This window comes from Cupressus sempervirens, chromosome 10 (assembly GCF_028749045.1).
Source record: "Cupressus sempervirens isolate cs-2001-9-10 chromosome 10, ASM2874904v1, whole genome shotgun sequence".
In the NCBI taxonomy this organism is placed as follows: Eukaryota; Viridiplantae; Streptophyta; class Pinopsida; order Cupressales; family Cupressaceae; genus Cupressus; species Cupressus sempervirens.
In genome coordinates, this window is record NC_143127.1 from 881,367,567 (window position 1) to 881,439,655 (window position 72,089).

The following is a 72,089-nucleotide window of genomic DNA, read 5'->3' on the forward strand; positions in this document are numbered from 1 at the left end:
TAATCTCAACTGAGTAGCATACTTTAGCAGTCTTGGCTGAGAAATAGAAAAAGGACTCTATTGACAAGGGAAAAGCTATAGTTCCTTCTTCAACTATCCAGAACAAGAGAAAAGGAAAAGGAAAAGGGATGATAGGTTATGGAATTGATCTTGATGAGGAGATTATTATCCCAAATTGGGACCAATCAAATCTATCTACTTAGGAAATGGATATTTGAGGAGAGCTATGGAAGAAAAGAGAAGAGAAACAAATGCGAAGAGATTAGAGAGATAGGAGCAAAGTCTTGGAAGACATCAAAGAAATATTTGGAGATTTTCTATCTCTAGAGGTAAATGATACAATCCCTATCATTGATCAATTAATTGATATTATGCATAAATTCAATTAGGACACTGATGGGTAGGAAATTTTTCTTATGAAAGCTGAAAGGAAGTTTGACAATAAAGTGCTAGAAAATATAGCACAAAAGATAGCAATTGATCAAGTAGAACTATCTACTTTGATTTATAGATTTGAAAATGTTGTAAATAATGTTGTATCTTTATTTGTAAAGTTGATTGATTCCAATAAAATTACCAAGGAAATAATAGAGAAATTGGCCAAGATTGATATAGACTTGAAGGGTAGTGCAAATCAACTAGAACTTAATCCAAGCTCTAGCTCTAATTGTTTTGTAGAAACCATATTTTGGATAGATATTCACACTAAAATATTAAAGGAAGAAGCTAGAATAAGGTCAAAATTAGTTGATATACAATGTATGATACTTCCCCACATGGACATTATGTAGAAAAGAATGGATCATGCAAAGACACTAGTCAAGGATGTAAATCTGTCAGTTGCAGATCATATGTATGAGTTATTAGCAGAGCTTTAGATTGATCTTCACATTTTGGAGGTGATACAAGATAGCTTGGCTAGGAATTTGTCTATGATTTTGAATGTTCACCATGATTTTCTTTCTTATTTTGGCATAACCCTATAAATTTTTGACATTTGTAATAAAAACAAGGGGGAAAGTGTACTAAAGAAAAAGTATAATGTACATATTTATACATATAAAGGGAAGTATGTATAGGAAGGACCAAATATGTGCAGCAAAATTGATATGTATAAAGAAAAGAAAAAAAAAAATTGGAAAATCAAAAACATAATTTTTAGTTCAAAATGAGTTATAGAGCTTCAATGCAAACTGAGCTTTAAAACAGAGCATACTCAAAGGGGAAGTTTTATTGAAGAAATTGTGCTTTCAGATCTTATGTATTGTTAGGATAAAACCACGGAAAGAAATAAAATATACATGCAAATATAACCAATAATAGAAAATAATTAGATCACATAGAAATGAACACAAGGCACCAAGATTTAATGTGGTTCACCCAATCCCTGGGTTACGTCCACCAAACTGCAAGTCCAATATTATTACAATCTAGTGATTACAACCTGATTACAATCCATAATCCCTTACAGCTCAACACTGCCACAAGAAGCAATTTTGCATCACAACATAATGAAAATACCTAACCCTAAACCCTTTTATACAAGTATTTTATGTCATTTTAGGGTTATAACATGTCAGCCATATGTTGGCTACAACGTTGGCCACGGCCCAAATTTTTTGTTTGGGGCAATGCATTAAACCCCAAAGAATTTATGAAGTATGTACAATACTTTCTTGATCTAAAAATCTCCCACTTGGGGACTGATCAAGCTCTACACTAAACAACATGTATGATAAATTTTTTTGTCACTAATGCCAAAGGGGGAGATTGTTTATCTCATTAAAAGATATATTGTCAATTAGTGACAAACCATTTAGTCATAATGGAAAGTTAGTTTTTAACCAAGTTTCTAAAATCAAAAAATGTTAACCTTGCAAGAAATGTCAACCAAGTTATAGTTCCAACTAAGTTGATAGTTCACATCAAGCAGTAGTATCAACTGAGCTCTAGTGAGAACTAAGTCAAAAGAGTTTTTAGAATAGTAAGAAAGTTGGTAGAGTAGTGTGGACTAAGTCACAAGTGTCTACTGAGCAATCAATATGAACCAAGCATCTAGTATCAACTGAGTGCCAGAGCTAGCTAAGATGATAGTGGTGACCGAGTATCTTTAGCATCACTTGAGTAAGTCATTGGACCCAAGTTCTTGTACTAAGATGACTTGGAGATTTTTTTCAAAATGATTATGTTGTAGCCACCCTATGTAAGAATTATTTGGATAGATATAAGTATAAGATGTTTTGATTATCCAATGACATGAAGAAAAAATTGAACAACATTGGATAAGAAAATATGGAAGAGAAGATTGTCTAGAAGGCTACAAGAAATACAAGGAAGAGACTCGTCTATCATAGCCTAGTGATAATTTTTTACTTAAAAGGATCTTCATCAACAATCAAAATTGCATTCCAAAGATCATCCTCTGATTCATCCTAATAGGTTCATCAATCTCAAATACCCTAATTGGGTGGACCTAACAATCCTTGTAGAAGCACCTAACTAAGTCCATACTTAATTGTATTGTATAAATCCTTTCACAAAGTAGACCTAAAAGTCCTTATTGCTATTAACTAAGTAAGATTGTTAGAAGTGATCATTTGTAAGCCTTAACATGCAAACTTTATTACTACAGTAGTGAAGCATTGTGAGTGTCATCTCCACCCTAGTTTTACCTTCTACTTGGAGGGTTTCTGGTTTACCAAATATTGTGTTATGGTGTTGATATCTTATAGTTTCATGTTTGTTGCATGCAAGTAGATTAGTCAACTAAATAAAATGGATTATGTGAAAGATGTTTAAAGTGGTTCCTAATTCATGCTACCCCCCTCCCCCCCCCCACTCTTAGTCACCTAATTGACATTACACTTCCAACAACCAAGTCACATTGAATAGTGTGTATTGTAAATTTTAACATGGTTGGATCCTAACAAAGCTCACTTCGAAAGAGTGAAAAAGAGGGACATGTTACTAGTGGTTTTTCCAAAATTGAGTTTCTAAAAAAAATCCTAGAGTCAAATTTTGATGAATGTCTTATGAATATTTTTCATGTGATGATGTTTTCATTATGCAATGCAAGTTAACTTTATGAAAAAAAAATTGGCCTAGTTTTTCACATCTAAAATTTTTGTTGCATTTCACAATGAAAGCCAAGTTCATTCATGATTTTAGAGGTAGTGTGTGTTAAAACTAGTTTTCCCTAGATAAATACCTTAAGTTTCATGAAACCCTTACTTTTAATGCCCTAGTTTCCAAAAAGTAGGAGAGCATTTCTTTATTTTGAAAATACACAAGAAGCTTTTTGCTTTAAAAAATCTTTTTCCATTTTCTCTGTGTTTCTTTTTGAAATACTTTCCCAAAAATTATTTTTACTATTAACCTTTGTTTCAAACTATGGTTTTAACCTAAATTTTACTCACGCATTTTCTTTTGAAGATTTTTAAACATTGGTATGGTCTATATTGCCAAACCATTAATCACAATAAGATCAATGGTATACACTTTACTGCACTATGAAAGTGAAAAAATGTTATGGAATGTGGGGAGCTGCCTACATGACATGTAGCATGGGTGATGTTAGTTCCTTCATGAGCTACAAAAGGTAGACTTCTCATAATAATTTAGGGTTTTCAGATTGTTGTTAGGACATAGTGGAAAGTTTGAGCTATTTTCATTGGATGAATTGCATGACTGGACTATTTTTAAAAAGAATTTTTTTCACTATTGAACATTTGAAGGTTGATGGTGTGTGCTTTCCTACAATATGAAGATGAGAGAATTTTAGCAAAAGTGGGGAAGCACCTTGTTGACACATTTACTTGTTGAAATCATCTATGTTATGGGTTGCCAAGTTGGAAAAATATCAGAATAGTCAGAAAAGTGTCAGAATACTTGGCAAGATAGCTTGATTTTATTGGAAAATGTTGATGATTGGCTTCAAAAAAAGTGAATCTTGTGGAACTATCAATTGTTTGAAGATCAAAAATAAGCACTTTCCTACTTTATGAAGATGCTTGAGTTTTAAATAAAATGGGGAAGTGCCTTAACAACATGTGGCCAAGTGGGATTAGCCATTCCAAAAGTTACTAATTAATGCTAAGATGGAATACATGCCAAATGTTTCATGATGATATGTTGAGTAGTCTATGTGTCTAATGAGTTGGAGTGTTATTGTGTAATGGGCTCAAAAATATTAAAGGCAAGTGTAGTAATATCAAATTATTTTGTGATCATCAATCTTATGAAGATCAATGATCAGTGCTTTCCCGTAATTTGAAATTGCTCAACTTCAGTGAATGTGGGGAAGCACCTTGATGACATGTGGCCAATTTCACAAAAGGGTAATGCAATCATTTGGTTTTAAAGCTAAGTCATCTAATTTTTAAAGATTAATGGTTGAATTTTAAATTCCATGGCGCGGCATGAAATATGACTCTTGCGACATTCATCCTAATTAATGTTGTTTCATGTAAGGTTAATTTTACAATACATATTTTGATTTTTCATTATTGAATGCTAAAGTTGGAGAATTCTCACAAAATGAAGATCTTCAGAACTAAAGGCACACTTTTCTGAGGGTTTCGAGTTGTTGCTAACAATTTTCAAAGAGATAAACTAGAAAATTGGGTAAGTATCTAGAATTTTGAAAATTTGAGAAAGTACATTCATAGTAAAATAATTGTTCAAAATTCCTCCATGAAGGGATTTTTTACAGAAAGTAGATTACCTAAAAAGAGTTGTGTATGATGATTTTTTAGAGAAAATTCTACAATCCATAATCAAACTCTCTAGGGGAAAAGAATTCATACCAAAGAACCCTAGGTTATCGATAAGTGAGGGTTTTTATGAAAAAGAAAATTAGTTGAGAGATGTTTAAGTATCTATTGAGGGTTTAGAGCTTTTTTGTAAATGGTTTGTAGAAAGAAGACTTGATACTCCTCTAAATAATGTATGGGAATTTGACATTGGAAAGTTAATTATCCTAGGAGTTTTCTTTGATGATGATTTTCTTATAGTAAAGTCAAAGAAATATGATCCAATAACTAGGATAGTGGAGAATCACGCTGGAGACAATATTCTTAGGATTTCATCAAAATTGATCACAGAAGTTTTCAAGTCAAACCCTAACCATGTTGTTCATGAGAAGATAGATATGGAAGACCTCTAGGCTAGGTATGATACACAAAAGTTATATCTAAGGAGAGGACCACTACAAGAACATTTTGTCAAGATAAGACAATTACCCTTGGGTACTCCAAATACTCTAGAGCCATTGTTGAGAAAATATTTCAACCCTAAAGCACAAGTGATGTATTTCTCTCTATGCAAGAATTCAACATGGATGAACAAGACCACATCCTAGGTTCTACTATTTTGATCATTTCTCAAACCCTTCAATATGGTATGATTTCTATTTTAAATTTTACTACTCTCTTGGTAGAAGAGACTCATATTGGATTAATGGGCATTGCAAAGGCTAAAGTTGATAAGCCTTTCTACTGGTGCTCCATGTTAATGTACATATGTATGTATAAGGTAGTTACCTTTTTCTCTAAAGAAATGAAATTGGAATTGAAAAGATATGGAGAAAAGCTCCCTATCCAATTATGGAGTGTAGATATGACATGGGAGGTGACTGATGCAAGCTTTGTCAGATTTGATAAGTACTTTCCCTCCTAGCTTAGAATGTTACTAGTTGCAGATAGCCCCAGGGTACCTCAATCACTGTTAGAGCTGATCAGATCAAAGGATCATGCAAAATGACTAAAGATAAGCCACGATTCGTGAGATATCATCCCATATGTAGTGTCTAATATATTTAAAGTTTATGTTTTTCTTGAAAGACCACATTTGTTACCCTATCAAGTGCCTTTAAAGGTGGGAATCCGTAAGCTTTTGTGGTAGATAGGATCAGTGGAAGAGAGATTTGTTGAGAAAAACTAAATGTACTTTCTTTCCCCAAATTATTGTTGTGCATAATTTTTTTTTTGTCAAAAAGGGATGGAGACACATAGAAATATTTCTAGACAAATATTAGATGGCTCAATCCCATTCTCATTTTATAGACCTAGAGGGATTTTATGAATTATTTAAAGAAAGAACAAAAGCCAAAGCCCATAAGAACATTGTATACTTTCTTGAGGATATAGTTAAGAAGGTATATTGCAAGGTTCTTGATTTTATAAATGCTTTTGACATAGACTATGATCCCCTTACTAATAGAAAATACTGGAGTGCAAAAATAGATATGTTGATGGATAATTTTGTTGGATTCATGCAAAATTTGAATGAGAAAAAGGAAATCTTGATCCAAGCACATCTTGATAAGGCCATTGAGGTGGAAAAATGATTGGCAAGTAAGATGATTTTGAACCTAGGGAAATATACATTACAGAGAAAAGTTGGGTATATAGTGGCAAAGAGTATCCAACCTATACCTCAATACAAAAGACAACTTTCTAAAAGCCCACCTACTATACCTGCTCCTATGAAATAGAAATTGGAATAGGGATTATCTTCTAAGGTTGAAGAATACTCTCCTACCCAAACCCCACTTCAAATAGATGATGAAGTATCTTTGAGGGAAAAACTGAGACAAATGGGAGGGGATAGACATATTGTAATTACAACAATAGATATAGAAGAAGGAGTGCCTAAGGAGCCTCCTATGCCAACATTATCTCTCACTATGGGAGACTACAAAAATAAGGAAATAGATCTTTTAGGTTTATAGGCATACAAGAAATTTATTGATGATGAGAGTTTTGTGAAGTCAAGAGTGTTTTCTCAATTTCTGTGGAGAAAAACCATAAGAAATTTTGAGGAGAAGTGCAAAAGACTTAAAACAAAGCAACCTGGCAGGAAGGACTCTGATATTAAGGAGGAGATTAAGCCTATTTTTATTGAATAATTTTTCCAAATAACTCCTAAAGGGGGTAGGCAGTTGCTAAAGGATTCTAGAGTTTTGTTATTACCAGAATGGGATATTGCAAATGCCATGATTTTTTATTCAATAAAGAAATCAAAGGACACCTAGTTTAAAACTAAGGAGGAAGTCCTACAAGCCCATAAGTGGTTAAAATATAGTGATGATCATCAGGCCTTAGTAATGTGGTCTATCCAAAAAAATGGCAAAGGTAGAATACAAGAAATTTCATACTTTGAACGCATAAGTAGCCTTAGTAGTTATAGGGAAAATGAAGTGGATAGTGAGAAGGTATCCCAGATAACCAAAGAAATGGTGGATTTTGGAGTTGTTGTTGCAACAAAGGAAAAGAAAAAATTCTTGGAACTTAATGCTAGATTTGAAAAGGTACTAGATGCCTATGAGGAATGAGGAAATAAATTACATCAATTGGAGGCTCAGATTACTCAAATAGACAAGCAATTGGGAAAAAAAAGTGGGAGAATCCAGCCAGCCCAAGATTACTTATCCTCATTCTCCAATTGAACTTTTCAAGTCAACTCCCTTTGTAGAAATACTAGGTACACCATAGAGACATCAATTCTATATAGCCAAAAAATTTGAAGAAGAAAAGGACAAACTATGGGCACTACATGTGGGATTGGATATCCAGTATGAGGAAAAAATAAGAAAAATAATTATGTATCTGGTAGACAAGATTGGTTGGCCTACATTTTATGAACAATTGTCAAGGTTAATGAATAAATAAAATGAGCTGAAAAGTAATGAGGCCGCTTTGAAGCCAATTGTGAATAAATGGAATAATAGGGATGTCACTCTTTTATGTTTCTCAATCATTAGTCTATCTTGTAAGCAAATAGAAAAAACCTTTGACATGACTAATGACCTCTCTGATTTTGATGATCAAAGAATTGCATTGCAAAAGAGAATCATAAACCATTTCTCAAATTATCTTGATAGAAACCTTGAGATTTTCCCTCACGCACTCAAGAAAATAGATAACTTGAAAGACAAGGAAGAATGAGCCAAAGAATTGGATGATTTGATATGCCTTAGATTCAATAAGGTCATAAATGAAAAGGGACATGCATGTTTGGCCAAAACAACTAAGGAATTTGTTAAAGTTCAAATATTCTTTGATTCTTTTGAAGGGGAGTTTATTAAAATAAATAAACTAGGAGAATATGTTCTAAAGAAGTAGTAGGAAATATTGAGTTTTAATTGGCCAGACGACGCACTTTTCAATAAGTGGGTGGTAGATCTTATACAATCAAATCAGTTGGTATCCAAAGAAATTAACAAAGATGAGGAGGACCAAGATGAACTAAAAATAATTGATGCATCAATTAAAGAAGAAGAAGAAAAGGAAAAACAATAAACTTTAGTAACAAGTATAAAAGTTCAAATTGATGGCTTGGAAACAAAAGAATTAGGTATAACTATTGGTTTTCTAGTAAATGATGACCTATATGGAGAACTATGAGTTAGAATAAATTTTTAAATATCAAAACCTAGTCCATCACAAGTAAATCCAATGATTGCATATTCTGAGGAATGACAATTGCATCAAGGCCAATAATCAAGTGAAGCTCCTCAACAACAACAAGTCACAATAGAAGTGGTCCCACAAAAGGAATATTTATGATGTAAACATTCTATTGCATTTTTATTTTTTCTTTTATGACAGTAACTTTTTTTGTAATATCTTTCTATCTTAAGGACAACTATTATTCTTCTCTAAGCCTGAAGCTTGTTGCATCTCATGCTATATAAATGAGATCCTAAGGCTAGAGAAAGGGTTTGAACTCTTATGTAACTTTTAGATTTTTCTAGGCTTATATTTGGTCCAATATTCTTGATGTTAATTTTGTGATGTATTTTTCTCTACAAATCTGAGAATGCATTAAAGGGTCACATTGTCTTGTCCTAAGTTGTTCTAATTTTTACATCAATCTTGTGTGATTTTCAAAGAAAAGCAATATAAAGGAAAGTTACTACCATATCTATTTTCTCTTAATCTTGTCTCCATTGTTATTAACTAGTTATCTTGAGGTTGTGTGAGAAAAGATTATTCAATTGAATGCAACTAGGGTAGGTTGTATATCAGTTTGCTATTGTTTTTAATTTAATGAATTAAGTAAATTCTTTAGTAAGGTGATATGATTTCTAGTCAATAAAAAGGATATGCATAAGAATGAGGTTTATAGTAAATTGCTGATAATATTGATTGTAATGCAATTGATTAGATCAAAAAAAATGTGTTGGGTAGACTTTGATTCCCAATGGATGAGGCACTGATCATTTTGGTCAGTTTGCATGAGAAGGTATCATAGAATTGTATGAATCATAGATTCAAAATTCAAAATCAAATTTACTTTTTATGTATGAAGAATATAGTACCTGGTTAGTACTTGGTTGCATTTAATTTATGTGTTATGGTTATCTACTATTACTCAAAATTATGTGTAAATTTGAGAAGAATTGTGACCAAATATCTGCAATAAGGGATAAGTGTTGTAAAATAATATCATAAAAGAATGAAGTGTGAAGATAATAACTAGTATTGAGCCCTTTTATCCCTCAAGTGCACCCACCTTGGTTTTGCAAAACCTAAAGAGTATAAAATCCTTGTGGTTTTGTTGAAGTTGGGTCCAAACATGAGAACTTCTTAGTTGAACATAGGAAATAGCTAACCCTTAAACTGACATCTGAAATGATATATTTTACATCAGTTCTAAGCATTTATGTAATGCAAAGGATTTATTAGCATATATTAAGATGCAATTAAGTGATTAGAAGACAGAGACAATCTTTTACTATGATATTTTATGTTTTGTTATTGAGTATTGGAAGAATTGCAATAACTATAGAGTAATGAAGAATTGTAGTGACTGTTGTGTTAACTATGTTGGTTGAGCATATCGAAAATCCTATAGAAACCTAGATTATAGTTATATATGCACTAAGCATTAATTGCAAGGTTTTCAAGGCTATTTAGTCAAATTTTCAAGCCATTTACATTTATCAGAAGATTGAAGTGTAATAAGGAGAATTGTGAAAGGGATTCCAATGACTGCAAATGAGATCCAACTGCTACACGAAAATTTTCATCAAATCAAAAGGTATTTCACTTGTGCCAAGTTACATTGTTTTGTTTTTTGAAAACTGTAGCAAGTGAAAATGGCAGCAAGTTAATCCACAAGAGTAAGGAAGGATGGTAAAGTGGTTACCAATGTTCAATTGATTAGTAATGATGTTCGACAACCTCCATTTCTTGCAATTTTTGAGATTGCATACAAGGATGATCTGTCAAGAGATTTACCAACAATCCTAGCCAAGGTCAAGATGTAAGATGTCGTTACACATGCAAGATTGGAGAGGTTGGCGACCTAGAGATTAGAGAAACTTACCAACAGTTGTGTGAGAATGAAATCCTGAAGGAAGAGAACAAAATCATAGAATGAAAAGGGTTAACGTGTGCCTTATATTTTCCCCAAGTATTCAAAACAAAGTGGATCAAGATTGTGTTTAGAAGAATTTGTGATAATCAACTATGGTTAGAGAATGTACCTATCAAAATATCAAAGAGAACTATTCATAGGGTACCAAGGTATCCTACCTTAGATAGACTGAAGGCTTTGAGGAGTGACACCAAGGAAGCTATTGACAAAGCTACAGGAGCTACATGGAACAAGATGGGAATGTCAATTGATACTATCATAGACCCTAGTATTGCATTTGCAATGCATGTGATAGCACACAGATTTGACCAATCAAGCTGACTTAACAATGTGTCATGCATTTCCATTGTCCTAGGTTACAAGCTTGTAAAGAAAAATTATACCTATGACCTCATGGAGTTATAGCTTTAGCAATTATCAGAAAACCTAGAAGCTATGAGGAAAGCAAAGAGTGAAATGTAAGTTTCCTTTCCTCATTGTTTACATATTTTTCTATCTACAAAACACATTTCCTACATTTGGAAATGTAGTATGGAAGACCAGTTGGTTTATTACTCAATAGATAGGTGGATTCATTTATCAACTAGAAAAGAATTTTGATTTAGTTATGACTAGCTAGTTTGAAGATTTTAAGAAATCAATGAAGTAAAGATCAAGAATTCATGTATCCCTAGTGGAGAAATATTATAATGATGTTTGTTTCCTAGTAGATGCCAACTTCACCTATGTTCAGGAAGCTATTCCAAGGGTAAGATGGTTGAGATTTCTAACTTATGAGGTGAATGTTGATGAAGCATCAACAACCATCACTGCACTATTGGTAGAAGATATAGACAAGGATGCTACTTAATTTGACAACTATGAAGAAGCTAAGTCAACAATTACCATAAACTTGCAAACTCCCACCATTATCAGAAAGAAAAAAAATGGTGAAGAAGCTCAAAGAGAAGTTTGGTGAAGGAGAAGAAGAAGAAGAAGGTTAATGACCTTTACATATTACACAAGGACAAGGTGAGGATCAAAGCATGAAGCATGAAGAGGAAGCCAAGGAAGAACGTAAGGATACTAGAATGAAGAGGAAGGCACAAAAAAAGAAAGTGCAGAAGCCAAAGAAGAAAACAAAGAAGAAAGAATAGAAGCTAGCTACACCTTTCACAAGGTCAGGCAGAAGGGTTTCCACTGCACAAGAAAAAGAAGAACAATTAGCTAAAGGAAAAAAGAGGAACGATACAAAAAAGCTGAGCCAACCTACTAAGAAACCTAAGAGGAAATACAAGCCCCAAGATGAATCACATGATAAGAAGACTGAATAAGATGACATTAATAAATTCAAAGTGGTAGGCCACAATGCCTCATCTGATATTGAAAATCTATGTGAGAAAGTAAAGAATAATGCAGATTTATTAGGATTTTAGCATGTTGATTTTGATAAGTTAGATAAAAGAGACAAGAATAACATTGAAGAAGCTATTTATGATATGATGGCTACTTTTAAGACTACTACATTGGAAATTTCTAACTAAATACCTAAAAGCTTATATGAAAGAGTTGAGCAAAAATGGAAGTTCAGTATGATGACTGAAAAACAAATTAGAGAGGCTACTTTAGCTCAAGTTATGCCTGAACTTGATAAGAATATTATTAAAAGGGCTATAGAGAATTAAAAAGGATATTTACCCCTAAAAATAAAGATTATCATATTCTTACAAATCAAGTTGAAGAGGTGGTAACCGAGAGTAAACTACTTTGCAAATCAATCTATGGGTTGACCACAAAAATAGTGGAAGAGAAGTAAGGAATAGTGGAAGAGAATGATGAAACAGAAAAGGATGACACACAAGAGACTACAAATGTTAATGAACTGAGCACCAATCCTCCACAAGGAGAGAAAGAGAGTTGATAGGATTTTGTGACTATTGAGGACATCCCTAATAACTCTACATAGAATTTAAATCCACTTAGTGATGATGATATAAAGAAATTACAACAAGAATATATCAATACATATATTCCATGTACAAATCTTGTATTGGTAAGAATTCATGAATCTCAAAAGGCTAAGATTGAAAATAGTAAAGAGCAATGGCAAGACACATCTACTAGACCCTAACTTGTTGTAGAGGCAAATGAAAGAGAATCACATGATCAATCACAAGACAAGGTTTTGGAGAAGAAAAATGAACTTACAAATGCACCATCTTCAATGCCTATATTTTTCATTGAGATGAAAGAGAAAGAGGTGGATACACCAAATACATCATTGCCAAACCTACATGAGGTATACCAACAATTGTAAGAATTGGTAAGGAAGGAAATGAAGAGAATAAGGATGAGGAAGATAGTCCTACACCCAACTCACCAACACATAATGAAGATCAAAAGGAGGATGATCAAGCATAATAGGATAATAAGACTACTAAGAAATAGGAACAAGTAGCAATATAGATACTAGTTACTTTACCCTAAATTACATCTCCTCCCAGTAAGAAAACTCTTCAAAATCCAAGTACTCAAGAAACTCCATTGCATATATCAGTGTCGAGTACTAGCACACCCAAGAGTGCTGACACTACATCACTAAAGGATGTTAGTTTAGATAAAGTGATTTTTTTACCCTAGATCAATCCATCAACAATCATACTGGAAGAAATGGAGATACTCTAGGAGTCCTTAAAAAGAAAATCAAGGCAAGAGAAGCTCAAGAGAGAGCATAAGAAAAAACTAGTTTTGCATGAGATCAAAGATATTTTTATTGCTGCTTGTGACATTTTAGACTCATTTTCTAATAAGCCTATCATAGGACAACTTGTAAATATTTTTTATAGGATAAAAGATGAAGATATGGAGACCAATGTAAAGTTATTGCAATGGTCTAAAAAGTTTCACACTGAGGTCATGGATAAGATATCCAGTGCCATTGAACTGAATAGGTTGATTTTCCAACTAATATGGATAGTGTGAAGAAATTTTTGGATAATATTTACTCTATGTATAGTAAATTATGCAATGTTAATTTCTTTACTCAAGAAACTCAATAAACAATTGACAAGTTGCAAGGAGATCTTATGTCTACTAGATCTTCATTGGAGACACCTCCTAGCACTAGTTACATTTTATGATATCATTGTAGACATAGAGTAGGCTTGATGAGCTGCAAGCAAAGGATGCAAACATAAGATCAACATTGATCAATATCCAGTCCATGTTGACCCCACACATGAAAGTTTTGTAGAGAGGACTAACCTTTGCAAAGACATTGCCAAAGAAAGATTCCCATCTTTCAACACAAGAAGGTCTAGTTGATATGGCAACAAATCTAGAAATTTAGTTTCAATCATTAGATGTAGCCAACGACAATTGGGATTCTGCCATAGGAATCATAATGCAAGTACACAAGCTATTTTTTGACAAATATACTTTCAATGTACCACCTCCACAAACATAAGTGGCAAAAAAGGGGGATTTTGAGAATTTTACAAATTTTAAGAATTTTGTCAATGCAGATATCTATACAAAAGGAGTTACAGAACAAGAATGAATTATTTACTCAAGGGGAGTAGAATGACAAGGTAACAACAACATCTTTTTGCAAACTATGAGATTTTGAAATTTTGTATAGAGACTGAGTAGAATATTATACATTGTTTGACTTATGCATGAAATAATATTACATATGCCATGAAAAAGTGTTTTTGCCACTCATGTCGAAGGGGGAGATTGTTAGTCTCCTTGTGGTTACGATAAAGTAAGGACAAAACACTTAGTCATTATCTAGCATAGTTGGTTGGTCATCGGTGTGACTAAGCCACTACTTAGGTCAAGTGAATAGAGCATGCTAAGCATAAGTATCCTACAAATGCATGGCAAGTGATATGATAGTTAGTGCCAAGCACTAGTAGGTGTCGAGGAGTCAATGTGTGCTAAGTCACTTAGGTTCCAAGAAAATAAAAGGTGTCAAGCAAATAGTGTGTGCCAAGTGATTTAGGTGTCAAGCCATTATGAAGCCAAGTGATAGTAGACAAAGCATAGTTAAGGTTGAGCATCAAAAGTCTATTGATATCAAGTAACCAATCAATGAAATAGATTTTGTAATAGCATAAACTCCTATGTAAACCATTTTGGACTAACATGAACATTCATTTTTGATATTTAGAGATAAGGATCAATTCATATTTCAAATCCCTATGCAACACATGAAGCTAATCAAAAAAATGGAAGCATTAGGTGGCAATAAAAGTCAACAAGAGCCATTGATTGTGACCTAAACCATTTTCCAAATGCCTATTTAAAGAGATAAACCCTAAGGGGGAGTTATCATGAAGTGAAGAGAACTATCCTATGCAAAGGATAGAAGGCATTCATGATGGAGAGGATGTTTAAGTGAAGTATCAACATTGCAAAACCAATTACTAAGAACAAGTTAGTTGTGAAGTCAAGCAGTGAAAGGTTAGAAGAAGATATATTAGATCAGAAGGATAAAGATACAAACTATAAAGAGGAGATCCAACATCTAATAGAGAGGTTCTAACCAAAGGATTAGGTACTGAATCATTTTGATAGGTGAAACAAGGTAAATCTCTTAATAGAGTAGTCCTAACAAAATTTTGTAAATCTCCTAATAGAATGCTTACCTAATTGTGAGTTTAAATTCTTTAGTCAACGTGAGACCTAGTAGTCTTTGTAAGCCTTTATAGGGTAGAACTCTCATAGGGTAGATCATAGTTTATGATCAAAAATTTGTCACCATAATTGGCCACACTTTATTGCTATAGTAGTGAAGTTTTGTGGTTGTCATCTCCAGCCCAGTTTTACCTTCTCATTGGAGAGTTTATGGGTAACCAAAAACTTTTGTTTTATGTGTTGATTTACATTATGCTATGGATGTGATGCATGCTTACATATTTCAGTTTACATGTTAAGTTATGAAATGGATGAATGGTGAAATGTTTTAGTGTAAAAGTTTAGAGTTGATTCTCCCCCCGCCTACACCCTCCCCCATGCCCGCACCCTCCCCTCTTAGAACTTACTTTTATATTACCAACAATGTTTAGTATCTAACTGTTCAAGTGGTACATATAGACCTTGAGTAATTGATTCACCCCCTCCTAGTTATTCTAAAAATTTCTAACACTATCTAAGGGTCCTTAACATTTAAACATCTTCCTTGTAGAAGAAGAAAACTTCCTTTTATTACAAATGCCATTCCAAGGCTTCGAAGGATGCTTGATAAATGACACATTCAAAGAGGGAAATGATGGACTTACCTTGCCACCAAGATAGACATTATTCTCAAACGACACAATGTTTTTCTTCAATTGAGAGTAAAGGGGGTCAATAGGAAAACATACACCTTTTCTTGACATCTAAGATCTCTTGAAATAAGATTACTAGATCCACACGCCAATTCCAAAAGCTCACAACAATTGAAACTAAACTACACACACACACACACACACACACACACACCTACAACATGAGAGGAGTTAACACTATCTCCCTTGTACTTTAAGATCCCATTCATTGCTACTTACAAACCCCATTTAAAAATAAAACTATTTAATTAAACTCTTACTTTTCATTTGTAGTTGAGTTGTGTACTATGAAAAAAGGATTATATATTGACTAGAATTATAGATTTGTATTGTGTATTACAAGAATTTTTCAGCCACTCAATAAAGGAATAAAATTCTTGCCTTCCAATTCAAAAATTTATTATTACTTTTATATTACAACTAACTTTTCTCATGCTCCTACATTCAAGATAAGTGCAACTAGATTAACAGAATTGCCAGTGTCTACATTCTTACATCTTACTAATCTTTTGAGTTTGTGCGGATTGATTATTCCAAAATTGAAAACAAAGCCATCTAGAGAGAGAGAGAGAGAGAGAGAGAGAGAGAGAGAGAGAGAGAAGATTGATTATACTAAAATTGAAAGCTAAGCAACTTTGATAACATGAACCCTTTTCTTTATTTAAAAGTTATTACATGAGAAACTACCTATCCTCTTTTACTGCTAACATGAACCCTATGACCTCTTTACTTTAATAACAATGTCGAACCTCCCTTTACCGCTTTTGGGTACATTGAAGAGTCGAGAGCCGAAAAGCAAGATAAGGTTCATATGCTTTGCTGTAGGAAAATGATGGGCACCAATTAATAAGGGCTCATTTGGCTACAGGAATATAAAAATGGGAATAGGAATACTTATTTTGGAATATTTATTCTCAAATAGAAAATGGGGTTACATATTCCTATTCTTGTTTGGTTCACCCAAAATTTGATCTAGAATTCACGGACTCAAAATTTTATATTTTCTAAAATAGAAAAAATTGGAATAGGAATACATATTCATATTCCACCTATTTAGGTGGAATAGGAAATGCTCATTTTTGAGCCAAAGTTGGAATATGTATTCCAATTTTATTCCTATTCCAATTCTAATTTGGTGCATCCAAATAGAGAATTCAAATTTTTTTTTTTTTGATGAATAGTCCTTTTCAATTAATAAAATTTACTAAGATTACAATTCACAAAAAAGGGTTGGGGGATACAGGATCACCCCGCGAATGAGTTCAATCGGCCAAAGTCGGAGCAAATAACATGGCCGCAACCAACAACTATAAACTATTCATCAAAAAAAAAATTTAGAACAACCTCATGTTGCCAAGGCAGTACTAGCAGAGGGAGGAGGATCATCTTTATCAGGAAATCCCCATGCATCAGTGGGATTGTGAGGCAGACTAGGAATAGTCCAGTCGTTAGCAGCATCCACAAGATCTAGGGTAGTTGCAATCTCCACATTATTCTTGTCTGGCCGCGGAGGAGAAATTGCCAAGGTCAGTTGGGGAAACTTGCCAGAGTGCGCCCATCCAGGGGGAGGAGCCGGAGACCACCCAAAAGCTCGCCCAGGGCGGAGGAGCCAGGGACCAGTCAGAACCACCACGTGGTGGGGAAGCGGAGTTGCGCCTCCAACCGCCATGACCACTGCTGGGAGAGAGATGGCGGGGACCCTGGGAGCGCGGTGTGTGTGAATGGCGGCCAGAGGACTAGCATCTAGAACGGCGACCGCGGGATGAGGAAGAATCAGCTGAGGCATCCGAAGGCACTCTGGCAATGGTACAAGGAGCATTGCCCCAGTGGTTTAACAATTCTTATAAGTAGGAAACCTCTAGTGCAACTTTATTAGCTTGCACCTGTATCTGCTTAATGACATTGTTACAAATGCATGCCTTAGTGTACATTGCAATGTTAACATCCAAAAAAATGTGAGTGAATAAAACTGCATTCCTATCTTTCCATAGAGAAAAAAAAAATTCCATCCTGAAGGTATGCCAAATCTAGGAAAAATTTTGAGGAAATCTGGGGGAATCACCCAGAAGGATCATGTGCCATGAAAAAGGTTCGGGCCTGAAAGGCTTGAAAAAATCATGGATCCAGTGCCAATAATTCTGAGCACGTTTGCAAAACCAAAAAATATGCAAAAAGGACTCAGGTTGGCCAAAGAAAGGGCATCTAGGGTCAGGAACCCCAATGTGCTTGAGTCGAGACCCCAGGGGAAGACCTTGGAAAACAAGGCACCAAGCAAAGTGAGCAATCTTAGGTTCTGTAATGGCACTCCAAATGGTGTCGAACCGTTTTCTCCATTGAGAAAGAAAAGAATGCAAATTCCACCGTTGATTAAGCGTGTCCACCATCAGAAGGTGGAGTGAAAGCCATCTATATCCCATAGTGGGCTTATAATTGGTAAATGGAGTGGCAGGAAACCACTTCCAATCATACCACCAAGGTCAAACAAACTGAATCCCCACTTTATGAAGTAAGTGCATAGGGATGGAAGACAACAGAAGCTCATAAGTTTGACGATTGACATGAACAAGGCGGTATTGAACTTGCATATCCTCCCAAGACCTGAAGGTCATGGTGACTCTTGAAAAAATATCCTTAGTAGTGCAAATACCACGTTTATAGAAACATAGAGCACTGGCACCTTGAGTCTTGGCAAGAGGAATACCCTGGAAGGCAAACAGGGGAGACCACCAAATGTTCTGCTGATTTAAGGACAGCCCATTGTGGAACTCATTACTAGCCCAACGAAGCCAAGGTTTAATAGCTTCCTAGGCTTTCCAGATGCTCTTTATAACGAAGGAGCCCTGTATGACCACTAGTTCTCGCATAGTGAGAAGGGTTTGAAACCCAATTCCCTTCTAGGTCGGTCTATTAGCAGGGTAGCTTGAAGAGATGCAATGTCTAACAAGAATTTTCCAGGCTTCATCTCCAGAAATAGCTCTGATAATCCATTTAGCATAGAGGGCAAGGCCCTTCTTCTAAGTGGAAAGCAGGCCGAGACCCCCATATTCCCTCGGGAGACAAAAAAAATCCCAAGCAACTCTGTGAAAACCATGATGGTCAGAACCAGAGGCCCAAAGAAAATCTCTGAGCAAACGTTCTAATTTGAGGTATGAAGCTTTGGAGGGAGCCCAACAAGAAGAATAAAACACATGGGTGGCAGCCAAAATCTTAGAACAAATTTGGAATTTACTAGCAAGAGAAAGCGGCTTAGTGATCCAATAATCAAGCTTTTTGGTAATCTTTGTAAGCACAGCATTCCAAAGTTCGACAAGGGAAGCCTAGAAAACAAAGGGAATGCCAAAAAAGCGAAAAATTTCTCCATGAGTAACCCATTTCCATTGGAATTGGCTGAACCAAAGTGGAGTGGCAAAAAAGACTGTCGGTAACAGAGCGTTTTATGCCATTGAATGGCAGAGCCAAAGGCTTGACAAAAAGTGTCAAGACAATCTAACGCATTTTTGATGTTTTCTTCATCTTCAAGAAGAGTGAGAAAAGAATCATCAACAAAATGACCATTGGCTAACTAGGAGGAAGAATCAGGCAAGGAAATGCCATGGACCAGCCCAGAGGACATAGAGTGAGCAAGTAAATAACCAAAGCCTTCAGCAGTAAGGACATAAAGCGCAGGAGCTAACGGACAACCTTGTCTGATGGAACGAAAAAGTCCAAAAGCTTCAAATTGTGAATTATTGATGGTGATGCAAGCATTAGCGTCACCAAAGAGCATCTCCATGGACTGAAGGAAATTGGGACCAAAACCCAGAGCCTGAAGCATAGCCAAAATGAAGGGCCATTCAATGCAATCATAGGCTTTAGCAAAATCTATCTTTAAAAAGATAGCCTGCTGCTTGGACTTATGGGTCCATTCCATACCTTCCCAGACATCAATGATGTTGTCAAGAATATACCTAGATTTGATGAAGCCAGTTTGTTCAAGCCGCACAATTAGAGGAAGCATATGGCAGATTTTGAGAAAGAGCGCCTTAGCAATGATCTTATAAGACACATTGAGGAGGGTGATGGGCCTCCAGTTGCAGATGTCCTTAGGATCACCAGCTTTAGGTATGAATTTAATATTACCTTTATTTATGATCACTCCTAAGCTTTTAGAATGGTATGCTTCAAGATAGACTTTGTGCAGATCAGGACCAATTTGCTCCCAAAGATGTTTGTAAAGTTCACAGGGAAATCCATCACACCCAGGGGATTTGTCATCTGCCATGGAGTAAGCTGCCTCTTTAAGGTCTCAGAGGGAAAGAAGTTGCTCACAGAAAGTGCATTGCTCAACTGTGAGGCGGTTTGGAGTAACAGAAATACACTTTCTGAGAGCCTCCTCCTGAGCAACCAAATGGCCCTGGGAAGCAAAAACGTTCTCATAGTGAAGAACAAAAGCTTGCAGGATGTCTGGCAGATTGGAAAGAACATCAATTCCCTGCTTTATCTTTTTCATCCCAATATTGGTATGACGGGCTCGGAGAGCCTAGAAGAACTCCTTCGAGGCTTTGTCGCCAACCTCCAACCAGTGGAGACGGGCTTTGATTTGAGCTCCTCGAGCAGCATAGTTATCAGCAATTTGCTTTTCATGGCGAAGCTTGGCAAGCTGAAGTTGCAGATCCACATCAAAAGGGTTGAAGGTGAACGCTTTAGAGGCTTTTTTGAGGGCAAGGGTGTTGGCTTCATAAGATCATTTTCTGAAAATTGCCAGCTGACGCCCGTAGATGCGCAAAAAATGAGCCATTTTGGTAATGGCATCATTCCACCATTGAATCCAACCTCGATGGGAATGTGGATGTAGTTCCAAATTCTAGACACGTTGTATGTGGGAGATAGTGGAGGCATGCAATAGCACAAACGTGTTGAGGAAGAATTGAGACTTAACCACTTTGGGGACAACTGTTTGCCAAGATATGCCAAAATAAATGGGATAGTGGTCTGACAACGTCACATCTGTCAGGGGAATGATAGGTAGATCATGATCTTCAGAAAAATAAAAAAAAGATTGCGCTGAGATCATAGCACGATCAAGACGTTTGAATATGCGGTCAGGACCAGCTCAAAAATTGGACCAAGTGTGCCAAGCCCCATTATCATGACGACGGCTAGTATTGGGATCAAAGAGGCCCAATTTATGACGCATGTGAAACCAGGCTTGTCTTTCCCCAACTGTCCAACGGAAAGGAAGAATGCCATCTTTGTCAGAGGCCACTTCAACCATATTGAAGTCCCCACATAGGACCCAAGTAGCTGGCGGCAGGTTGTCAACAAGCCAAACCCACATTTGCGCCCTTTCCACAGCATCATTGGAGGCATAAACATTAATGACTCCAAAAGAATGATTATTGATGGAAAGAAAAAGCCAAATAATATGGTGTGTGGGGTCAGAACCATGTGAAATAATAGCAGAATGAAGGCGAGGTGATAGGTGAGTAACTACACCACCTCGGTCAGCTTCATGCTGAGAAGAAAACATGACGCTATCTTGCCAAATGACGTGGCATGCAGCAGAAAGCATGAAATCGAAAATCTTAACTTCTTGTAGGCAAAGAAAATCTAAATTCCCAAGTCTATAAAGGGTATCCCGGACATAGAATTTTCTGGGGAGGTCTGTAAGACCTCGAACATTCCAAGAGAGGAATTTTATGAAAACTCTTCCATATCATCCTCATCCTCGAGAGAGGAGTAACTATTCTGCAAAAAGGTAGAAACCGGGTGAAAGTCAGATGGGAAATCCTTTGGACTTACAGTCTATCGTTTGACCCCTGATATCTCCGCATGTCTAGGAGGACTGCGAGAACGCCTTGTTGCTAGTGGTACTATGGAAGAGATTGTAAGAGGAGAACGAGCCCCAGCCAAGGATGAGGTCCTGGCGGCTGCCTTAATCCCCTACGAGCCAGCAGGGTTTGAAACTTGCGAAACCAAAACTGGTGCAATAGAAGCCACTGGCGTCTCCATGCTAGTAGGCGCTGATACTTTGATGGAAGCAGGAGGAATTGTAGTTACGGCCGCATAGGATGGCTTGGGGGCCAAAGGATTCAAGGCAGGCTTGCCTTTGTGCCCAACAGTAACCCATTCTTCTTTTTTTCCTTCGACCTACTTGACAGGCGTTGCTTTAGGCTGGGGTTTGACCCCAGGCATGGCCAAAGGGCAGTCCTTGATCTTGTGTTCCACAGACTAGCACCTATAATAGGTGTTAGGTAGGTTCAAGTAAAGCATCTTCTGTGTGAAGATTTGAGCGCCAATCTGAATTTCCACCGAATCCTTGAGATCTTTAGAAAGATTAACTTCAATGCAAACACGCCACTGAGGGCGAGCATTAAAAAAAAATTCTGACTCCTTGGTAACAACTTTGCCAAGGGCTTGGGCAATAGACTCAATAAAAGGCCAGCAGAACAAGGGTAGACCTAGGAATTCAACCCAAACAGGAACCCTAAGCTTTTTATCGTTCGAGACAAAGAAGTCTCGGGACCATTTTTGAAAAAAAAGCAGAGAGGAACGCACAGACCAAGGGTCGTTGGTAAAAACCGCGTCAGCTTGCGACAGGTTAGCGAAGCAAAATAAAAAAAAACCTTTGGTAAGGATTTGCACAGCGTCAAGGCAAACGCCATGAGGGGTCCAGCTTTTGTTAACCCATTCTCTGAGCATAGCTTCAGGGGGGGTCCTACCAACAAAATACCCTATCAAGGTATGTTGTTCTAACCAGTCACATGCGGCATCAAATTCTTGCAAAGGAAGGACAATATCAAACTTACCTTGTGGAAAACCTTCGGAACAAACTTGCGTGGGCGTTTGTTCGGTGGCGGCACCATGGCACTCCGAAGCAACAGCATGAACACCAAAAACAACTGGGTCACCGCTGGTCGGAGCCATTATATCCTAACCTAAAGCTCCCGCAGTAAATGCGGTATGACAAGTGCCGACAGAAGGGGAGTGCAAGCGAAAGGCTGTACGCAAAAAAAAAAAACTGCAAGTTCGCATGAAGCTAGAAAACCCTAGCAGAGCAAAATGGATCAGATTGACTATCAGAATTCAAAATTTTAAGAATATGAATATGCCTATTCCACTTGTATTCCAATCACCACTTTATCAGCTTAGCCCTCTAGAAACGAAACCCGAATATATTTCTATTTCGAATCAGTCAAACATTTACACTCCCACGCGTCGAAAACTCCAGGAAGAAGCAACATCCATTAAAAAAGCAAAAGTGAATTTGTACCATGGTCGAGGGCATTTGAAGATCTGAATATATTTGCTTATAAGTAGTTGGGATTTTATTTGTAACACTCACACGGCCAAGTTTGGAACTTTGGGTTGGGTTTTTCTTCCTTACAATTCCTTGGTGCAAATTCCTTCCTTTGTAATTTTCTGGAAGCTCAGGCAATGGAAACTGTGGAAGCTCAAGCAATGAAAAGTGTGGAAGAGCCAAAGAGAGAAGTACAAGAACAGGCTCCCATTGTTGACGAAGGTACGTATTCTTAAGAAAATGTTTATGGTTTTTTTGAAAATTTAGTTTTATACCATATTTTTGAAGTACTGAAATCAGTTTAGTATTGTGAAGTAGTTTAACAATGATAATGGTGGCGATATTAAAGCAGGACGTGCTCCACATGCGAATGGAGGAAATAGTGAGATGAGAAGTATATTAGTTAGGCAGATAAAAGACGAGAAGTGGAAGTATACCACCTGCGGATTAACACTCTTTGGCCTCACTTTCCCATTTTCCGAGCTCTATTACACTCATTTGCGTACCCTCGCCAATTTGTTGACTTTCATGATCTGTTTGTTCATTTTTTCTACAATTTCTGGAGTGCTCTCTTATTTTGTCTGTTGAAATATCATCGAGGAAGAGCGATTAAAAGCAGAAGGAAACTCAGAAAACAATCAAAATTTCCGGTTGCTCAGTTCAGTTATGTCTTTTCTTTTTGTTAGTATTTTTGGAAGCAATCGCCTATGTTCTGGTCGCCGTCGATGCCATCGGCAAATATATTAGTGCTCGAAGGCCATAAATTGTTTGGCTTTTTTTAATGTAGATAGATGTATTTGTCATGGAATCATTTTCTTCTGTTCTGTTTGAGTTCTGTGAGGTGTTGTCATTTGTTATGGTACGGTATATATAAGTAATAGATTACTATTTAAGAGTATCTCTCCTGAGCATCCTTGTATACTTCGTGTCATGAGCATGAAATATGAAATCAGTCAGGAGAAAGTTCGAGACTAGCAGACAAGTGTTGCTTCTCATTTCGCTATACATATTTAGATTTAATAAAATGATTAAATTAATTATGTATGTGCATATGTACCCATATAAAGATACATATGTAAATGTATGTGTGTGTATATGTGTGTGTATGAACATGTATATGTATTAAATTATAATATCTTGAAAATAATATTATCATGTTACAAAAGAGTCAACATATACATGAGAGAGGCTCCCATGAGTTGACTTATCTCTCTCCACTCTCCCCACTCCTCTCCTCACACACACACACAAACTATACATATGAAGGAATAGGGTCTTGATTTCCTTGTACCGAGAAATAAACTCTAAGCTAAGAGGACTCGCATGAATCTTTGGACTGGTCGAAATAGGTTTGTTTATTATTATTATGGGTCCTCTCTTGCCCTTTGGGAATCCATACTATCCCAACCTCTGCAAAACATTTCCTCCCGCACCCAACAATGGGGTTAAAGTTGACAACCAAAGTTCCCCATACTGAAGAAGATCTAACAATGAGCAATTACACAAGGAATCAAGATAGTGCATTTTTATGGTGAAAGTAAGAAATTCTAGTTTGTTTTAGATATTGAAGTTGTTGCAATATATATTATTCATTATCAATAGTATTTGAACATATCCTTAGATTGTTTGATAACTATAGTATTGGGAGTCTTGGATGTTGATGTATAATATTTTAATAAATTATCTTTATTAGAATACAAAAACCCACCCACCCACATGTACACACACACACACACACACACACACACACACACACACACACACACACACATAGACATGTGCATACATATAAGGATACATACATGTATATATATTTGTATATATATGTATACTTAAATATATATGTCTATATATACACATATATAAATAGGCATGTCTATATATATACATGTTTGTATCCTTGTATTTATGTATATGTCTAGATACACATCTATGTACATGTGGGTGGGTTTGTGTATTGTAGTAAAGATAACATATTAAAATATTATACATCAACATCCAAGACTCCTTGAACTATAGTTATCAAACAAACTAAGGATGTGAAAAAAGTATAGATAATGAATGATATATTGCAACTACTTCAACATCCACTATCCAATATCTAGAACAAGCTAGAATTTATTGTTTTCACTATAAAAATGCACTATCTTGATTCTTTGTGTAATTGCTAATTGTTCATCAAAGAACATCTAGGCTAGCAATCCTTTGTCTAGCATCTCAAATAGAATACTTCCTATGAGGGTCAATCAAACTTCAACCCATCCTAGATTTTTTTTAAAAATCATGATAAAAAGTCTTGCATGTCATCCCCATCCCTAAGAGGGGAGAATCTATTTTGCAAGAAATCTAAACTAGGTCTAAATCTAGGAAGAAAGTCTCCCCTAGAGATAACTCTCTATTTTTCTAAAATACTGTATGTTTTCTCAGCACACCCAAAAGGTCTACAAGAGAGGTACAAAAACTAAGGAATGACAACAATAGATCTCTTGCATGTGGAGTGAATACCCTAAGGGACTAAGACATACTCACAAACTTATCCATCCATTGCTACCTTGGGTTTGAAATAGAGTGGGGTAGTGGAGAAGTCTTATGTGTAGAGGTAGCTTGGGTGGGAACCTTCATCACTGACTAAGAACAAAAAATAAAAAGTTCCTTATGAGTTAAACTTGAAGTATTATTTCCTTTCTAAACCATTGTTATCAATTCATCCTCCTTCGCAGCTTCCACTAGCTGAGAGCTTACCTCCTAGTAGGGGATTTTAGTTGAGGCATAGTCAAGAGACAATCCTTAATCTTGTGCTTTATTGGTTGCAGCTATAGAAGGTGTTGGGGAGATTCAAATACAATACCTTTAGAGTCAAGGTATTGCCACCTACTTGAATCTCAATAATTTCTTTGATGTCTCATGAAAAGTTGACCTCAACATAGACACTCCTTTGGTAATGAGAATTGAAAAGGCAATTTCAAGACAAACCACCTTTTTGTTGGAGCTACAATTGTTGAGAGCCTGATTGGAACAAGTATTATATTGCCATTGATGTCAAACCTATTCGTAAGAACAACTATCAAACATGTTGGAGAGATTCACTAACTGTGTAGAGTGCCATATCATTTGATTGATGAAGAGGATTTGAAAATAAGAGATCATGAGATGACCTAGTGTAAGGTTGAGTTCATATGTGTAAGTGAGATGAAATTACAATGGGCACTTGATAAGTTAGTACTTGACAAGATAATTTATTGTTTAATCAATATGAAGTGTAGATGATAGTTGGATAAATTTTAGAGCTAATATAATTCATAATGATAAGCTTTACGAAGTATCAGTATTGCACGGTCAATGAAGGAGTTGAAGAAAAATATTAAGCATTGCCAAGTGACAGAGGTTGTCAAGTGACAATATTTACCAAGTTGTATAGTGGTGACTGAGTGAGACAATTTAGTGATAACCAAGTGATCTAGGGAAGACTGAGCAACAGAACATAGTGATGAGTGAGTAATGAAAAAACAACAGTTTATGAAAGAGTCAAGATTTGTGGTGACATAGTTGAAATCTTAGAATAAGAAAAATGTGTTGATGGTAAGGATTTGTGAGTTGTATTATTTAATGCAAGGAAAGGATTAGTTAAGAGATCAAAGGCTAATATTTGAGGAGATATTTCAAGAAGTGTTGAGAAGAGAAAAAGAACAAGAAGGTGGGAAGATGCATTGAATGTTTTGGATCTAATCGTGAACCTTGTTGAGGTGTGATTTTACACGATGCTTAATGACAAGAATCCTTTCAAAGTCCTCCCTTGAAAAGCTAATCTAGGATCAAATCCAATGTTCTAGGTGATCTTGTGACCTACTAGAATCCGATCAGTAGAAGATAAATGTGAGTTTTCATGAGGAGCCCTTTGCTAGTTTGACCAATTTTGGATAAGATACTAAATTTGCTTGCTATCTCAAAAAAATAGAAACCAGAGAAAAAAAAATATATATTTTTTATTTTTCTATTTATAATTAATGTAATTTTAACTATGCAACTATATGAATTCTTAAATTAACCAATTTTTTTAAAAGAAAATAACAAAGATAGGGTAACAAGAAGTTTAAGAAAATGGCTTGAAAAATAAATCCCTAACAGAAATAAGCCATAGAAACAACACATCTGTGAGTTAAGCCTTTGAAAAAATTGGTAGGTAACCAATGATAATAGGAGAAGCACTTCCATAATTCCACTGATGCAATTGTCAATGGGAATTTAGTAAAAACTGAAAGATGTTTCACTTCTTATTAAATCACAAGGTCATTGAAAGTGTGCTCATGTGAAAATATGTAGGAACAATAGAGTGATCTCTTCTCCAACTCAGTACATCAGTGGAATTCCTCAACACATGGCAAACACCATAATTAAAATATCACACAATCAAATCAACACAACAAAAATATTGGCTCCATTATTATCATGAACAAGAATCCTAAAAATAACACACTTCGACAAGAATAACTACACTCAGAATGAGAGCACCAATAGAATATATTATTACATCAAAATAATAGCTTGGAATACATATTTAATTCTTCAATTTATAGGCAATCATCTCCTCAATTTTTGTTGAGAGTGAGAGATTTCTTTATGAAAATATATTCTTAAAACTAATAAAACAAATCTAAATATATACAAACTGACTCTCTATGAGGTGTTAATTAGGACTCCACCCTTGTTTATATCATTTAATGGGTACATGAGCCTTTACATGTCTTAAAACAAAGAAAGAATGATAAAATAAGAAGAAGGAAGCCGTCAAATGATGTGGGAGTCTTTGGAGATGCCAAAATAGAAGCTCAACCTTCTCTGGATGTTTGTAGGAGTTAAACTACCTTTAGAATGTTTTTACGGTGCATGGAAAACTCTAAATTTGGAACTAATAGTTAACTATCAGTGCACCTCTAACTTCTTCAAAAATTCTGGTGCACCTTTGGAGAAGCACACCTTAAACACCTTTGGAGAATCACATCTTAATGGTAGATTCAAAAAATGCAAGATTTTTTGAAGTGTCAAAACTAAAATTCTAGCTTCTAGGTTTTCTTCCTCTTCATACTAGAGCTATGTTTGAATACTTGCTCTTGAATTGCTCTATGATCTCCATCATTTGGTTTGCATTTAGAAAATACAAACCATCATATTTACTTTTTACTATTTGTCAATAATTTCCCATGTCTGTATGAGTCTCTGCAAAGTCTTCAAGCTTTACATCCAATTCTAGCAATGCCTCCTCTACCTTAAATGCTTGTCTAATGTCTTCATCAATAAAAGCTTCTTGAAAGATCTTCCAAAACTATTCAACAATGGTTTGCATAGACAAGATTTTATCAATTGACTTATCTTCAAAAATTTTAAGGCAAGCATTGTTGTAATACTTATCAACTTCGAAAATCTTCTCTTGGATTTGATCCTTGATCTTATGAATATCCACATGTAATGTCTCCATTACTTTATTACTAGCAACAATGTTTTTGATCCAAACACCTATCTTATCTAATCCATCCCCCATGTATACATCCATGAGAATATGATACCTCTGCCCCTTTATTGACTATAATGCTTAAAGGTCTTTACCTCGAGTATGTACCTTGTCACTTAATCAAAAATCCTGGCTTAGTATAGCAACCATCCTGTCTACATTATTCTGTATATGATGCAATAATTTAAGGTTTCCTTGTATTATCTACATGCCTTTTTCCTCAAAACTTTCCCTCCATTGTTAACACACATTCAAAAATGGATCTAATTGTACAACTGCATTCTCCTTCCTATAAAGTGTCACTCCTAGAATTTCTTTAGAATGATCAAGGTCCAAAGGACTAACCACTTCATGCAAATAGCCTCTTAGAAGCTCATTCAATTTTCAAAGTCTCAACAATTAAGACTCATCTTTTTCGGCCAAGTGGTTAAACACTTCTCTAATTCCTATGGTGATCATCAATTTAGTCATGTCCATAGTTGGCTTTCCAAGAAAGAACTCCTTAATCCAATAATATTTTGTGGTCAAATCTTCAGTATCTACATGTAGAGGAGGGATGACAATGTGAGAAAACAAGTCCTAATTTTAGTTCCTCATAATAAATGCCAATGTATGCACATTACCCTTAGGTAACTCAGGTTTCTTGAGGTCTTCAACTAATTCTCTCATTCCCTCATCCTCACTACAATATAGTTGCATTTGATGCCTAATCATCACCTCTTTATTCAACCATCTTGGATTAGTTTCCATCAGAGACTTATACTTAGATGAAGAGGGAGTTTTTTCTACTAGACCCTTTCCCTTATTACCCCTCTCCAGAGTCCTTTCTTTCTGTGAGGGATCTACATCAAGCATCTCTATGTATGTTGAGTCTACAATACTTACCTCTATCTCTTGAGAATTTTGTTGAGGTTCTTCATATGTTTTCCATTCTTTTGATACTTCATCAGTGGGTCTTTTTTGTGGCTCCTCTTCCTGCAAAGCTTGTACTTTCTCTTCATTAACAGGAGGAGAGGAGTGGCTAAACCTTTATGCACTAAAGATAAATCTTGAACTAGTGATGGTGGGCCATCTAGAGGTCATTATGGAGAAGGTGGAAATTGACACCAACCTTCTCCCAAAGGTTGATTCATTGGTGTATCCCTCATCTTGCCACCTATGAGTTTAGTACTTACAGGCATAAAGTCAAAATATGGCATTTTAAAGACATTAGTCCATTGGTCCTCTTGTTCATCAATCCACTATTGTAACTCATCCTCTGAAGTTGTAACCTGAATAGGTTGTATAGGAATAGATGGTGGTGTTACAATGGAACTCCTTCATTCTACTTTAGTAGACCTAGCTAGACGATTCCTATGACTCAAGGGAATGTTATCCTCTTCATCTTCTTCATCTGCTTCAAATTCTTTAGGAATGGTTTCCAGGACTAAAGGAATAGTAATAACCTTACCTTCCACTTTCTATCTTATAGTCCCTTTAATTGGAGTCTTAGCCTTTTTCCTCTTAGGAGCTAATGGAGAGGCTTCTTATTCTTGAACCGATGGGGACACCTCTTGTGCTTCCTCTTCAAGTCCCTATCCCTATTTCAATCATGGAACTTGTAGATTATCTTGAGCTTGAGTAGCTTCTTGGGCTTGATTTTCCTCTTGGGCTTAAGTCCCTTCAACTTTGGGCTCAGCTTTCTGGGAAGAATCTCTTTTTATTTTATTGGTTCCTTCTTGTGCTTTGAAGTATCCAACTTCCTTATCATGTTGATATATTGTTTCTGGCCTAATTGGAAATTGGGATGTCAACGTTGGTACTATAAATTTTGCCCCTTTTCCCTTTACTAGGTGGGTTGTGGCCTATAAGACTATTGTTTTAGGAATTGGGTCTAACTTGAATGGCTTCTCAACCTATTCCTTTTTCAACTAGATGATATTCCTTGCCCTATGATTGATATTTGCTTTTTTTCTCTATTAATTTTTTCATTCATGATCAGTCAATCATATATCTTATCTCGATTATACAAGGGATCTAAGACCTCTTCAGTGCCTTGTTGAAAAATCTTCAATGGGACCTTTATTTTCAAGGCACTTCCTACCAAATAAAGAGTCATCCTACAATAATCCCTTATCCTAATATCATAGTCATCTACTACATTCATCCAATTATCCTCTATGGCATCCTCATGTTTAAATTATTTTCCTACCAAATATTGAACTCTACCAATATTGTCAAAGCATGGACAAGGGGATTTATAATCCTCCAAGGGATATTGATCCCATTATGACTCAAAAGTCATAACATCTTGGTTCTACTTGACACCAAATAGACCTATGGTGATGGACCATACCCAAGTCTTCTTATGTTTTTTTCTTACTTCGTCATATGTAGATGAGAGTTGTTGTGCAATCTCTAGCAAAATGAGTCTATCACATGGATACCTAGGGAGATTCTTAGGATTTATAGTTGTACTCATTACACTTAAGTAAGTGAATGTCTTGGATTGGATGTAGTAGGTGCCTATTTCTGCAATTCTTGTTGCTGCCTCTACTGACATCCTTTTTGCATAATCACATTTAATGAATCAGATGACTACAAAAGTGAAAGCATCATTCACTATCCTATATTCTTTACTCTAATTTGATAACTTTTTCTTTACCATCAGGGGGTATAGCACATAAGGCCAGGCATCAACATCTTGCATGCTTCCTCTCTTAAACAACCCTAGGTAGTCTATAGTCCTTCCTACTAATAGATATACCAAATATGAAGTCATATAGAATATGGGGTCAGTTTTAACTACCACCAGCTATTCATCCATATTCTTACTATGTATTGTGGCCTAGTCAATTGGCATTTTAGCTATACTGATGGTCTCAAGGAAATGTACCATCCAAATGTTCAAGTTCCCTACTACCTATAGACCCATAATCCCGCTCAATAGCATAATGGAATATCCAATATCATCCTTTATATAGCCTCTAGTCATGTCAACATTTCTAGCTTTTCTTCCCATAGGTGTCTTATCAATCTATAAGGAAACTTAGGTGTGGAAATAGCTTCCTACACTAATCTCTTAAGGAAAGTATTGTACAAATTATTTTAAATCCTTACTATTTCAGATTCACTCTTAGTAGAAAAACAATATTGTATTAACCATGAATACAAAAATAGATAGAGAAAGAGAACACAAACACAAAGATATGCTAGTGGGGAAAAACCTTTTGGTAAAATAATTCCACCCCTCTAAAACCTACACAATGTATTATCTTCAACTCAAAAGTTACAACACACTTGTAGTGCAAGCTCTTTTAGGACATGGAAGACTTATCCAGCAACAACCAATAATTCACTATTCACACACACTAACTATCTACAACCCTCAAAGTGCTTATATAATGCACTTTCTATTGTTAGGGCATCTTCTAAAGATAGCTCTTGCACATCATAGGAATTCATCATAATTGTTTCAATCATAATTTCCTTGCACAAAATTAAATATTCCAAAGATAGCTCTTACACATCATAAGAATCTATCATAATTCAAGATACTAACACATGTAAGTGGAGTGACACATCAACATGTCAACTAGACATGTACACTCACACTTGATTACATTATTTGCAAAAATACATTTACAAAAAAAATAATAAGAATATCAATTATCCAAGGTTGAGACACCTTATTCCTAACATTCTCCCACTTGTCTAACACCTTGTAAGAGCAACATGAACAAAACAAGAACTAACCAGTATAGGCTAAAAGGCCCATAGACTTTGAACTTATTTGTGCCTACTGTTTTGTCAATGCATCTGCAACATTCTTTATAGTATCTACCTTCTCCAAATCTACCTTTCCATTGTCCACCATATCTCTCACAAAGTGAAACTATACATCAATGTGCTTTGTTTTGGCATGAAAAGTTGGATTCCTTGCAAGGAAAATAAAACTCTAACTGTTGCACCAAATAGCAATCTGTCCTACATCAACACCAATATTAGAACACAATCTCCTAAGCCAAATGGATTCCTTTCAAGCATTAGTAATAGCCATGTACATAGCTTATGTAGTGGACAAAGCAACCACAAGTTGTTTCTTACTCATCTAACTGATGGCACCACCAAACATAGTGAACACATAAGCATTGGTGGATCTCCTGCTATCAATATCACCTACCCAATATGAATCCACAAACCCATGAATACAAACTAAATGTGGAGCTCCAAAAGAGTTACCATGATAAAAAAAAATGGAGTAATCTAATTTACCCCTCAAATGTCTGAATACTCGCTTAACTACATCCCAATGTACTTGTCCATGATTAGCCATAAACTAGCTCAGAATTCCCACTTCTTGGGCAATATCTGGTCTAGTACAGACCATAGCATACATACGAATACCAACTGCACTAGCATAAGGTACTCTACTCATGTCCTCCACCTCACTAGGAGATTTTGGACAATCATCTATAGATAACTTTGTTCCCATAGAAGAAGGAACACACAATGGTCTAGAATTTTCCATGTTGAACCTATCCAACACAGACTTCACATACTTACTCTGACTCAACCAAAGTTTTCTATTAGACTTGTCTCTACTGATTTCTATACCCAAGATGTGTCTTTCTACCCCAAGATCTTTCATCTCAAACTGTGTTGAAAACTGAGTTTTAAAATCAGAAATCATACCCTTACCCTTCCCAAATAGCAACATATCATCAACATATAATGCAACAAAAAGAAGGTGATCATTTTCAACTTTAAAATAAACACAATGATCTAATTTTGATCTTACAAATCCAATTGACAACATAAAGAGATTATTTCAAACCATACAGAGACTTCTTTAATATGAAAACTGAAGATTCTTTACCTTTAACAATGTAGTGCTCAGGCTATGACATATAAATCTCTTCCTCCAAATCACCATGAAGGAAACCTATCTTCACATTGATCTATTCTATCTCTAAATCATATGATGCAACAAGAGATAAAAGAAATCTAATAGATGTCAATTTTGCAATAGGAGAGAATATTTCACCGTAATCTATTCCCTCTACCTTTGAGTACCCCTTTGCAACCAATCTAGCTTTCTACCTTTCAACACTACCATCTGCACAAAATTTCTTCTTGAACACCCATTTGTTACCAACAAGTTTTTGTCCTTTAGGAAAAGGTACAAGGTCCCAAGTTTTTTTTTTATCCAATGAAGCAATCTCATCATCCATGGCATCAATCCAAGAACCTACATCTTCCATATCCAAAGCCTTTTTCACAAATCTAGGCTCATCAGTGTTAGTAATCAAAGCAAAGGGACAATTGGAATCTAACATAGAATAACCAAACCTTTTTGGCTAATTTCTTACTCTTGTGGATCTCCTCAAGGGCTGAGGTTGATGTTGTTATTCCTCTTCTTTTGAACTATCAGAGCTACTAGAGTTCTCCTCATCATTAGACACAACATGGTCTTTTTGTTCAGTCTTCTTAGGGGTAAGAGGCAACCGAGCAATATCTTCCTTCTTCTTTTTTTCATCTAGTTGTAGCACAATAGGAGAAGATGTTAGCTCTCTAAAATAACATTTTCTCTATACAACACCTTACTAGTCACAAGGTCCCAAAGCTTGTATCCTTTCATACCAACACCGCATCCAATGAAAGTACATTTGATAGCTTTGTTCTCCAACTTAGATCTTTTCTCCTTTAGAACATGTGCATAAGCTTTAGAACCAAAAACATGAAATTTCTAATTGAAGTCTTCTTACCAAACCACACCTCCATGGGTTTCTTACCAACAAGGGTCGATGTAGGAGATTTGTTAACCAGATAGCAAGAAGTGGCCATAGCTTCAACCCAAAACTTTTGTTCAAGACCAGCTCCACTAAGCATGCTCCTCATCTTCTTCATTAGTCTCATGTTCATTCTTTCTACAACTCCATTTTGTGGTGAGGTATAAGGAGTTATCTTATGTCTCTCAATATGTCATTCTTTAGAGAACTGTTCAAACTCTACCAAGCAAAACACACCACCATTGTCAGTTCCCACACACTTAGTCTTCATACTAGTCTAATTATCTACAAGAGCTTTAAATTCCTTGAACTAACTAAAGACTTTTGTCTTAATTTTTAGGAAATAAATCCATGTCTTTCTACTATAATCATCTATGAAAGATACAAAAAATATAAACTTGGAGATTGAAGGGACTTTTATAGGACCAAATACATTAGAATGAATAAGATCCAAAACATCAAAAGAATTGTGAGAACTAGAGTAAAACTGAACATGATTTTATTTACCGTAGACACAATGTTCACAGAAGTCAAACTCAAGATTACAATAATTTAACCCCTCAACAAGGTTCTTGTTCTTTAGGGTTCTAAGACCCTTCTCACCAATGTGGTCGAATCTCATATGCCACAACATTTTCTTTTATATAGGAATCTTTCCTTCCAATGTGTTTGCACCCTTAGATACACATGTTGCACTACCATCAGAACCAATAAACACAATCTTCTTTACTACTTGTTCACATGGTGGGGATGAAGTGATAGCTTCTCTCTTCTTTGAAAGAAAAGAACTATTGCACTGAGAAATGTATGCATCAAGTTGAAATAGAGTACCTCTCCTAGTATCCTTAGCAAGCACCATAGATCCTCTCATCATCTTACATCCACCTTTAAAAAAATCAACTTGCACACCTACATCATTTAGCATAATTATAGATAATAGGTTTTGTCCCAAACCAAGGATGTACATTACCCCATTGATCCCCTTTACTTGTCCATTAGGGAATTTGATAATAACATATCCTTGTCCAATTATCTTTACATGAGAATCATCACCCAAGTACACCTTTCCACCATCCAAAACTTCATACTTTGAGAACTAACTTTGATGAGAGGTCATGTGGAAAGAAGCACCCGAGTCTATCAACCACACATCATTAGATGCATGCGCTACCAGGGCTGCAATGAAAGCATCACCATCTTCTTGAAATTATTTTGAACCTAAATTTGAAACCCTCTTCTTCTTCTTTGCCTCTTTACAGTCTTTACAAAAATTCCCAGTGTTATGATAGTTTTGACATTTTTCCTTGGACTTTCCAAGAGTCTTTGATTTTCCACAGAATTTGGATCTACCATTTCCAGACTTGTTGTCATTTTTCTTCCCTCTATCATTGGATCTATCACAAAGAGAAAGAGCTTCCTTAGCTGAATCTGAAGACTTTCTCTACATCTCCTCAAATAACAGCGAAGACACCACATCATCCATTCTAAAAGTGACTAAAGTAATTCCAAGAGCCATCACAAGATGGTCCCAAGAAAATAAAAAGGAACATAATAGGGTCATGCATCAATCCACCTCCTCTATATTGACAACAGATGATGTCAACTATGTAATTAGTAAATTAAAAGCATTTAGATGATCTATAACAGATCCTCCTTCCTCCATTCCTAGAGAATATTGCTTCTTCCTCTGAAACAACTTGTTCACCAGAGACTTGGCCTGATACATAGACCTAAGCCATGTCCACAAACTCTTTGTAATCCTCTCATCAAGAACATTTAGCAGAACTAAATCAGCTAAACAAAGTCTAATAAGACCCTTAGCTTTTTGATCCTTGAGATCCCAATCTTTTTGAGATATTGTTTTGGGTCTCACATCAAGTGAAGTCACCTCCCATAGATCATGATCTTTAAGCATGTCTTCCATCTTGAATTTGCACAACTCGAAATTACAGCTTTAAAATTTCTCTACCTCCATTTTTCCATATGATGAACTAGCAATCTCAATCTACAAACAAGATTCAAAATTCTCTACACAAAACACCCACTCAACTTGAGGTTAGCTTAGAAATCCCTACCAAACAACTAGAATTGAAATTTGATCAAGCTCTAATACCACTTGTAAGGAAACTTAGGTGGGGAAATAACTTCCTACACTAATCTCTTAAGGAAAGTATTGTGCAAATTCTTTTTAAGTCCTTACAATTTTAAATGCACTCTTGGTAGAAAAACAATATTACAATCAACCATGAATACAAAAATAGATAGAGAAAGAGAACACAAACACAAAGATATGTCGATGTTGAAAAACCTTTCGATAAAACAACCCCACCCCTCCAAAAATTGTACAATGTATTATCTTCAACTCAAAAGTTGCAACACATTTGTAGTGCAAGATCTTTCAAGACATGTAAGACTTATCTAGTAGCAACCAACAATTCACTACTCACACACACTCACTATCTACAGCCCCCAAAGTGCTTATATAATGTGCTTTCCATTGTTAGGGCATCTTATAATGATAGCTCTTATGCATCATAGGAATCCATCATAACCATTTTAGTAATGATATCCTTACACACAATTAAATATTCCAAAAATATCTCCTACGTGTCATAGGATATGTCATAACTATTTTTAGTCATGATCTCCTTACACACAATTAAATATTCCAAAGATAGCTCTTATACATCATAGGAATCCATCATAATTAAAGATGTCAACACATGCAAGTGGAGTGACACATCAACATGCCAACTAGACATGTACCTTCACACTTAGTTACATTATTTATAAAAAATAAATTTACAAAAAAAAAAGGAATAGGAATTATCCAAGGTTGAGACACCTTATTCCTAACAAATCAAATATGATGATTGAATAATTTTTGTAGGTTCTTGTTCATGATCCCTATACTACCTTTCTACTTGATGATAAGTCAATCTAATATATTGATCTGCCCTTGGATGATGGAATACTTTCTTGATGTTATTTGATCTTAGGCCTAGGATGATCTCTCCTATTATGCTTTTCACCACTTTCTTTTCTAATAGATAATTTTTTGCTAAGGCTATAATCAATTCTGAAGATTGTACTAATACACGATGTGAAGCCACATTTACCAATCCTAATCTAATAAGTGCATAAATCATTAGGAATCTCTCATTTAGTCTATTCCAAAGTATTAAGAACCCATTCTAAGAAATATGACCTAATTCACTGTCCCAAATCTCTGAATGTGCATCCTAGAAGTGAGATTTCGGTTGGACACCTTGAAACCTAAATATCGCTAGTTTTGGAGCAATCTTTGCTATAAGTGACAACAAGGAGGAAGTAATTTTATCTAAAGAAAATCTAAGTGCATTAGTGTGGAATATGGAAATCAAAACCCTAAAAAATAAAAAATCTAACCTAGAACCTTTAAAACCCACAAAAATGCCTTAAAACCTCATTTTACACTCTGGTATGCAAGTTTTTTGGCACACCTTATGCACCTTGAAGGTGTGCTAGGTACATCCTTTTCTTTTATGAAAGTCTAATCAACTAAGGGTGCACACTAGCACATCTTATGGGGTGTGTATGTGCACACCCTAACAATTGCCAAGGGTTATCTTTAAACTTAAATGTTGTGCAATTGTGCACCTTAGAAAGGTGTGCACCTATGCACCATTTTCGTATTGCCTTAGCATTCTGTGCACCTTCAATTTAATGTTTTATTTTTGTGTGCACAAAAAAAATGAGGAAAGTGGCATACCTCAAAGGGTATGGAGGTGCACTAATCTATGGCTCAAAGAAGGAAATGAATAGGGAGAAGGGGGCGATCCTGAGCTATTATAGGCCTGGGATGGAGTGCACCCTTTGGGGGTGTGCACCTATGCATGTGCATAGGTGCACACTTCCAAAGGTAAGTTCTCCACACTAGTGCATCTAGCACACTTAGTGCACCTTGAAGGGTGTGCTAGGTGCACTAGTGTGCCCTTCTCACTTCAAAAATCCCCTTTTTCATACAAATTCTTCAATTTCTAGCAACTGGGTTTTTCAATTAGCGGACCAAGCTAGACTCAAACACTAACAAAAACCCTAAAAAGTGATGCAGGAGCATCCAGAGGTATAAGGGCAATCCTGTGTCACCCAAAAAAATGTACTTAGACTTAGTTTCTATTTTATGTCTTTACATTTTTGGATACCCATTTGGCTCAAATAAAGGTTCCAACTCTCATAGTTCAACTATCAGTGCATTTGAAAATCCTGAAAAAATAGGAGCATGCAATTTGACCATCATTTTGGTGACCTAGAAGGTGCGACTTGGCCAGATGAATGTAATTGAGATTTAGAGCATTCCATAAAAAGAATCAGGTCAAAAGGCCCCACGGTTTGAAAGTTATTGCAGTTTTTCAGGTTTTGGAGACCTCCTAAGAATGCTTCGAAGTCAGGTTTAGGGCATTAAATGACCTTGAAAAGGGTCGAAAAATGGGGGATGAGCGAAGCTCCTCCATAGGGCTATAGAGCGCTTCGAGAGCTTTCTGAAAATGTAAACAGTTCGTCAATCGGACCTACGGTTCAAAAGTTATGCCTCCCGGAAGTTTGGTTACCGTTTCTGGATTCTTCTAGATTTGCACCGACTTCTAACGCGGCTTCTGGAACCTTCTGTTTTGTCGGTGGATGCCTACTAGCACTTTCTAGAATGTACTCCTAGTCCTTAACCCTCCGGGGTCTATTTAAGGAGATTTTTGGCATTGTAAAAGGAAGTTCGGATTGGAGCTTGAGAGGAGGTGCTAAAAGGAGAAATATTCTCCAGATTTATGCTATTGTAAGCCCGCAGGGCATGTTTTGAAGTTTATTTTCTCTGCACTGTTTTTACTGGCATATTTTCTCAGTTAATATAATTCCCCCTTTCTATTGTGTCTATTCTGTTGCTGGGTTGTGTCCCCATCAAAAAGACTCAAACCCTAGACTAGGGATCTGGGAAAGGAAAAAAATAATTGAGTAGGGGGTCCCCATTTCTCTGTGTGAGTCATGAAACCATAACATATAGCCCTAATAAAAGGAAGAAATGACAAATGAATTTCTTTGCCGGTAATCGTCCTTCTAAAATGTATCAACTAACAACTAATTTTGAACACTTTGAACAACTTTAAAGTCCCTTGGTAGTCAAAATTTTAGAATCTCAAATCTTCAAGCTCAATGTGTGCTTAGTGTATTCATTCCCTTTGACGTCTTCAAGGTGCAAACTTGTTATCAGTCTTTAGCAACTCGAAAACAATCTTTCGCTTAGGGTAAACTTTAAAAAAGCCACCTCTAAAAAAAGATATAAAATATAGGTGAATATTTCATTATTTTGAAAAAAAGTATATATTTCTATTGGAAAATCTCTCAATTTTTTTATTCTAAGTATGATTAATATTGGCAATTATTTTAAAATAATAATTTTTTTGTATAAAATATTGATGAATCTCAATAATAATAGGAAATTCATTAATCGCCATAGAATATTAAAAATCAAAATTGAACAATTTTTTACCTCATGGAATATTATGAGGATCATTACATATACTTTAAATCAGTAGTGAAGACTAAGTATTGGTGACATATCCCTAAAGTAACTAATAATTATGATAATTATTGGTCAGTTCAATTTAATTTCTTCACTAATATATTATATTTAGGTGACTCAAATCTAATCATTTAACAAATATAATGGAGAATATTTGAGTTTAAATTTTTCAATAAAATAAATTATTGAGTGATTTTAAATATTCTAGAACTAAATTATATAAAACTATGGAGATTTAGGTTTGTATCAAATCTTAAATTATTAGTCAAATTACTAGCCAAAAAATTCTAAATTTAGCCAATTTATGAATATTAGCCACTAAAAAATACCTTGCTTCTGCTTTACCAATGCATCCATCCAGAATCTTCACAAATCATGTGTATCAATCACTATTTGACCAGATGAGAGAATCCATTCATGAGGGCTCTTAATGGGTTATCACTTTATGAATTTAAGGTTCTAAACAATCTTTTAAGTTCTTCACAAAGCTCACATGTTTCCATCTAAGTCTTCCATGAAGAGATTGAATAAACTTTACATAGCCATTTTGGACTACATTATCTCTATTTTTCAGATTAATTTCATTAGAACTTTTCAAAATCTTTCATTCTTAACACCTTCTTTATTATTTTATTTATGTACCCTAACTATGCTTAGACTATGTGGCCAAGGCATTGGTTTCATTTCTCATATTCTTTTAAATTTGATAACCACTTGCATTCCTCTTTAATAAACTTTGGGAAGACTCTCACTCCAAACAATGACTTTAGCAATTACTTGAAATGACCTTTTGTTTGAACTAGTAAGCTTCATAATACCCATCACTACTATCAACCTTGATTTGAAAGCACCAAGATAGTCAATCCTTTAAATTTGCAAAGTGTTTAGAGCTATCAATCTGCAACCCTGATTTCAAGACTGTAAGTAGCATCCTCGTCCAGTTGTTAGAAGATACATATAATCTAAATGTTTTAGCAAAGAAATACCTCTTCCTCTAAGTAGAAACCACAAGGAGTGATTTATGAAATGTATCAAGACATAATCTTGATTGCACCTAATCCTTGGACTAATATTAAAAGAAAGACACAACCTATAAAGAAAACACACAACTGAAAGCAAACACACTTGCAGAAATAAACACACATGCAAAAAAGGGGGAAAAAAATCACTTCTATTTTAGGCATCAAAGTAATGTTTCAAGAATTTCCCATTAACTAGAAATGGAACCAATTCCCCTTGTAAGGAACTCATCCTAAAATTATTTTCTCCCAAAATTTCTACGATCTGATAAGGGCCAATCTACAAGCATTGAGACATAGTATGGCTTCCCATCTTTTCTTTTGCCTTGTCCCATAGAAGAACAAGGTCAGATATTCCGAAAGATATAATCAGGGACCTCTTGTCAAACCACCTTTTAATGACAACCTAATGTTTCACCATATTTTCTAAAGTAGTTGTCCTATTTTCATCCATTTCCAAGAGATTCATTAGTTTGGTTTGGACCCTGTCAGCATCTTCAACATACTGACTCATGAATTCAAAATAGGAATCTTTAGGTAAACTAGAAACACTGGATCTTCTCCATAAATGAGAAGATATGGGGATGTCCCCAAAGAATTTTTGACCAAGACTCTATTTGTCCACAAGGCATATTTGAGCTCAGTATGCCAATCCCTAGGATTTTACTTTAGCAAACATCTTATTATTGTAATCAAGTTTTTATTTGTGGACTCTACTACACCATTCCCTTGGGGATAGTAATTTGAATAGAAATTAATTATAACTTGATTTTTGAAGGCCCACTAAGTAAGGAATATTGATGCAAAGGCTGGCCTGCTATTGCAAACTAGGAAGAATGGCATCCAAAATCTAGTAACAATATGTTCTTCCAAGAAGTTAGTGACTATTTTAGTAGTGTAGTTTCTAAAAGTTTTTTCTTCTATCTAGTGCATGGAATAATTAGTAGGTGTGAGAACAAAAGTGTTTCTGATTGATGATGGTGGGTTTACTAGACCAATAAAGTCCAATCCCCACTTTATAAATAGGTGTACCTTGAACACTAGTTGTAATGACATTGCAGAATGTCTTTCTTTGTTAGCACTAGTTTGACAAATGTGGCAAATACACACATATTCAAAAGTATCCTTGAAGATCATAGGCTAAAAATAGCCTAATCTCAAAATCATATGGGTCATAGCCTCTGCTAAACCATGCCTTGTACCATATGTATAATGAAATTGCTCCAAAACTTCTTTTACTTATTCTCATCCCAAAAACTTTAGATAAATTCCTACATAGTTTGTTTTGTACAATTTTTTATCATGCAACATGAAGGATGCATACTTCATTTTGAGTCCCCTACGCTACAAATTATTCATCCAATTGGGGTACTAATTTTATAAAAGATAGTAAATAATATCCTAATACGACACATCTATTATTATACCTTGATCAATATCAATTTGAGATACTATAATATTCTTTTGATCTTCCGCATTAGTTTCAATATCAAATCAAAATTTATTCTCATCCTCAACCTAGTTATCAACTATCATTTTTTATAATCCTTGCCCTCTTACCAACTTCATGGGTTGAATCTCTAAATCAAATTCTTTAAAGATTTCCATCCATTTTCCTTTCCTTTCACCCAATTCATTTTGCATCAGTAATGATTTAACCATAGGATTAGGCACAATTGTATATACCTTGCTCCTAAGTATATAATGGCAGAATTTCTTTACTACTTTGATTAAAGGAAAAAATAATTTATTGAGATTAGAATAGTTTAATTCAACATTTTTCAAAGGGAAACTCATAAGAGGAATGGGCCTTTCATCTTCTTTATCCTTCTTTTGCATAAGAATCCTAGCACATGAATGTTCTAAAGAAAAAGAGTATATTTTGAAAGGCAGTTCATAATCTAGACTCACAAGCACTGGGGCTATGGAAATAGCCACTTTGATATCCTTAAATGATTTCTTAATTTCTGGAACCCATTTTGTTTTTGCTCCCTTTTTTAACAAATCATTAAGGGGGTGAACTATCTTTGCAAATCCACTTATAACTTTAACACAAATATAGCAACCATCCTGGCTCAGTATAGCAACCATCATGTCTGCATTATTCTACATATTAGAAATCATTAAGGTTTCCTTGTATTATCTACATACCTTTTTCCTCAAAAATTTCCCTCCATTTTTAACACACCTTCAAAAATGGATCTAATTGTACAATTGCATTATCCTTCCTATCAAGTGTCACACCTAGATTTTCCTCATAATGATTAGGGTCTAAAGGACCAACCACTTCATGTAAATAGACTCGTAGAATCTCTTTCTATTTTTGGAGTCTCAACAATTTAGACTCATCTTTTTCCAAGTGGTTAAACACTTCTTTACTTCCTGTGGTGGCCATCAATTTAGTCATGTCCACAATTGGCTTTCCAATCAAGACCTCCTTAATTTGATAATCTTTTGTAGTTAGATATTTAGAATCTACATGTAGATGAGAGACAATAATGTGAGAGAACAAGTCCTAAATTTGGTTCCTCATAATAAAGGCCAATGCATGTGCATCACCCTTAGGTATCTTAGGTTTCTTGAGGGCTTCAACTAATTCTCTCATTCCCTCATCCTCACTACAATAGAGTTGCCTTTCATGCCTAACTATCACCTCTTTATTCAAACATCTTGGAGTAGTTTCCATCAATGACTTAGATGAAGAGGAAGTTTTTTCTGCTAGACCCTTTCCCTTATCACTCCTCTCTATTATTATTTCTTTCTGTGAGGGATCTATATTAGGCATCCCTGTGTCTTTTGAGTCCACAGTCCTTACCTTTGTATCTTGAGAAGTTTGTTGAGGTTCTTCATATATTTTCCCTTCTTTTGATACTTCATCATTGAGTCTTTTTTGTGGCTCCTCTTCCTCCATAGCTTGCAGTTTCTCTTCATTAATAGGAGGGAGAGGAGTGGCAGAACCTTTATCCACTAAAAGTAAGTCTTGACTTGGTGATGGTGGGGCACCTAGAGGTCCTTGTGGAGAAGGTTTCAATTGAATCCAATCTTCTATGAAAGGTTGATTCATTGGTGTATCCCCTATTTTTTCACCTATGAATTTAGTACCTATAGGCATGAAGTCAAAATTTGACAGTTTAAGGGCATCAATCCCTTGGTCCTCTTGTTCATCAATCCATTGTTATATCTCATCCTCCTAAGTTGTAAGCTAAATAGGTTGTGTAGGAATACATGCTTGCATTACAGTGTAACTCCTTCTTCATTCTACTTCAGTAAACCTAGCTAGACAAGTCCTCTAACTCAAGGGAAGGTTATCTTCTTCATCCTATTCAACTTCTTCAAGAATGGTTTGTAGGACTAAAGGAATAGAAATAACCTTACTGTGCATTTTCTTTCTTCTAATCTTTTTAATTGGAGTCTTAGCCTTTTTCCTCTTAGGAGCTGATGGAGAGGCTTCTTCTTCTTGAATCTATGGGGACACCTCTTGTGCTTTCTCTTTACATCCTTGTCCTGATTATAGTGGTGGCACTTATGGATTATCTTGAGCTTGAGTGGATTCTTGGGCTTCAGTTGCCTCATGGGCTTGAGTCCCTTCAACTTCAGGCTTAGCTCATTGAGGAGAAACTCTTTTCCTTTTATTCTTTACTTTTTGTGCTTTGAAATATTCAACTTCCCTATCATGTCGATATACCATTTTTGGCCTAATTGGAGATTGGATTGTGAATGTTGGTACTATAAACTTCACCCCTCTTCCCTTTACTAGGAGGGTTGTGGCTTGTAAGACTAATGTTTCAAGAACTGGGTCTAACTTGAATGGCTTCTTAACCGATTCCTTTGTCAATTGGATGATATTCCTTGTCCTATGATTGATATCCATATTTTCTTCTATATCAATTTTTGCATTCATGATTGGTTGATCATATATCTTATCTTGATTATACAAGGGATCTAAGACCTCTTCAGTGTCTTGTTGAAAAATCTTCAATGTGACCTTAATTTTAATTGCACTACCTACCAAATAAAGAGTCATTCTACAATAATCCCTTATCTAGATATAATAGTCATCTACTACATTCATCCAATGATCCTCTATGAAATCCTCATGTTTAAATTATTTTCCTACCAAGTATTGAACTTTGCCAATATTGTCAAAAAATAGACAAGGGGAGTTATAATCCTCCAACATATACTAATTCCATTCTGACTTAAAAGGCACAATATCCTACCTTTTCTTAATACTATATGAACCTATGGTGATGGGCCATCTAGGTCTTCTTATGTTTTTTCCTTACTCTATCATATGCAGATGAGAGTTGTCATGTAATCTCTAGGAAAGTGAGTCTATCACATGGATACCTAGTGATCTTCTTAGGATTTACAATTGTACCTACTACCCTTAAGTAAGTGAATGTCTTGAATTGGATGTAGTAGGTGCCTATTTCTACAATTATTGCTATTGCCTATACTGACATCCTTTTTGTATAATCACCTTCAATGAATTAGATGATTGCAAAAATGAAATCTTGATTTAGAATCCTCTATTCTTTACTCTGATCTAACAACTTTTTCTTCAACAGTTGGGGGTATATGACATAAGGCCAAGCATCAAGATCTTGCATTCTTCCCCTCTTAAATAACCCTAGGTAGTCTATAGTCCTTACTACTAATAGATATAGCAAATATGAAGTCATATAGAATCTGGGGTCAGTTTTAACTACCACTAGCTATTCATACAAATTCTAAATAAGTATTATGGCCTAGTCAATTGGCATTTTAGTCATTTTGATGGCCTCAATGAAATGTACCATACAAATGTTCAAGTGCACTACTACCGATAGACCCATAATCCTTCTCAATAGCACAATGGAATATCCAACATCATCCTTCATATACTTTCTAGTCATGTCAACTTTTCTATCTTTTCTTCCCACATGTGTTGTATCAATCAAATATGATGATTGAACAATTTTTGTAGCTTCTTGTCCATGATCCCTATACCACCTGTCTGCTTGAAGATAAGTTAATCTAATATATTGATCTACCCTTGGAAGATGGAATACTTTCTTGATATTCTTTGGTCTTAGATCTAGGATGATCTCTAATGTTATGCTTTTTACCACTCTTTCTTTCGATTCATAATTTTCTGCTAAGGCCATAATCAATTCTAAAGATTGTACTAATATGTGGTGTGAAGCTATTTTTACCAATCCTAATCTAATAAGTGCATAAATAATTTAAGATCTATCATTTGGTTTTTTTCAAGTTACTAAGAAAGCATTCCAATCAATATGACTTAACTTAGTGTCTCAAATCTCTAAATGTGCATCCTAGAAGCAAGATTTTGGTTGGACGCCTTAAAACTTAAAGACCAGTAGTTTTGGAGCAATCTTTGTTGCAAGTGAGAATGAGGAGGAAGCCATTTTATCTACACAAAACCCAAACACATTATTCTAGAAGGTGGAAATCAAAACCCTAAAAAACCCTAAAAACTAAAAAATCTGACCTAGAACCTTAAAAACCCACAAAAACACCTAAAAACCTCATTTTACACTCTATTATGTAAGTTTTATGGTGCACCTTATGCACCTTGAAGGTGCACTAGGTGCACCCTTTTCTTTTATGCAAGTTTAATCAACTAAGGGTGTGGACCTATGCACCTTATGGGGTGCTCATGTGCACACACTAACACTTGCCAAGGCTTAACTTTAAACTTAAATGGTATGTAGTTGTGCACCTTGGAAAGGTGCACACCTATGAACCATTATCATATTGCCTTAGGGTTTTGTGTTTGAGAGGTGTGCATATGCGCACCTTGTAATTAGAGTAGTTTTTTAGTTAATTTCTTTTTAAATTTTGTTGTGAGTAAAGGTGCACACCTTCAATCTAATGGTTTTATTTGTTTAAACAAAAAACATGAGGATAGTGGCAGACCTCAAAGGGTGTAGATGTGCAAAAAATTTCACCTTGAAGAAGGAAATGAATAGGGAGAAGGGGGGATCCTGGGCTTTTATAGGCCTAGGATGGAGCGCACCCTTTGGTGGTGTGCATGTGAATAGGTTTGTACTTCCAAGGGTAAGTGCTCCACACTAGTGCATCTAGTGCACTTAGTGTAGCTTGAATGGTGCTCTAGGTGCACTAGTGTGCCCTTCTCACTTCTAAAATCTCCTTTTGCATTCAAATTCTTCAATTTATGGCAACTGGGTTTTTCAAGCAGAGGTCCAAACTCGACTAAAACACTAAAAAAAAACTCTAAAAAGACTCAAACCCAAGATTAGGGGTTTAGAAAAGAAAAGAAAAAGACTAGGGTGTCCCCATTTCTAGGAGAAATGGGATGTGTGTTGTGAAACCACAACAAACCCTAATATCTATGATTGTGATTAAGTGGAAAAAGATCAAAGCTTCCTATTTAAGGAGGTATCTAATTTGTTTTATGGGTTTGGTGGACTAAAAACTCGTGAAGAAAAGTGGTGGACAAACTTGAAAGGATAAGTACGAAGTTTGTGAGGTGAAGGATTTCATCAAGATTTTTTAATATCTCAGATGATGATAATGATGGAGTCTAGTCAATGAACTAGAGTTGAGCCAAATACAGATTTAAATTTTTTGAGTTGTATGCTATCAGAACAAAATTTTGTTGTAACTTTCTAACCATTGTGGCAATTGTAAAATACTTTTAATAAGGTTGATCTAACAATCATTTGTAAATCCTTTAATCAAGGTGACATTCTAATAGAATATTCATAAGACCTCTAAAAAGGCCACTCCTAATAGGGTTATTAAATCCTTTACAAAGGGTTACACCTAACAATTTGTCTTGTGACCTTTAACAAGGTTGGCTCCTAAAAGATCTCACTTCATAAGAGTGAAAAGTGGTAGCATGTTACTCCAGTAGTTTTTCCTAAAGTGGGCGTTCATGTTAAATCTCAGTTTCAAACATTGTGTGGATGTTTGTTATGTGTTTATGCTACTTACTATTTTTAAGTTTAAGTTTATTTTTTATTATGATAAGTTTTTGCAAGTTGGAACATATCGAACAAAGAGCTATAATGTGATGAATAAATTGGATTATATTGAACAATTTTATTCAATGAGTTATTGAGTTAAGTTTGTTGAAATTTCAAGTGTTTGATTTGTATGTCTAGACAATTGGTCTTAGATCTCTTGGTGCTTATGTAAAATATTTAAAGCTAAAGATCAAGATGTACAAGAGAGAGATACCCAAGCTAACCAAGCAGAATTTTTTAGTATGGCAAAGGCTAATAAAATTGCATCTATTAGGTATTGGAGATTCTACACTTTACTATCTTGAAAATGAGTGTATTTTCTAGACCTATTACTCTTGAGAAGATGAAAGAGAAGTAGGAGCATAACCAAATGATGATTGAGCTTGCATCTTCTCTAAGATATTTTGAATTTGATGAAGTAAAATATTGTGTGAATGCAAAGAAAGTATGGGACAAGCTAGCACTAATTCACTGAGGAGAAAAAAATGTGATGAGAGATAAGGTAGAAATTCTAAGAGGAATGTTTGATGACATGAGAATGAATGAAGGTGAGAATATAGCACAATATGTTGCAAGAATTAAATAAATGGTGAATGTTATCAAAAGTGTTGGAGGTGAAATATTTGAGGAGATAGTGATCAACAAGGTACTAAGTGTTGGAAATATAAGAGGAGTAACTGAGAGGGGAGGGGTGAATTAGTTACCACTAAAATAAATCCCAGATCCCTTAGATTTCATTACAAAATAAACTCTAAAAAATAAACTCTGCTAATGATTGGAAAATACACAGAAAAATGTTGTAACTTGATAAACATTGAAAATGCTTAGCAAATACTTAATATGAAAATATTAAGATGTTATCTAAGATTACTATTACTTTAACTTAGTTGAAAGCATATAAGAGAAATAGCATGAATGCATTTGACACCAAGATTTAACATGGAAATCCAATTTGGGAAAAACCATCAATTGCAACTAGTTACTAATTTTCACTCTTCTGAAGTGAGCCTTGTTAGGAGAAAACCCTATTAAAGGTTAAAAAACACACTGTTAGGTGTGACCTTGTTAGAGGATTTAATCACCCTATTAGGAGTGGCCTTGTTAGAGGTCTTTGGACAAATCAATAGAAATACCACCTTGTTAGAAGATTTACAAATAGTTGTTAAACCAACATTGTTAAGAGATTTAGATCACTGCTACAATGGTTAGAGAGTAACAATGAGATGACCTAATTTTTAATGCAACTAAATTACTAATTATAGATCTCAATTCTAGCTTGTATACTTGATGCTTCTTGATCAAATGTATATTTTCATCTCCACAAGGATATTTTGCTTATCCTTCTAATTCTCTTCCTCTTAACATCATTAAACTTCAAAATTATCTCCTGTACATTCTCCTCATCTTGACCTTATATTTATATCTTTCATATTGTCAAGGCAACTTGAATATAACTTAAAATAATTAATATCCATCTTCTCAGTTAGCTAGAACCAAAAAAAATCAATTTAACTCAATATGCCAAAAAAAATAAAATCCTTTGTTAGCCAACCTAGCTTGGTAGACACTAACTCAAAAATAATTTTCCTATATTAACCAAGTGAACTTGGTTAACACTGCATATTCACAAAGTTCCTTTGGTAACTGAGTGAGCTTGGTTAACACTAGTTCCACCCAACATTTCCTTCATTAACTGAGTAAGCTCAGTTGATACTCATCTTTTGCACACTTTCCTTTCTCTCTTGAGTAAACTCGATAGACACTATCTTATGAACTTGGAAAACTTTGGAATGCTTGGTAGACACGAAAAACTATCTTCAATGCCTGAATGAGCTTGGCATACATTGATTGGAAATGATATGACATGTAACATGAAAGACAATAGACAATTAATCAATTGTTCCAACACTAAGAACTTTGCTTCCTATTTATGCTATTAAATTTTATGTAATACAAGAGTTGAGATGAACACTTAGTAATGATCTCACATTGGATAGTCTAGTTGAAAGACTCACAACTTTTGAGTTGGATATTTTCAATAATTACTCCCTTACTAATGATGAAATTTCTTTCAAAGAAAAAATGACTCTTGATGGCTCTAGAAAGAAGAAGAAAATCAAACATGTGAATATTGGCAATGACTCTAATGAAGAACTTGATGAACTTGAGGCATTACTAGCAATCAGTATCATAGCATAGTTACTCAAAGAAGGCTTAACAATTTGAGTAAGATCCCTATGGATATGGAATAGTTATAGAATAACCTAAAAGAAGCTCTTGAGTAGATTGATATGTCATACCTGACCACTACTTTGGGTTTTTTTTCTACATATTAGGACTTTGTTGTTATAAGTTCGTTTTAGTTGTTATGTTTGTGTTTCTGTAGAATTTGGTTATTTTACTATCCTTTGGAACACAAGAATTATACTGAATGTATTTTCTGTTCAGAACTATTTTAGCAGTGAATGTGATTTAGGATTTTGTGATTTGAAACTAGCTTATAAATAACTGCATGTTGATTTGGTATCGATTATGTTTATTTGTTTCTAACTCAATGTAAATTGCTTTTTATGTTTGTATGCTTTGGAAAGAAAGTTAAATATATTGTATCTTTAACTTGACATTTCAAATACATTTGAACGTGTCATTTGTATTTTCGTATGTGTGGTTGAGAAGGGATTGAATTATTTCATTGGATTTGTTTTCAGTATAGCATATAGACTTGTGCTATAAAGGGATTAGATTCTTCTGTATACATATACCTTAAGCTGATTTTGATTACTTGACACACACACACACACACACACACACACACACACACACACACACACACACACACATATATATATATATATGTATGTATGTATGTATGTATGTATATATATGTATGTATATGTATATATATATGTATATACATATATATACATATATATATGTATATACATATATATACATATATATATATATATACATATACATACATATATATACATATATATACATATATATGTATATATATACATATATATATACATATATACACACACATATATACATATATATATGTATATATACTTGTGATTAAAAAGGGTTTAAATACCTCTTTGGTATCATGTAACCCTAAATGGGTATCGAATGCCATGAAAGAGGGAACATACTTATTAAAGCCAAAACATGGTGGTGGCATTGTGACTGTCATGAGCACGGCCCTGTGAAGTGTCGTAGTTGAATAAATGTAAGTTAATGAAGGTATTATGTCATTTTGGTTTCTTGTTGAGATTGGGCCAAAAACGTGGCCGCATTGCTCTATTTTGCTAAACACCTGTGATGCTAGTTGCTTAGGAATCGACATCATGGAGGAATTTGTTGAAAGAACATTCATTCTTATGAGGCCAAGCACTGTTGAGTTTCTCACTATCAATCAACCTCTTGCATTGCATTCGGGTTCTCCTGTTGAATACCTTATCCTCTATTTCAAGCAAGTTTATTTGCTTTGGCATTTTGGAAGTGTGGTTTTGAGTTGGGTTTTTTGACTTTGACAGTGAGTTGCTGAAGTGCTTCGAGCTGAACATTTACCATCTACTAATTTGCAAGTAGGGGCAATTTCTTACCCTACTCTATCTATCTTTATAATTTTTAATTGTTTTTCATTATACATGTATCAGTTTTTAATGAGGAATATTTGACACTCAAGCATGGATATATGAAAATGTGGGCACTATGTATGGTACAGGTCTACACGTATCCATACTTGAGTGTAGAGTATAGAGAAATGTTTTGAGATTCGTTGTATACATATATTTTGGGCTTTGCCCCAAACATGTGGTTTCCACCGAATTGAACCTAATAAGAATTACATGCTTGTGACTATATAAATTGCATGTATTAAGGTTTAGTCATAACATCAAACAGTTGGCATGAAGATTGAGGCACAGTTATTGTTGTACAGTTTGCGTGAAGTTAAGATTTTATTATTGTATAGATTTTTTTTTTGTAAGATTTTAGGGTTATGAAATTTTCCATACATAGCCAACATTATAAGGATTAAAGGGAATTTATATTGTGTTTCACGAAAGATTTTGAGGTGTTAAACACAAGCTCGTCTTATGAAAATATATATACTCACAGGTACACCATTATGTGCAATCCATAGAGGTTGTTTCTAAGACATGGATTATTATTTAATAAAAGGTTTTTTTTTTTATATGGAATTTAGTTGTATGAAATCTAAAGTATAGACCAGGTATCAATGTTATATGAAACTAAGGGAAGACATCAAGCCTTATAGTTAGTATTAAACTTAATTAATGATTATCTAGCAATAATCAGCATATTGTTAATTTGTGATTTAAAATACTTTCGAACAATCCCCATTGAAATTTATGGAGGTTTGGCCATAGACACGAGCTCGCATTAGGTTGTAGACTCGTGACTGATTAAGGGCATAGTTACTCTATTTTTAAGATATAAATGATTTAAAAAGAGGGTTATGTCATTGTTTTAAATATATATATATATATATATATATATATATATATATATATATATATATATATATATAGTATGCTTTAATTCTATAGCTCGGTTATTATATATTAAAATAGTAACATGGAAAATAGTATATGACATTTAATGGTAATGAAATTTTGTCAAATAGTTAAAAGGAAGCTCGATTCAAGTAGAAAATTCTCTGCAACAGCATAAACTAACCATTAAAATAGGATGGAATTGAGTCATACTTAATTTTTGTTTGTGAAACTATTCATAACTGAATAAGACAGTATTTTTATAAACAAAAACAAGGATAGATCCTATTATTGCAATATCGACAAGGTCATTATGTGAACAGTTGGTGTGCTTCTTATAACTTTAGGGATTTGCATCCTAATTACTTCTGGTTATTGGCATGATGTAAGTTACTTTGCATATTTGTGAAGTGCATTTTGAATTGGTCTTAGATATTATATTTTTATATGATGTTGTAGCTATAACTAGGTGGTGGCTTATTGTCAAACAGTGGTAAAACTTCAATAGACATTTGAATATTCAATGATATCATAAAGGATCATTTGTTAAAGCATTCGCTACACTTGGATTCAATTATGTTTAGTATATGCTATGAAGTATCTTAATAGCATTTATGGATTGTTTTGAGATAATATGTTGAAACAGAATCCTTTTTATTTATACAGATGTATTTCAGTTTATAATTGAAATGGAAAGTTGTTTCATTTATGAGGCAAATTTATGATATATGTTTGATGATATGTCATTTAAAGCAAGAATATCATATGTGTATTGTTTTATTATCTTGGTCATTTCGAAGGATAAGTTTAGTTTATTATAATAGTAGGAATAAGTAGTATAGTACTATGACTGGTAAATATCATTAAACTAATGTAGCAAGTTTAGTTATATTTATGAGATCGTAATATTGTAGTATTTATTTATGTTGTTAAAATAACCTAAGTTCACTTTCAAATTTGATAGTAGAAGATAAAAAAAAATTTAAAAGATGAAGAATGTAATATCATGTGAAAATTGACTGTTATTCGTTGCATGTACATTCTTAGAATATCTGTTTGATGTGTATTTTAAGGATAGTTGTAATGAACGTATATCGAGTTGGCTGAATATTGATTTATTCTATTCAGTTAATTAATTCAGTGATAATTTTAAGATGAATGGGGTGGGTTAATTACATACAAAAGATAATTGGCCTTACCTATGACTTAAACTAGTAAGGCTAAGTACAGAGAACAAGGCAAGTCTCTATTACATCATTTCACAAGTACCATAGAGAATCCCACTATGAGTTGTCTATGAGCTTACCATATACAGATGCAATATCTTAGCACCATAGTGATGACACCTTAGTATATATATGATTCATTTACTAGTTATTCTTAGTGCGAGTTTAATTTTGCATTGTTAAGATGATGTTTACTTCTTGCATATTAATTTTAGAATTGCACTATGTTATGTGGTTCAGATATCTGCATTATGGTTTTGTATATGTTTATTCTAACATGTATGCAGATGGACTACACTTTTCAACTTAGTGTATACTAAGCCCTCTTTGTGTTGTGTTGCAATTTTGTGTGTTTTCAGGTGTTTCAGGTTGATTATCAGGTGGCTAAGGATTAGTGTTGAAGTTTCTTCTGGAAACAAAATTTGTTCTTAAAGAATCCTTATATTAGTCATAGATGTCTAAGAATGATAGTGTTCTTCATTATTGTATTAAACTAAATATGTATTAGTATCATTATGGAAATGTATATGGATGATATCTTCTCTTATTATGAGGTTTACGGATTGAGGGTGATTCAATCTTTGTACTTGTATTAAGTAAAAAAAAAAATTGCGTTTATTCTTTGTTTAATTTTTGCTTATGCTTAGTGTAGCATTACATGATATTCTTATTGAAGAAAGAGACATCTTGAAAGAAATATGTGAAGATGTTAAAGACTACATTTGAAAGTTGAATGATCAAATAGATCATCTCAATTCCAAGAAATATCCTAAAGGTCAAATCAAGGACAATGATGAAGTTTCAAAAATGAAGAAAGAAAATGAGATACTAAAACATGAAATTAAGATTAGAGATCTAAAATAGGGTTGAAGGATGATACCGGTAAAGTTGAATTGGATTTGAGATCCAACCTTACCAAAGTGACATTTGAGCTTGAGTCTACCAAGTTGTAGTATAGAGAACTTGAGAAGTAAAACACTATTGTGAAAGGAGAGTTAACTCAATCTAAGAAACAACTTGAGAAATTGTATTATAGTAGTAAGAATTTTGATGAGAAAATATTTATATAGAGACCTTCTTATGATAAGACTAGTCTTGGATTTTTATTGAAGAAAAGTGAGCCAAGAAGTATGGAGAAAGAAAGGAACTAGATTCTGAAAATCATTAGCCAATGCAAGAATAAAGTAGCTCTAAAAAAGATTGTGGAAAGTCAATCTGATGATGCATCTAAGAAAATTGAGCAAGATAAACAACCTAATCAAGTTGATGAACCTAAATAGTCTAAGAAAAATAAATCACATAAAGAAGTGAGATATGAACTCAAAGGTAGATGTTGTGCATGCAATGAAATTGGTCATATGAAAAGGGATTATATAGGTATGTCACTTAAATCTATTATAGGTTTTTATTGTTATAATTATCATGGTTTTAGTTTTAGTGTAGTTAATTGTAAGAAGCCTAAATTTGATAATATTAATAGCAATAATAGAATATTTAGAGGTACTAACCCTACAAGAAGAAGATATAATGAAAGAAACAATCAATGAGAAGCAACATTGTGTGTTATAAGTGCAACAACTTTGGACATATTGCTAGAGATTACAGAGCACTTGTGAACCAACTTGGACCTAGATTTTGAAATAATCCACTAGTATGTCAATTATGTAACAACATGGCTCACATAGAAAGATTTTGTAGATTTGACAAGAGGAGAAACATGAGGAATCCTAATTTTAGAAGGAATGTGAATAAGAACGCTAGAAAGAATTATAATGACAATAACAACTAGAAAGACAAAATGAATGAATATGTAGAAGTATTTAAATAAGTATTTGTCAAATCCAAAGATCCATCAAGTTCACATGTGTTGTTGGAAGAATAGTCAAATGAAGCACCTGAAGGCAGATTGAAGTTAGTTGTAGTGATTGATTTATCCTACTTGAATTGAGCACTTTAATAAAGGAATTAGCATCAGAAAGGTAAAAGAAATTTCAAAGGAAGAATTAAGGTAGGCATTAGTCATATGAGGTAGAAAATGATGAGTTGAAGCTATGGTTATGCGTGCATAATATTTGGAGTTCATATGTAAGTGTGTGACAAAAACAAGTCTCCTAGTATCTAGAAACAACTTTTTTTTTTAATTGTGTACTTGTATAATTAGTGCAGAATTGAATTAGATGTGATTTAAGGGTTAAAATTGAGTTATTGAGTACCATTAGATCATGCAAGAGTTAAATGTAAGATTTTAAATTAATTAAAGGTGAATTTAAAGTGTTTTAAAAGGGAAAATTGAAGCAAGCCCTATTTTTGTAGAATCAATGTATTTATCATTTGCACAGTCATACCTCAAGGTTTTAATTTAAAGAAATAGAAAATCCTATAGTATATGATGTGATTGAGAGGCATAGATAAAATTTTAAGAGGCACTCATATATTTCTATGGAGTATCATCCTTTAGGAGCATTTTCACAACTATCTCATAACATTTTGCACATTGAGGATGTTAAGGCGTACATTCACTATAATTTTGAAAGCATTGGTGATAGTGACACCCACAATGACCTAGATTTAGTATGAGATAATGACCTATTTTGGATTGGTGACATACCAGTTATGATAATGTTAGGACCCATATAGAATTCCCATTTTAAAAGAAAAATTCCAAAGGCACATTATTGATATTTGATTGAAAAGATCATTTGAAAAGAGATTGTTAAGAACGAGATTATTGAAGAAGACTATGTGTTTCAATCATTATTTTGTAATTGATGTCAAACGTTCTATTTTTTGGTAAGAAAATTTCTTACAAGATTCAAGTACTATCACTTAGTTGATTGATGTAGAGGATTTGAGCAATATGATATAACAAAAGCACCTAGAGGAAAGGTTGAGTTATGGTTATGTAATGAAGTACAAGGATCTATTAAGATAGTGATAACATAATGTATTGATGATCTTCTTAAGGTTGCAAAATGGATAGCTACACTTAGAAAGTATAGAAGAATAAGTTAAATAAAGTTTGTCTATCAAGCTTGATCGAGTGGATAGGAGGTACCAAGAAAACTTAGTGCAAGCTGAGTAGAAAGTCAATTGGAGTCAACTAAAAGAAAATTTTAGAGAATTCCAAGCAAGATAGTTGATCTTGAGAACCTGTAAAATCTAGTTGTTTTTGAGTAACGCAGTATGTGTCGAGCATTAGAAAATTAATAATTCCGAGCTGCTACATTTTGATAAAGATCAAAGATTTTCCAAATATAAGCCAACAAGTTTGTTTTCTTGGAACTTCTAAACTAGGAGGAATATAACATGGATAAGCTGGTGGCATAGAATTTGATGTAAACCATTTTCAAGCAAATTCAAATGGATTCTAGGAGAAGTTTCTAGAAAGGACAAGATATGGGGTAAATACATTTTATCCTACCTAATCCATACAAAACCCTAATTTAGAAAATGGATAATGAGGAAGAAAATATTCTAATTTTCTTTATATAGGAATTTCTAGTCATGAAAAAAAAAAAAAAAAGTTAGAGAGGTTGCTATCATGTGTGATAACCTAAGAAGAAGAAGGAATTGGGGGTTTTTGCTTCATCAAGTGATCCAAGAGAAGAGTCTATAATGGCATACCAAGAAAGAAGGCTTAAGGAGATGAATGCTTGAAGGGTGAACAAGATATCAAAGTTGCAAAGTATGAAAGTAAAGAAGAATTGAGGATTGAACAAAGATCTATAACCTGTAAGTGAAGTTGTAAGTTGTATCATATCAAAGCTCTTATGTTGCTATCTAACAATTGTATTAGTCTAGGGTAAATCCTTTAGATTAAGGTTGACCTAAAATTCATTGGAAAATCCTTTAATAGGGTGACATTCCAAGTGAATGGCCTAAAGTCCTCTAACAAGTCTCACTTTGAACAAGGTGATTGAAATCCCTTAACCGAGTCACCTTTAACAATGTGTATTGTAACCTTCAATAGGGTTGGCCTTTCATAGGGCATCACTTTAGAAGAGTGAAAAGTGGTAGCATGTTACTGGTGGTTTTTCCCAAATTGGGTTTCCACATAAATCATTGTGTCAAATGTGCTAATGAATGTGTTGTGTTTCATGCTTTACATTTTTGCAAGTTGATTTGACAGTAACATTTAAGTTTTAATAAATACACAATGAATGCATGCATGGGTATGAATGTTTTATGGGTTAAATAAATAGTGAAAAGTTTTATTTTGTACATCTAGACCTTGAATAACTACTTCACCCCCCACTCTCAGTTATTCTAAAAGAATTCCAACAATTGGTATTAGAGCCAAGTTGCTCAAGAGGACTAGTTTGGAAGTACTAGAATTACAAAGATCGAGATGTCAAAAAGAGAAGTACCCGAGATTAACAAAGATAACTTTCTTGCATGGAAAATTTTGATGAAGATACACCTTGGAGGACTTGGAGATCATGCACACTCTACCATTACAATGGAACATGTTGATCCAACAGGAGCCCTAACTACTAAAGATATGAAGAAAAAGAAAGAACACAAGCAGGTGATGTTGGAGATTGCCTTTGCCCTAAGCTATGTCAAATTTGATGATATCAAAGGATGTGACACTAAAAAGAAGATGTTGGATGCCATGACCACCATCTATGGAGGAGAAAAAATGTTCAAAGAGCCAAATCTAAGAGCACCAAAGGTGGGTTTGATGACATAAGAATGGAAGAAGGTGAGAATATTGCTCAATATGTTGCTAGGATAAAAGAAGTTGTTAGTGTAATAAAAGGTGCTACTAGTCAAATAGATGATGATACTATGCTAAGTAAAGTCTTGAGGACATTACTGCCTATTTATGCTATTAGAGTTTCTACAATCCAAGAGTTGAGATTTATACTAGGAAATAATCTAACCTTTGAAGGTCTGGTAGGTAGACTCACTGCTTTTGAGCTATCTAATTTTGACAATTACAAACCAGAGAGTCTTGAATCTACTTTCAAAGCTAAATTGTTATTGAAGGATTATGATGAGGTGAAGTAGAAGAAGAAGAAGAAGAGAAAGATGAAGCATGCATCTAGTGACAGTGATACATATGAGGAAGATATTGAACAATTGGAAGCACTACTTGCAAGAAGATTTCATAGAGGAAAAGGAAAGTTACATATCATTTGTTTCAAATGAAATGAAGTTGGTCATATTGTTGCAAGATGTACATAGAAGAAGAACTAAAAAGAAGGAAACAAGTACAAAAATAGAAGAGAAGATGATAGCAGAGATTACAAAGACAAAGGCAAGAAGTCATGCTACATTGCTGATAAAAATTATTCTAATGAACATGATGGTGAAGTGGTATATATTGCAATGAAGGACAAATCTAATGAGGATGAGGCAACTGCACTTGTGACTTGTGTAAACAAGAATGATAGATGTATCATTGACAATGGATGCTCACATCACATGATTGGGGACAAAAGTAAGTTCATTACCTTAACTTGTTATGATGGAAATAGTGTAAGATTTGGTAATGATGCACCATGTATGATAAAAGGAAAAGGGTCTAAAAAACTCATAGATGAGAGTTCCTGTGACAATGCTTAGTATGTTGAAGGATTAAATTATAACTTGTTAAGTGTGTCAAAATTAAATAATTTAGAATGCAAGGTTGAATTTGAAAACATAACTGCAAAGATGTATAACAAAAATGGGAAATTGATTGGAAAAGGTGATCAAACTAGAAGTAATCTATTCTATCTGGATATAGAGGATGCTACTTGTCTTATTGCAAAACTTGATGATGTATGGCTTTGACACAAGAGATTATGTCATGTTAATTTTGATAATTTGTTACTGTTAGTAACATGAAAAGAGTTAGAGGATTGTTCTAAGTTTAAGAAACTTGATAATGTAGTATGCAAACAATGTCAGCTAGGAAAAATGTCAAAGTCAAGCTTTAAGAGTAAAGCCTATACCTCTAAAGAAATACTACAGATTGTTCATACCAATTTGTGTGGACCTATTGAAGTGAAAAGCTACAGAGGAGATAAGTACATAATGCTATTTGTTGATGATTACTCGTAGATGATGATAGTAATGTTTCTAAAATAAAAATCTGATGCTTTTCAAATGTTTAAGTGGTACTTGGCAAGAGTTGAGAAAGAAATAGGTAAGAGTCTAAAATGCTTGAGATCAGACAAAGGTGGAGAATTCACTTCAAATGAGTTTGAGATGTTCTGTAATTATAGAGGAATCAAAAGATAGACATCTACACCTAGGACCCCTCCACAAAATGGAATTGTTGAAAGAAGAAATGGGTCTATAATTGACTATGCTAGAACACTTATGATGGAGAAGAATGTTGCTTTAAAATATTGGAGATAAATTGTAAGTACTGCTATATACACCTTGAATTGTGTATAAGTCAAAAAAGGTACTCATTCAACACCTTTTGAACTATTGTATGGATATCCGACTAATGTGAAATACTTTAAGGTATTTGGAAGTAAGTATTATATTCTTAAAGATGTTAGGAATAGAAAGTTTGATGCAAAAAGTTAGATGTTACTATTTAAACACTAACAAAATTGTGGAAAGTGCAAATGTGAATTTTGATGAATTTATAGAAGTGTGTGAGGCTAAATCTATGAAAGAATTAGAAGAATACAAATTATTTGTATACTTCTATGAAGGAATGCCTTTTGAAGAAGATGTTGCAATTCAAGTTGGAAACTAATAGCAAGACTTAGTGACTGTTGAGTCATATCTCATGAATGGCAAGTTGCATTCAAGATCTGAGTTGTATTTAGATGTCAAGTTACAAAATGAAGAAAATGCACATTCTGATTTTGAGATCAATAAACATAAAAGAGATGTTGAGATACATGATAGAGATGTACACAATGACACTGAAACTGAAAGACAAAATACAAAAAAAAAAAGAGTTGAACCAAGATTGTCTAAATATGTCAAAAGGCATCATCCTATTGATCAAATCATTGGAAAAAAAGATGCAAGGCCAATAAAAAGAAATAGATTGAGAAGTGAATCATGTTTGTAAGTATGAAGGAACCCAAAATAGTAAAAGATGCATTGGAAGATGATGACTGGTACAAGGCCATGGAAGAAGAGATTCAATAGATAAAGAAGAACAAAACATGGAGTATAATTCCTAAACTAGAAGACAAGAATGTGATTGGCACCAAGTGGGTATTCATAAACAAGCTAGATGAGAATCGTGAAGTGATAAGAAACAAAGAAAGATTTGTTTGAAAAGGATATGCACAAGAAGAAGGAATTGACTATGGTGAAAAAATTTGCCCCTGTTGCAAGAATGGAAGGAGTAAGAATTTTACTTTCTTATGCTGCATAAAAAGGTTTCAAAGTTTATCATATGGATGCTAAATCTACATTTCTAAATGGCATATTAGAAGAGGAAGGCTACATAGAACAACCAAAAGGATATTTTGATGATAACAACAAGAACATGGTATGTAGACTGCAAAAAGCCCTATATGGATTGAAGCAAGCACCAAGAGCATGGTATGGAAGACTTCATAGTTATCTTGTGAAGATTGAATTTGAAAGGATTGATGATAACAACAATCTGTACATGAAGATAGAAAAAGTAAAAGGTATATTGTTATCTAAAATGTTTGTTGATGATATCATATTCTAAGGACAAGATGCTTTGTGTAAGGACTTTGCAAATTATATGAAGAAAGAATTTGAAATGTCTATGTTTGGAGAGATCAAATTCTTTGTGAGATTACAAGTATATTAGATGAAGTATGGCATATGCATCACTCAATCAAAATATGTTAGAGAGATATTGAAGACATTTGGACTAGAGGACTCCAAACCAATGAGTACACCTATGGTGATAGGACACAAGCTATCAAAGAAGGATGATTTAGTTGAGGTGAATCAAACATTATATAGGTCTATGATTTGCAAATTACAATATGTAGTACATAGTAGGCCTATTATTGCATAGTTACAAGATTCTCTGCTAATTCAAGAGAGAATCAATTAATGGTTGTGAAGAGAATAATGAGATACTTGAAAGGAACAAAAGAGTTTGGTCTATACTACAAGAAGAATGAAAAGTTTGAACTGAGAACCTACACTAATGCTGACTGGATTGGAAACATTGATGACAAAAAGTGCACTAGTGAAGGAGCATTTCTCTTAGGCAAGAGACTAGTTACATGGACAAGCAAGAAACAAAATTGCACTTCCCAATCTACTACTGAAGCAAAATATGTTGTTGCTACTATAAATTGCACAAACATTGTATGGATCAAACAATTATTCAAAGGAAGGAAGGAAGAAATCATAGAACTAGTGACTGTAGAACCAGAATCAGTATGCAAAGAACATTAACAAATAAAGTAAACATTCACAAACCAAAAACTAAATTCACATATATGCTTAGACTAAGAAAGAAAATAAGAAGTGCAAACCTCACGAGAGAAAACACTCCATGCTTTCTTGATTCTGTAGATGTGTCCTTTTGCTGTGGATGTATGATCAAGATGCTCAAAAGTTGCTTCAATGGAGATGGGTAATGGCAAATTGGTAGCTTTGTGAGCTCTCAATTTGGCATTATAAGGGTATGGTTGATGGCTTTGGTTCTCAAAATAGCATGGTAACTTTAGCTCAAAGATTGTTGATGAAATGGCTTGGGATGGGATTCAATTTATAGGCTAAGGGGTAGAGGGATGGAGGGCTTAGATGCAAGGATGGATGAAGGCTTAAGGAGGGCTAAGATGCACTCAAAGGGGAGCACATGGATTGTGCTTGTTTAGCACCAATGGGAAGGTGACACTTGTCACAAGGAGGATGAGTGTGAGAGGGTAGGGTTAAGGGTTGGTTAAGGGCATGATGAGTGGGGTTGAGTATGTAAGAGGGATGTAAGAGGAATGAGTGTGGAAGAGGGAAGAGTGTGGAAGATGGGTGTAAGAGTCATGAGTGGGCTTGTAAGAGTCTTTATGTTTTGTAAGAGCACTCATGACTTAGTGGTTGGGTTTTTTTGAGGGGAGACTTTGGTTTGGATTAGGAAAGTCTTAAACTTGTTTAAGGAATGTGACAACATTAGGGGGTGGATTAGGCTTGGGTTTAGGATTAGATTAGGGATGTTAGAGATGTGCAAGTGGATGGCATTAATGAGGGTGGGTGAGTTAGTGGCTAAGCTTGGTTAGTATGGGTGGATGGGGTGGATTAGGCTAAATGGAGGATTAGAGATAGGTTAGGGTTTTTTTTGAATTTGAGGATTTCATTTATCAAATAGATTTATTTAATAAATGGGGATTTTTGGAATTAGATAGGAGAAAAGGATTTAATTGATAAATAATAGATTATTTGATTTATCAATTAGGACTATAGATGATTAATTAAATTAATCAACTAGGGGATGACAAAGGATTAATTAAATAAGAATTTAATTAATGATGCCTTTAGAGATGGCTAAATTAGATTACCAAAGTAGTGTAATCAAATTTAGGTGTCTACAGTGACACTTTATTGTGATAATACAAGTGCTATCAATATATCAAAGAATCTAGTGATGCACACAAAGACAAAACACATTGCAATCAAGTATCACTATGTATGAGAGTTAGTTCAAAACAAAGAGGTGAAGATGGAATTTGTTATCTCAAAGGAACAAATTGTTGATATCTTCACAAAACCATTACCTGAGTATGCTCATGAGTATCTAAGAGGTAAACTAGGGGTAATACCCCTATCTAAGGCTATGTCAGAAATAGAAGTAGTGCCCTACATTAAACAAGCTAATGTTCATAGAATACAAATTGATGCAATGGATCTTACTTTAGGAATTGCCTAAAGTAATCACAAAACTAGATCTACAAATTAGTTACAAGCACGGTGATAGAGGGAGAAATTGAAGAACCTACAAAAGCCTATTTTTGCATGCATTAAAGATGCCAAGTGTTTAATATATGTCTTTGGCATTGTTGTCAAAGAGGGAGAAAGTACATTAAATTGATTATCATCATCAGAAGAGTTTTCCTGATCAAGAGAAAATTGGAGAAAATACATTATCATAAGATCAAGAGAAAAAAATGAAAGAAAGCCCTAAACTGATATGTTGATTAGAGAGGGAGAAAAATATCAAGAATCAAGTCAGAATGGAGAGGAAGACATTTATCAAAAAACTAGAAAGAAAAGGGGAGAAATCCTAATCTACCTAGTAAGAGGAAGTTTTAAGGAAGAGATTTTGTAACCTAATCAGAAGATTGAAGTTGTTGAAAGAGGAATACAAGTTCTTTGTTTGGTATTGCCTTACTTTCTTGACCTAGTTAGCTTGGTTGAATAGGATGTTCATCATTTCATGATTTAGGTTGATCAGTTTGGTTTTCCATCAATGCCAAAGAGGGAGATTGTTGATAGTTGATTGAAAAGATCATTTGAAAAGAGATCGTTAAGAAGGAGATTATTGAAGAAGACTATGTGTTTCAATCATTATTTTGTCACTATTGTCAAACCTCCTATTTTATGGTAAGATAATTGCTTACAAGATTCAAGTACTTTCACTTAGTTTATTGATGAGGAGAATTTGATCGATAAGATGTAACAAAAGTATCTAGAGGAAAGGTTGAGTTATGGTTATGTAATGAAGTACAAGGATCTATTAAGATAGTGATAATATGATGTATTGATAATCTAAATAAGGTTTCAAAATGGTTGGCTACACTTAGAAAGTTTAAAAGAATGAGTTAAATAAAGTTTTTCTACCAAGCTTGGCTGAGTGGATAGTAGTGTTGAAATTTGATTGAAAAAAGATCATTGAAGAAGGGAAATTATTAATAAAGTATGTTTTCAATGATTATTTTGTCACTAATGTCAAAACTACTATTTTCTAGAATGACAATTGCTTATAAGATCTAAGTACTATCAGTTAGTTGATTGATGAAGAGGATTTAATCAACAAGATGTAACAAAAGCACCTAAGGGAAAGGTTGAGTTATGGTTTTGTAATGAAGTGCAATGATTAGTTAAGAATATGGTAAAATGATGTAGTGACAATATACTTGTACATATAGAGGTTGGATACACTAGGAAACTCTAGAAGGAAAAGTTGTAACAAAGTTGTCTAAAAAGCTTGACTAAATTCATTAGTGGGTGCCAAGCAAGTTAGTTCATGCCGAGTAGATTTCTAGCTAGTGTTAAGAAAATGAAAATGTAGTGTGTATCAAGTGAAATAGAAGGAGCCAAGCAAGTTTAGGTGTTGAGCAAGAAAAAGATGTTGAGAAAATAACAAGTGTTGAGCACCAGTAAAAACTTAGTTGATGTCGAGTAACACAGTATGTGTCAAGTATCAAAAAATCAAGTGTTGAGTTGCTGAATTATTTGAAATGTCAAAAGATCACCAGATCCAAGCCAACAAGTTTGTTACCTTGAATTTTGTGAAGTAGGTGGAAGATAAGGATAATGAGCTAGTGGCATAGAATTCTAGGTGAACCATTTTTGGGCAAATTCAGATGGATTTTTCATGAAGTTTCTCGATGAAAAAAAGATAAGGGGTAGATACATTGTATCCTACCTAATCCATTTTGAACCCTAAAAATCAAGAGAGGGAAAGTATTCCAGACTTCTATTTAAGGAGTCATAGGTCATGAAGTAGAAGGTTGGTTAGAGAGAGTATATGGTGTTGAGGAGAAGGCATTGAGAATGAGGAACATAGTAAAAAGACTCTACTTCAATAGATGACCACTGAAATGGTTACATTTGCATAACAATCATGGAGACTCAAAGGGACAAAGCTTGAATGGAGGACAAGCTATCAGAGATGAAAAGATTGAATGCTAGGAAAATTGGAGAGCCGAATACAGATCTAAAATCTACAAGTTATGTTGTGAGTTGTATCAGATCAAAAGCCCTTATTGTTACTCTCTAGCAATTGTATCAGTTAGTGATAAATCCTATGGACTTAGGTTGGTCTAATAGCCATATTGTAAATCTTTCAAAAGGGTGACATTCCAAGTGAATGTTCTAAAGTCCTTTAACCAGGCTCACTTCTAATAGAGTGGTTGAAATCCCTTAACTGGGTCATATTTAACAGTGTGTTTTTTAACCTTTGACAGAGTAGGCCTTTCATAGGACATCAATTTAGAAGAGTGAAAAAGGAGTAGCATGTTACTGGTAGTTTTTCCCATATTGGGTTTCCACATAAATCATTGTGTTATGTGTTGATCTTTCATGTCTTTTTCCTGCATGTTGATTTTACAGTAATATGCTAGGATGAATGTTTAGCTTGGATGCATGGTTAGTTTGATGAGCTTGCTATACTTAGTAAAAAAGCCTCATTAAGACACTTTGACCTTGAATAATTGATTCACCCCCCCTCTTAGTTATTCTAAAGCATTTCCAACAATTGGTATCAAAGCATAGTTACTAAATTGGTTTAAAGGTACCAGAAGCAAAAAGATCAAGATGTCCAAAAGAGATGTCCCCAAGCTCAACAAAGAGAACTTCATTGCATGGAAAATTCTAATGAAGTTGCATCTTAGATCAATAGGAGATCATGCACAAATCTCAATCACAATAGAACATGTTGATCCAACCAATGCCCCTTCTGGAGAAGATTTGAAGAAAAAGAAAGAACACAATCAAGCAATGCTGGAGATTGCCTCTGCTCTCAACTATGCTAAATTTGATGACATCAAGGGATGCAAATCTATATTCAAGATGTGGAAAGACTTGTCAGATATTTATGGTGGAGATCAAAATTTCCAAAGAGCCAAAAGAGAAAGCCTCAAAGGAAAGTTTGATAACATGAGAATGGAAGAAGGCGAGAATGTTGCTAAGTATGCCTCTACAATAAAGGAAGTAGTAAGTGCAATAAGAATTTTGGGTGGTAATCTAGATGATGATATTGTTAATAGAAAATTCTTAAGAACCTTGTTACCTATCTATGCCATTAGAGTATCAACCATAGAAGAGTTAAGATGTGTACCAAGAAAAATCTAACTTTTGAAGGCATAGTGGGAAGACTTACTGCTTTGAGTTATCTAACTTTGATAACTATAAACCTAAGAATCTTGAATTTTCTTTCAAGGCCAAGCTACTTTTGAAAGATGTTGAAGAAGTGATATCAAAAAGGAAGGGAAGAAAGACAAAATATACATCCAATGATAGCAGGACACATGAAGAAGATGTCGAACAATTGGAAGCATTGCTGCTAGAAGATTTCACCAAGGAAAAGGAAAATTGAAAGGTAATCTCCCTATCATTTGTTTTAATTGTAATGAAGTAGGATATATTTTTTCAAGATGTCCATAGAAAAAAGACTATAGAGAAGGAAACAAGTACAAGAGTAGAAGAGAAGATGATAACATGGATTACAAAGATAAAGGCAAAAAGTGCTACATTGTTGAAGAGGAGAATTATGATGAAAATGTTGATGAGGTAGTCTATGTAGCTATGAAGGATGAGTCAAAAGAAGATGAGGCAATAGTGCTAGTAACTTGTGTGAACAAGAATGATAGATGCATCATAGACAGTGTGTGCTCACATCACATGACAAGAGATAAAAGTACATTTGTCACTTTTACTTAGTATGATGAAAATAGTGTTAGATCTTGAAAAGATGCTCCTTTTCTAATCAAAGGAAAAGGTTCCATTAAGATTATAGAGAAAATTTCATGTGCCAATGCATATTATGTTGAAGGATTGAACTACAATTTGTTGAGTGTGTCACAATTAGACAATGTGGGATGTAAAGTAGAGTTTGGAAACAAAATTACTAAAATCTATGATACTAATGGAAATCTGATAGGAAAAGGAGATCAAACTAGGATTAATTTGTTTTATCTAGATATGGAGCATGCTACTTGTCTTGTTGTAGTATTTGATGATTTGTGGCTATGGCATAAAAGGTTATGTCATGTTAACTTTGATAATTTGATAAACATCAGTAAAAAGAAGAAAGTCAGAGGTCTACCTAAACTAAAGAAGCATGAAAACACAATGTGCAATTGGTGTCAACTAGGAAAGATGAGAAAATAAAGTTTCAAGAGCAAAACTTATACCTCCAAGGAAGTACTTGAACTAGTTCATATTAATTTATGTGGTCCAATAGAAGTGCAAAGCTATAAAGGAGACATATACATAATGTTATTTATTGATGACTACTCTAGAATAATGATTGCTATGTTCTCAAAGAAAAAATTTGATGCTTTTCAAATGTTTAAGTGGTATTTGGCTATGGTTGAGAAGGAAATAGGGAAAATTCTGAAGTGTCTTAGATTAGACAGAGGAGGAGAATTCACATCAAAATAATTTGAGAAATTTTGCAATGTTAAGGGAATCAAGAGACAAACATCAGCAGGTAGAACTCCCCCATAGAATGAAATTGTAGAAAGAAGAAATAGATTAGTGATTGACTATGCCAAAACATTGGTGATGGAAAATAATGTTGCACTAAAATACTAGAGAGAAGTTGTAAGTACAACTGTCTACACCCTAAATCGAGTACAAGTCAAGAAAGGTACAAGTGCAACACCTTTTGAATTATGTTATGGTCACTCACCTAATGTCAAATATTTCAAAGTATTTGGTTGTAAGTTATATTCTTAAAGATTCTAGAAATGGAAAGTTTGATGCTAAGAGTGATGAAGGAATATTCCTTGGATACTCCACTAGAAGTAAAGTATATAAATGTTTGAACACTAACACTAACAAAATTGTGAAGAATGAAAATGTGAATTTTGATGAGCATACAAAAGTTCAAGTTGATGAATCCAAGAAACTAGAAGAGTAAAAAACCTTTGTATACTTCTATGAATGAATGCCTACTAAAGAAGAAACTATCAATCAATATGGAAATAAACATCAAATTTAAGTGTCAGTTGAGTCACAACCAGTGAATGCCGAGTTGTATTTAGAAGTCGAGTTGCAAAATGAAGACAATGCTCATTCTAATTTTGAAATTAGTACACATGAAAGGGATGTTGAACTACCTAAAAGAGATATGCATAGTGACTCTGAAGCTAAAGGATCAAACATGGAAACTAGGAAAGAACCAAGGTTATATAAGTATGTGAGAAGACATCACCCTCTTGAACAAATAATTGGTGACAAAGAAGCAAGACTAATGACAAGAAACTGACTAAGAAATGAATCATGTCTACTGAGAAAAATTGAACTCAAAATAGTGAAAGATGCACTACTGGATGATGATTGGTATAAAGCCATGGAAGAAGAGATTGATCAAATAAAGAAGAACAAAACTTGGACTTTAGTTCCAAGACCAACTGATAAAAATGTGATTGGTACCAAGTGGGTATTTAGGAACAAGCTAGATGAGAATGGTGAGATCACAAGAAATAAGGCCAAATTAGTTTGTAAAGGTTATGCACAAGAAGAAGGATTGGACTATGGGGAAACATTTTCCCCTATTGCAAGAATGGAAGGAGTAAGAACTTTACTTGCATATGTTTCCTACAAAGGATTTAAAGTCTACCCAATGGATGTAAAGTTTTCTTTTCTAAATGATATACTAGAAGAGGAAGTCTACATTGAAAAACTAGAGGGATTTGTTGATGACAACAAAAAGAATATGGTACATAAAGCACTCTATCGTTTGAAGCAAGCACCTAGAGCATGGTATGAAAGACTTTATAGATGTCTTGTGAAGAGAAGATTTGAGAGAATAGATGACAACAATAACCTATATTTCAAGGAAGAGAAAGGTAAAGAAATTTTGATATCTGAAATATTTGTTGATGATATAATATTTGGAGGAAAAGATGCCCTATGCAAATATTTTGCTGATAAGATGAAACATGAGTTTGAGATGTTAATGTTTTGGGAAATCAAACTATTTTTTGGATTGTAAGTACATCAACTAAAAAATGGCATATTTGTGACTCAATCCAAATATATCAAGGAGATAGTCAAGCCATTTGGCTTAGAGGATTCAAAACTAGTCAGCAAACCAATGGTCACATGACATAAGTTATCCAAGAATGATGATTCAACTAAAGTAAATCAGAAAATATATAGATCCGTGAATGGAAAGCTACAATATGTGGTGCATAGTAGACTAGATATTGCATTATCTATTTTAATAGTGGCAAGATTTTCTACAAACCCAAGAGAAAATCATCTTATGGTTGTTAAAAGAATAATGAGCTATCTAAAAGGTACAAAGGACTTAGGCTTATACTACAAGAGGTCTAAAAGGTTTGATTTGAAAGCCTACACTGATGTAGACTAGGGAGGTAATATAGATGACAGAAAAAGTACCAGTGGAGGAGCACTCTTTTTAAGCAACAGATTAGTCACTTGTATCAGTAAAAAGAAAAGTTGTATCTCACAGTCCACAGTTGAAGCTAAGTATGTTGCAGGTGCTATCAATTGTACAAATATTGTATGGATCAAGCATTTTTTGAAAGGTATGAAAGAAGAGATAACTAAACCCGTGATACTCTATTGTGGTAATACAAGTGCCATCAACATATCAAAGAATCCTGTGATGCATGCCAAAACAAAGCATATTGTAATCAAGTATCACTATGTGAGAGAACTGGAGGAAGACAAACAAGTGAAGATCGAATATGTCAACTCAAAGGAACAAATTGCTAACATCTTCACAAAACCATTACCTAAAGATGCATTTGAATATCTTAGAAGTAAGTTAGGGTGATACCCCTATCTAAGGCTACTTGAGAAATAGCAAGACTGCCCTACATCAAATGAGTTAATTTTCAATATGATATAAATTTATGTAGAGGTTATTTACTTTAGTTTTTTTCTTGAAGTAATTACAAGTACTAAAATTCCAAATAAGTCACAATCAAGGTGATAGAGGGAGAAATTTACATTCCTATAAATGATACTCTTGCATGATAGGATGCTAAAACAATGTGTCTTTGGCATTTTTGTCAAAGGGGGAGAAATATGCAAAAACTAATCAAAGTGGAAAGCTACAACAAAGAGGGATAACTATTAGAAAAGAAAGGAGAAAATAGTACAGACACAAAGTAATCAAGATGTGGATGACAAGAGGAAGTAGATCACAAAGGTGAAGATAGTGTATCAGCAAATGTGAAATCCCTAATACTTTTAAAGAGGGAGTTTCTCATAGAATTTAGAAGGAGTCAGAAGTAATCCAAAGTTTTCTTTTTGGCATTTGACTTACAGTTTTAACCTAGTTAGCATTTTGATAACTTGGTTGATCAAGTTGGTTTTCCATCAATGCCAAAGAGGGATATTGTTGAAATTTGATTCAAAAGAGATCATTGAAGAAGGGAAATTATTGATAAAGAATGTTTTCAATCATTATTTTGTAATTGATGTCAAACCTACTATTTTTTGGAATGATAATTTATTATAAGATCCAAGTACTATCACTTAGTTGATTGATGAAGAGGATTTAATCAACAAGATGTAACAAAAGCACCTAAGGGAAAGGTTGAGTTATGGTTTTGTAATAAAGTGCAAGATTTAGTTAAGACTATGGTAAAATGAAGTATTGACAATATACTTATACATACAGAGGTTGGCTACACTAGGAAACTCTAGAAGGAAAAGTTGTGACAAAGTTGTCTGCAAAGCTTGACTAAATTCATTAGTGGGTGCCGAGCAAGTTAGTTCATGCCAAGTAGATTTCTAGTTGGTGCTAAGAAAATAAAAATTTAGTGTGTGCTGAGTGAAATAGAAGGAGCTGAGAAATTTTAGGTGTCGAGCAAGAAATAGATGCTGAGAAAATAACAAGTGCCAAGCACTAGTAAAAACTTAGTTGATGTTGAGTAACATAGTATCTGTCGAGTGTTAGAAAATCAATAGTGTCGAATTGCTGAATTATTTGAAAAGTCAAAAGATTTCTAGATCCAAGCCAACAAGTTTGTTACCTTGAATTTTTTGAACCAAGTGGAAGATAAGGGGGATGAGTTAGTGGCACAAAATTCTAGGTGAACCATTTTTGGGAAAATTTAGATCGATTTTTCATTAAGTTTCTAGATGAAAACAAGATAAGGGGTAGATAAATTGTATCCTACCTAATCCATTTTAAACCCTAAAAATCAAGAGTGGGAAAGTATTCCAAACTTCTATTTAAGAAGTCATAGGTCATGAATTAGAAGGTTGGTCAGAGAGAGTATATGGTGCCAACGAGAAGGCATTGAGAAGGAGGAATAGAGTATAGAGACTTTACTTTAATAGATGACCACTGAAGTGATTGCATTGGCATAATGAGCATCGAGACTCAAGGAGAAAAAGCTTGAAATGAGGACAAGCTGTAGAGACTGAATGCTAGGCAAATTGGAGAGATGAATAGAGATCTAAAATCTACAAGTCATGTTGAGAGTCATATTAGATCAAAAGCCCTTATTGTTACTCTCTAGAAATTGTACCAATTAGGGATAAATCCTATGGACTTAAGTTCGTTTAATAGCCATGTTGTAAATCCTTTAAAAGGGTGACATTCCAAGTGAATGTTCTAAAGTCGTTTAACAAAACTCACTTCTAACAAAGTTGTTGAAATCCCTTAACTAGCTCACATTTAATAGTGTGTTTTGTAG